Raw genomic sequence first — 54,680 nt, 5'->3', positions numbered from 1 at the left:
ATACACTTATTCTTAACGTGGTGTGGACTTGAGAGCATGTTAGCAATTAAAATTATAAAATTAATTGAGATAGGTGTAAGCTAATCTAAATATTAATATTAATTAAAAATAAAATAAAATCAAGTAGCATTGTATCAAATTAAAAATAAAATTTTTATAAATATTTTTTTTATTTTTTAAGTATATTTAACAAGTAGGGTGTTGAGTAATTTTTACTTTGTACTTTGAGCGTTTTGTTAAGTTTGGATAATTTTTATTTTATAAAATATAATTTATAATATTTTTTTCTGAGTTTTAAAAGTATTTTTTTAAAAAAAAAATTTATTTTTTTATTAACTTCAAATTAATATGTTTTTAAGTGTTTTTAAATCATTTTAATGTGTTGATATTAAAAAAAAAAATAAAAATAAAAAAATAACATTAACATATATTTTAACACTAAAAATTATTTAAAAAGCAATCAAAAAAAAAAAAAAATCCTTAAGTCAGCACCAAGTAAAATTTAACAGCTAATGAGCTGGTAGTTCAATGAAACCCAGCTCCACTTAAATAACAAGTGATGTCGTACGGCAACACTACTTTTTTTTTTGTAAGCTATCTCCAATAATCTCAAATCTAGCTCTAATATTTATCTATTTGATTTACAGTTTATTTATCCTTTCACTCATATTTTTAGGTATTTTTGTGCCGCTCATGTCGGTTTGTTGTGCTAAAAATAAATTTCTTCAAAAAAGTTCATGGTTTGGTGTTGGGATTTTAACCCCACTTCATTGTAAATTAAATTTCACAAATAAAAAATCAAACCACACACACAACCATGATAAGGCAAGTTTTAGTAAAATTAGATTTTTTTTTATGTATTTTAATCATTTTAACGTGTTGGTGTCAAAAATATATTTTAAAAAATAAAAATATATATTATTTTGATATATTTTTCAAGTAAAAATTACTAACTTATTATTCAATAATCATAATAAGAAAGTAATACAATCATTAAACTTTAAAAGCAAAAATATTGGCAACTTCTTATTCAAGTGCAATATTTCTAGTTTTTCAAGTTGCATGTTTGAAAAACAAAATTTAAAAGTTATTTATAAATTTTTCACCATTTTCCTAATAAAAAAGATATCAACAATAAATTATTTCTTATATATAAAACAATTTTTAGCAATTAAAGAAACTAAAATTATTTTTTATTTAGTGTCACCATTTTAATTTTTGTTATAAATCTAATATAAATATTATTTTTTGTAGTTAATATATAGCTTTTTCATGATAATTTTTAATTTGAATGAAATAAAACTAATATTTTATAACTAAATCATCATGAATGAAAAATATTAAAATGACGGTTATAAATTATGTATTTGATTTTTAGAAAAAGTATTTTTAATCTTGATGCATTCTTTTATGAAAAAAAAAAATTGTCTTCATTCTCAATAAATAAACATGTTTTCTAATTTTATGTTGGAAAAAAAATCTAGAAAAAGAAAAAAAATGGAAATGGAAAAGAAAAACAATTTTGTGGTGGTGAACAAACCCTTTCTTTTTTTCTTTTTCTTTCTTTTGCACAGCCACACGTGCCACACTCATAGTTTGATCCTTATTTTTTCTTCTTATCTTCATTCTAATCCCTTTTCTTATTTAATCAATCATATGAGTTATCATAGACTGGGCCCATTGCTCAATATCTGGCCTTCAAACATAAATTAATAAAATTTGTTTGGGAGCTTTCATGAAATAAAAAGGATACGTTGCGACCAGATTGCGAAGAAGCTATAACATTTCTCAAAAAAAAAAAAAAAAAAAGACGGCCATATTTCTCAAAAAACATCACGCCCGGTGGGACTCGAACCCACAGTCGCCTGATTAGAAGTCAGACGCCTTATCCATTAGGCCACGGGCGCCTTTGTTGGAAACGGTAGAATATATAATATATATATTTATAATTTTAACAGTTATCTTTTTCAGTTGGAGATGTATAAACAGTTCTCCGTTGGTATTTTATGCCAGCACGCAGCACCCATTGATATAGACACTGTCGGGAATATTCTTGAGATGGTAAAATAGAACATCTGGTAAGAAAATAATAAATATAACTTTTCTATTTTTTTTTCTAATATACTCTCCATGAATTAATTTTATTAAATTTAATGGCCATGTGCATGCACATGATAGTTTCAATATTAACCGGAAAAAAAAAATCCCCTTTTAAGTAAATGAAAAATGAAAAGATATAAGAAAATTAAGAATAGATTTGTGCCAAGAGAAATAAAGAAAAGCAATAAAAAAATCACAGAGATGAATTTATTGAAAAGCTTAGTAAAAGACGAATGTGGTGTTGGCCACTAGATACCACAAAAGGATTCTCTATATAGAAAAACAAAATAACGAGGAACAATTCCATGTATTAGAGACGTGCTATTGACTTTCCTCGCGCGCGCGCGCGTGTATAGACACACAGGGCCCATCGGTGCATCTAGTGGTTATTGACTTTCCTGCTAAAAAAACATTTTAATGATTATTCGATAGAGTTTTTCATTTAGATTAACAAAATAATTAAACCAACTAGATCAATTTCACGCTTCATATAAATAATGAATCTTGCAGTTTTTTTTTATTATTTATTTAATTTATTTTGGTTGTTTTTTTATCAAGTTATTATAGTTTCAAATAAACATCTAAATATTTAATTTATAATCAATTTTGTAAGCATTTATTTTTGTAATATTATTGTGTTTTCTCTCAAATAATTACCAACTTAATTATCAAGAGAGTCCTGAAATTTATCGAAAAAATCTTTTACAAGTATCAAGCACGTACTTCTAGTCACCATAAATTCCCCAAATATTTATTTTTCATTAAATAACTAATAATAAAGTGAATAAAGTTTTAGAGCAAAAAAGAGGTGAAAATAGCAGGTCTTTTACCATTTTGATATAATTTGATAAAAGTTATGAAAAAATGATACATGTTAGAAAAATATTAGGAAAATGTCACAATTTGAACACAATCGCCAAAATTCATGTTTCATTCAAGTTAATTAACATGTATAAAAGTTAATTTAAGATTTTATAAAAAATCAATAGTCAAGAAATAAGATTCAAGATATACGACTAAAAAAAAAGAGATAAATTAATATATCACGAGAGAGAAAGAGGGAAGGGAAACAAGAATAAAAAAGTTCAATGAGGACATACTATAGCTATGTTTTTCATATATTTAATGTCGTTAGAAATATCTCAACAAGATGATTGTAACAGGACTTTGAAAGACTACCAAACAAAATCCTAATTGATTAGGATTTTCATTCAAGATTAATTTAGAGTTAATTATGAATTTATTTTGTGTTTTTTCAATGTGTAGTTAGAATTGCATCGCCGAGATCTTTTTAACAATACGGAGTGTGTAAAAAATAAAGCTCCAATGTGTCCCAGTGATTTTTCCTTTGCCTTTTATCTTTTTAATTTTTTTAACGTCACATCATCTTATCTCTCTTTTTTTTTAATCATTAAATCTTGAATTTTATTTTTTTGTTATTAGATCTTTATAAAATTTTAAATTGATTTTTATTTAGATTAATTAATTTATAAAAGATATATATTTAAAAACATGACTACATAACCCCTATCAAGAATAAAGATCGGGTATGAAAATGATATATTTTTTTTATTTACGTGGGTGTCCGGGTTAGCTTGTGTGCACCACAACTAATTCCACAACTCAATGAACATCCTGCAAACTTAGTGAGCATGTAAGGCATCGTGGGAGTGACAGACATGCACGATGAGGTTTGAACCTAAGATATAGAGAAAGAAAATAAATCCCTTCAACCGCTAGGTCAAGACCTCAAGTGCTCGAAAATGATTTTCGATAAGCACGGCTTTGTCTGTTTTTAAAGTACCTTTTCAACAAATATTATTTTTCCAGAATTTTTACTATATCAAAAAGAATAAAAAATGGTAAATTACGGGCCCAGAAGACAGGTCAGTCATGGCGTGGAGGAAGGTATAAAATAGTTGAGGGATTGGTGGGGGCATTAAAGCTCTATTGTCTATACCGACAGCTATTTAATGTGCCATCGTCTTCTCCATAAAAATCCCTCTACTCATCACCTAAAAAACCACAAGCCTCTTAATCTCATGCATTTTATTCCCATTCTTTGAAAAAAAGGCAAAAACCTGCTCCCTTTCTCTCCCCTGTACAACTCTTCTCCTTCTTCATCCAAATATAGAAGTCTTATTCTGGGTTTTGTCAACTTCAGATTGATTTGCAAACAAAAAAATGAGTTTCTTCTCGTTAGTGACGGGAAGGCCTGGTCCTAGTGGGTTTGGATCGGCTTCTACTGCTGAGCAGGTTACACAGGGGATCGATGCTTCCAATCTTACTGTCCTTATCACTGGTATTTGTATGCTTTTTGCATTTCAGTATTTCATTTGTATGGTTCAATTCCCAATTACGTGTTTTTTACTGCGATAGAGAGTGTTTTTTTTTTTTCAAGAAAGAATATTTTTTGTTGTTGTCTCTGTTGCTTGTTTGGTTGGCTTATCTGATTTCTGATCCACTGCCAGCTTTAATTTTTTTTTCTTACAGGTATGAACTCTCATGTGCAAATTATCTTGAAAGGATTTTGAAGTATTCTCTAAGAATTTGTCAGGAACTGTGACCTCGATCATCGTGTTTTTGTCGGCTGTGAATGATCGCTTATGAATTTGGATGCAGGTGGAGCAAGTGGAATTGGTTTGGAGACGACAAGAGTGCTGGCTTTACGTAAAGCCCATGTCATTATTGCTGCCAGGAACATGGAAGCTGCAAACGAAGCTAAACAACTTGTTCTTAAAGAGGATGAAAATGCCCGTGTTGATGTCCTAAAACTTGATCTGTCCTCTATCAAATCCATTAGGGAATTCGCTGACAACTTCAATGCTCTCGATCTGCCTCTCAACATCTTAATGTGATCTCTCGCTCTCTTGTTATAAAATCCAGATATATCCAGGTACTCCTGCCAGCCTGATACATGCAAGATTTCTTTTTTATGTTTCAGAAACAATGCTGGCATCATGTTTTGCCCCTACCAGCTCTCAGAAGATGGAATAGAGATGCAATTTGCCACAAATCACCTGGGTATGTATCTGTACGATTATGTATAGATTAAGACTTGATTAGCGCTGGCTGGTATTGTTGTTTTTTTCCCTACCACAAAATATCCAACGCTGTTAATTACAACCAATCAATTTGCACCATTAATCATCAGGTCATTTTCTCTTGACAAATCTGCTCCTTGACAAAATGAAAGACACCTCAAGAACCACGGGTGTCGAGGGGAGGATTGTGAATTTGTCATCAGTCGCCCACATTCACACTTACAAAGATGGGATCCAGTTCAATAATATTAATGACAAGAAGAGGTAGGTTGCTTTTTCTACAAGTGATGTTGATTTTTTTTCCCATGAATATTTATTTACGATTAGCACATTTTTATCCCAACCATGCTTTCAATGGTGTCTGAGCTCTTGTTTCTGCTACAGATACTCTGACAAAAGGGCTTATGGCCAATCCAAGCTGGCAAACATACTGCATGCCAAAGAGTTTTCTCGTCGCTTTCAGGTAAACACTGAAGTTGCGGTCTGCTTCCACCTTGCTCATAAACGAGAAGAATATTAAATTCCAAATTAAGAATATCCAAGAACTTTGCTCTCAGATTGCTCCGTATGGAGCATGTCTGTGAGATGTTCTGGGGTCATGAATCCGGAGAAGGTAATCTGTCGTTGGGCCGTAGCTATGCGTCATCCTGGCGTAGGTGTTAAACAAGAAACAACTGAAGGTTCAGAGCAGTTTGTTTTAGCAGCGTGGGCTAAAAAAGAAACAAAATTTAAAAAATATTTAATATATTTTCAAATAAAAAAACATTTTCAAAACCAACTAAGAAACCACCTTGGACTCTCCGCCCAGAAAAGACAGAGAACAACTATAGGCTTAGAGATCCGACATGATAGAAGCAAAAATTCATAAAATGGACGGCTATGAAAGGCGATTTCCTCGACAAGTTGAGTGTCATCTGATTCATTCTGTTGGGCTAGATTTTTAGATAAATCATGAGTCGATTTCACAGGATTACAGTTTAGTTGTTAGATTTTAATTTTATTTTTATAAAATTAATTTAAAAAGCTGGATGAAACCCAATCTCGTCCCAGTCCACCCACCTCCCAACCACAAAAAAAGTATAAATAAATTAATGAACAAGTAAAAATAGTTTATATATATATAGCACAAAGTCTTAACCTAATGCAAAATAGAATAAAGTAACTAACCTGAAAATCATATCTCTAGTTTTGATTTTATTATGAAGACAGATTTTTCATCTCAAATTATAAAAATAGATTTTATTATGAAAAAACATATAGGTTCTTATAGAATTCTATGTACTAATATTGACAGGGACGGAACTAGAGCGGGATCCGGGTCCCGCAAAACATTTAAAATTTTATTATTATTTAGTATTTGAATATGAAATAGTATAATATTTTTTATTTTAAATAAATAATTATTTTAATTATTTTATTATATTAATTTTGACCATCCCTATCAAATATTACTGGCTCCGCACCTGTAGACATGAGCTTTACTCATAATTAATACTCACTGGCATGTTTGTTTAACATCTTAGGGATTTTTATTTTGATGAAAATTGTATTTTCCTTAAAATATATAAATATTATTGTAAAGAAAGAAAACTCGAAAGGAGGCAGATTTGGTCACTCCATATATACATATATAGTTCTAGCTATATGTATATATAGAGTGGGAATTATCAATTAGTAAACTATGAATTTGAATTCTATTGCAAATTCTTAGAGAATTCTGACGCCTTTTTCTTCGATGCTGTAACACGCAGGAAGAGGGTGTGAACATTACCGCAAATGCAGTCCATCCAGGGTTGATTATGACAAATCTCTTCAAACACTCTGCAATTTTAATGAGTATGTCTTAATTATACCCTCTATGTTCCTCTCCAAAAGCTTTTTTCTTGTGTTATAGTGACCTGATGCTTCTTCTTTCTTCTTCTTCTTCTTCTTCATCATCATCATTATTATTATTATGATTATGGGCAGGAACTTTGAAGTTCCTTTCGTTTTTCTTATGGAAGAACGTGCCTCAGGTAGCGTCGATCTTTGTTTTTCATTTTTTAGTAAACAGTGTCATCCCTTTTTCTTTTATTTATATTTAATTTCCTGTTGCTGATGATCTCAGGGGGCAGCCACAACATGCTACGTCGCGTTGCACCCGAGCTTGAAAGGTGTTGCTGGTAAATACCATGTGGACTGCAATGGCTTGGAGCCCAGTGCATTTGCTAGAGATGAAGCTTTGGCAAGGAAACTGTGGGACTTCAGCAACAATCTGATTACTTCTGTTTCAAAAGCTTGAAGATAAATAAATGCTTAGGTTTACCGAGCCTTAAGGCTTCTCCGTTTTACTGGCCTCTCTCTCCCTTCCTCTACAATGTACTTTTGTGTGGTGTGATAATTAAAGCAGTAAAACTCGCTCATTGGTTTCAGAGGTCAAGTTGACATCTGATTAATACTTGAATTTCCTCCTTTTAATTTTAATCAAAATGGTTTTATTCTTTCCTCTAAAATTGATGCAGTACTGTTTTGCAAAACAGCTTATCACTATATATATGTATATATATGGAATTGTTTTGCTAATTATTTAGTGATAAAATGAATTATCAATTGCCATACGTATTCAATCTAATTATTAATTTAAAAACGTGTGTTTTTGTTCACATTATTTAGTGATAAAAAATTTATTATAGTACAATAATGCTGCAAGACAATTACGGAAATAAAGATTGTGTTGTGTTGGTTGCAAATGCTGGTGCTGACAGCACCAGTATTATATAATAGGTCAGATGATGCTGGTGGAGGTGACGATGGTGAAGCTACGGTTTTAATCATAGTTATGATAGAAATAAGATACACACACAAAGTATAATTTTCACATACTTCTTTCTGAAGTTAAAAAAATAATCAAATTATAGGATTTGCGGGTTTTTTCAAGGTGTTTTTTGAACAAAAAAATAAAAAAAAATTGTCTCTTTCTTTTTTCCCTTTTTATTTACAGAACTCCTTTTATTGTTTGAATGAAAACAATCCAAGTTTTTGCTAAATAACCAGTGATATTTACTGATAGAGCATGCCTGTCTTCCATGTATTATAATGGAGGAATTTAAGTAGGAGAAATTTCATATTCGTACGTTAATAATTTAATTAAGAGTTAATTTATTTTGGATCAATACATTTGTATTTCGCCCTCCTCCAAAACTAAATTACAAAAGTGTTCTTGTGTTCTGTAATTTAACCTTGAAAAAATCACAGTGAAAACGCATGCATGTCACGGTGCAGTAGTACTGGAATTATTTGATCGAAGAACTCGCATCCTTGTCCGGATCAACAGCTTTCCAGACATCTCAAATCTCATGTGAATTCTTAAATAGAAATTGTCCAAGCAATATTGATCATCATCATCATCATCATCATCATCAACAACAACAATAACAACAACAACAACAACAACAACAACAATAATAACAACAGCTTTAAAACCTAATGAATGCTCGAGCCATCATCCTATTTTCAGCTATCTGATTTATATATGATGAATGGGGGAATGCTTTTAGTCTGCTCATCCAAAGAGGAAAACAATGCTTAGAGGGTGGCCTCATCGTCCTCCCACAGGCCTATGGCTCGAACCACCCAGGCTGAGACAGCAACCACTAGCGCTGCAAAGAGGAGAGAAACAATGGAATCGGTCACAGTAGACCTTTTGAAGAGGTGAGCGGGCAAGCACATGACCTCTCCCGGCACGTCTAGTGGAACCCTAACAGTCCCCTCTTGTTCACACCCTTGCGAAAACGAAGATATCGTTGATACAAATGCAAGCTCGGGGGAGAACGAGGCCACTGCCACAGTCAGCGTCAGGAGAGACGTCCATGTAGCAGAATAGAGTACCAGAGGCCATGAAAGCCGATGGCGGAGAGACGTTAAGGGGAGAGACATCATCAATAAAGGGTTTGAAAATACTGCAGCTGAGAGATACTGTTAATATATAATTGGGGGAGAGAATTATAGTGACCTAACCTCAACCACTTGTATCATCTGGAGGGGATATTGTCGTTTAAGCAAGTGACCTAATGCAGCTGACATTAATAAATTAAGAAGATGAGACGTGAGTCAGTTCTTTTGACTTGCGAGATGGAGCTGATGAGCTCGGATTTAACAGAACCACTCTATCTATGGCAGGGAGTGTCACCTGTCCATACGTGAAGAGCTGGTTTCATGTTCGTCTGTAAAGACGTCATCAAGTGGATACATAAACCGTGTTCTAATTGCCCTGGAAAGCGCAATAAACACTTCCCTTCTCATTATCTGGGATCGTAGGATCAAATTTTTGTTTTCCACAGAAATGTGCAACATAGAGTCTGATGGAGTTGTTCTCAGATACGATTAATGCCATTGCAATAACCAGCCTATTGATTCAGGATAGGAGCTGAATCAGCTATTGAAATGTGATTGTTTTTCATGACCCTTGTCGTTATACTGCAGTTTGAAGCAAACTATCATTTTACAAAGTGGTAAAATATATGTTTTACAGAAAAATGCCACGGCTAGAGAAATCACCAAAGCATGACATGAAAAATTCAAAAGAAAAGAGAAGCATAATAGCCACCATCAACTCGGGGAGGAGAAAGCTTTCTGTATCCGTAGACTCAATACCAAGAATCCACCTGCTGCTACAAACAGTGCTGCAAGCATAATGGCCACCATCACCTGCAGCGAGATGTATGGGTTGATAAAGAACACAACTGCAATGGAAGCACTTTGCCAGACCTTGAGTTGTGCAAATGCTCCTTCCTGTCACAGAAAAAATCAATACCAAAAGTTGGATTGCAAAACTGCTTAGAACATTGAATGAATTACAGTATTTACAGGGGATTGCACTTCATAGAAGCTCTATTTATTTCATGGAAGATAAAGTTAGGTTTAATTACAGGTGTGTGCCTGACATTGTATAACCATCAAAGTAACAAGGGTAGAATTGTATGAGCATATGAAAGAATAATAAAAGTGTAAAGAAACCAAGTTCTGGGCAGAATACACAACAGAAACAAAAGTTATTCAACAAATTGATATCTTCTCCCCTGGAATTTGTGTAGAACACCAAATCTTTTACTAATCCAGAGACATTAAGAAGAGGCTATGACTCTTGCAGAGCAAAACTCACAACAAAAGGAAGAGATGATCTATTAAATAAATAGAGTTAATGGATACCGTATCATGCTTGAAAAGTATTCCAAGCAAAGCACTAAGTTGTGTATTGAGTACTCCATCACCAATGCCCAACATGGCTGCCATGAGAAGTGGGTATACAATGCCAAGTACCCCACTAGTTAAACTGCAATATGGCAAGGTTGAATTGTAAATTGGAAAGATGAACTTCAAATTAAATAGTAGAGAACTTCATTTTTCCCCAGACCTTTAGTACAGCAATACTGCAAAAGCAGATATCAAAATACCTGTATTTAAGCAGAATCCAGAGAAATACAACAGCCTGAAGAAAAAGTCCAGCAGAGACAATCCACGTGATTGAAAAAATACCAGAGGTGAGTCTTCCAGCAGTGAGGGAACACTGAGACAAGTTCCAATAACAAGTTTAGACTAAATATCTACATCACTCAGTCAAATAATTAAAAGCAACATCAGTTTGCACGGGATTCTGCCTTTTTTTAGCAAGCATAGAATATTATAATTTGATCCCTATGACAGACCCAAATCAATTATCGGCACATCATAGTAGTAATTAAGAGAAGTTCCAATTCAATCTCAAAAGAATATGATTATTGATTATTCAATTAGTACAGAGAAGCAAAGGAAGAAATTCTTTTCGCATCTATGATGCGCATTATGGTCCAAGGGAGAGCACATATTTGGTTATTCTACAATTTTTGCAGGAACAAGGACAGGTGGAAAGACTTGCGGATCTGATGCATAGGAATCAACCAAGGCACTACAGCAAGCTGTTGCAACTGAAATAAGAGAAACAATAAAACAAAACAATCCTATGGAACTTACTATTGCATCAAAAGCACCGTATACTGCCATCGAACCCCCAACACCAGACACACCAAGTGCTGGAGTTACAATTTCCTTGGTGAATTCAGCCCTAAAATGAAAACATGCTCCATGATTAACAAAAGAATACAAAGTTAAAGGGAAAAGGAAGGAAGAATACTAGTTCGGCCATCCCAATCTAGTAGTTGCTTCTCTTTCAGATTGATAGCCATAAGATAATCTCTAGTTCAATGTATATTTACCATACAAATGCTTGTTGTAATCCTGAATATGCAATCAAGGGGATGATCAATAGCATGCGTACATCAAGCAAAGGAGTGATAACTGACTTCGACAGTGATGTTAGAGAAGAATATAAACTGACAGAAGACTCTTTAGGGCCCTCCACTCCTCCATCAACCCTTTTACTTAAGAAGCACATTAATATGGTACCTAAGGTCATACTACAAAGAAACACAGTGAACAATAAAGTTGTACCGCTGGTACTTCCCTCCTGCAATATGTGCAAGAAAATGAGATCAGAAGAAATGTATTAAGCCCCCATCTGCATGACATGACATGACAACAGAATAATGTAACTTATTACCACTACTTACCAGAGCCTGCTTAAGCTAAGAGTCACTTGGACAATGACCCAAGATCTCCGCTTAACAAAAGATCTCAATAATAAATAAAGTATATTTATCATTTATATTTTATGAAATGAAGATTACCATTACTTAACAAAAGACCCCAAGTACAAAATGAAGATTGTCCAGGATTCTACTTGTCATATATACATAAAAAAATAAATATATATATATATATATATATTTTTTTTTTTTTAAATATTTTGAAAAATCTAATTTATAGTTTTGTCCAAAACCACTTTTCATCTTCAACCTGCTTGGTACTTACCAGCAAGGAGCAATTTTCCATGAGCACCTTATTGACTTATTTTATTCTATAAAAAGTAAAGATTCTCTTAGATATGCAAAATTAACTTTTTTGTAAACCAAATGAAAGAAAACAATCAATCGTCAAAGCTTCGTAATGGTAAAAAGTCCAGTCTTTTGTTCTTTAAACTGCCATTAATGAGGAAAAAACAAAAAATAAACAAATAAGGTTCTGACTTATACTATATCCCTTTAAAAGTGTTGTTTTGGGATTTATTTATTTTATTTTACCAAACATACCTCTAACTTAATTTATTTTTGTCGAAAGTTGTTAATGAAAAACAAGTTTTGAATCATGACTCAAAGGAAAAGTTACTTTTCATAAGCCATGCCAAAGGCACTCTAAATAAATAGTGAACCCAGAAGAACAGCACTTGCAGTTCCATTTCCCAGAGAAGAGCAAAACCAAACAAGTAAATAAACAGTGAACCAGAAGAACAGCACATACGGTTCCATTTCTCAGAATAGCAAGAGAGATTAGATTTCCAACAAACTGCAAAATCAAAAGAAAAAGGGCGAATATCAGATCTTTACAAGCTTAGCAAATTAGAATTCACCATTAAACTCAATCATTCTGGCTAAAAAACAAGCAAGCAACCAAATTTGTCAAAAAAGTTGTAGGAAGAGGGAAAAGGCACCTGGTGGCTGGCAAACATTCCCCAAAATTCTCCATTGAAGTTGCCAATTACAGTTCCTTCATGTAAGTGGTAATCTCTCGCTTGACTGCGTGCCGTGGAAGTGAGATATGTACCCTGGTGGACCATAATATTACGGTGAGGAAGCATACACAAGCATAATGGTAAGAGAAAAATGATCCTGAAAAATCAACTAGCACCTGTCCAACCCATATTATTGAAGCAGCAAAGCCAAGGTACAAAGAAGCCGGTACCATCGTATACCTTTAACGGAAACAATTAGACAATATGTAAGCAGATTCAATCAAAATTCAAAATTCAGTCATTAGGCCACGCCCACACACACACATATGTATGTATAAAGTTGATCAAAATTAAAAGAAAAGCGGTAATTACCAAGTGGGCTTCAAATTAGCAGCAATGAACAACCAATAACCAGAAGTGCCGAGAAGCACAGCATTCTTTGACCCCATAAATCGAACCACCGAAGAAGCAATTAAAGAGAAGAATGTGAAAGACACATACAGTATCCCTAGGGAAATCGTGCCCATATCATCCTTCTGAAAAAAGAAAGAAAAAAAAATTAAAAATGATGAAATTCAAGCCAAAGGAAATCTATATATAATATATAAGGTCCTCACAGTATTGAGAGTGGTCTCTAAGTTCTGAGCAGCACCATAGGCAAGGAAGATCAACAAAAACGCAGAGCTCAAGATATGAACATCTTTCGTGTGGTTCCTAAGAGTCTCCGAATTATCAACAGAAGCAGCAGCAGCAACAAAGGGTTCCTCTTCGTCTCTATTATTATCCATAGAGGCCATTTTTCTTCCTTTCTTTTGACTTGTTATTAAATGAGTCTCTTCTTCTCCTTCTTCTCCTCCTACAAATATATATAAATATAAAGAGAGAGAGAAGAAAGGAGTGATAAGAGTACAAGAGAGTGAAGTCAAATACTGGAAGGAGGAGCGCCGGCTGGAATTTTGTGAGCTAGAAGAAGACGACAAGTGAAAGAGTTGGGAGATTTGGATTTAATTTTATTTATGGCTATGTATATATTTATATTTACATATGATTTGATTTGATCGCCGATGAGATGGAGGAGGAGGAGAAAAAAAAGAGAGAATCAGACAGAATCTGTTTTTTTTTTTTTTCTAACGATTTCTTGAGAATCAAAATGATTTGAGTTTTTAAAAACTATAAAGTGTGTGTGCAATTGTTTTTGTAAAAAATATTTTTTATTATTTTTAATATTAATTTTTAAATAAAAATAATGAATTAAAAATACTTTTAAAAAATAAAAAATGACATCATTCATCCAACTTTTTTCACAGAGACAATCTCAGTTTTATATTCGATCTTTTTTTTTTTATCAATTTTACCATTAAATTTTAATAAATCTTAATTAAGAGTTACTGTTTATTTATTTTTAAAACTTTCCATCTAAATTGTTTTTTTCTATAAAAAAAAAACTTATTTTATAGAAAACTTACGGGTTGCTCAAGAAACAAAATGATGCTCCCATTTTCACAAAAGCAAATTACCAAACACGGTCTTATTTGATAAGCACACCTTAAAAAAAAAAAAAAAATTTTAATAAAAATAAGACATGTCAAATATAATCTTATGAAGAAAATGTGCAGCACAGTCATATGGGCTGGGTTTCCTAGCCCTACCATACATTGAAATCTAACAATTAGAAACCATTAATTTGCCACATTTTCAGGTTTCAAAAACATAACTCAGCCAGAATAACAAAAATATAAACTTAAAACTAAACTTTCTAAATGATTCAACAATCAAAGCATGTAACCAAATTAGTTAAAAATTTGATAAAACATCTCTTAAGCTGAAAAAATATCATTGAATTAACATTCATAACACATCAAACATTGATTTGCATAAATTGTCATAAACTTGTATATACATATTAATTGATGAAATAATAATATCTTAAACATGAAACCTTCATTACATCTAATGTTGACAACATCAACAACAATAACAGTCCTCGCACGAGTGTTTTTATGTGTGTATAATGATCTAAACATTGATTTATAAGTTAAATCAGCACGTAAAAAAAAAAATGCTTATTGAGCAGCGCTCCCTGCCAAGGCTTAAGGGTATATCTTGTAAATAAAATATACCATTTGGATCCTTGGTTTATTTCACTTTGATCTTCACCTCTAACTAGTCTAAATTTTGTTTCTCTCTCGATTTGGTAAACATTCTCTCTAGTTTATCTCTTAAATTAGTTATAGGATTTCTTTTTTCAATTCTTTTGGTATTTCATTTGTTTTTTCCCTACATTTTCTTTTCAAAAACCTCGTCTTTTTTTTTCTAAGGGAGCAGCTGCTCTCTTATAACAAAAATCCAAAAGAGTCATTGTTAATACTATGATGGTTTTGAAGGGGAAAAAAATAGCTCGTGGAAGATTCTTGTCCATCCTTTCTTAACCTTCATATAAAAAAATATTATGGTTCATTTTTATCATCTCGCGGGTTCAATTTGATAAAAAAAAGACTAGTCAGTCAAAAAAGTTTTTCTTCTTCAAACATGGCTGATTGAGTTTGCTACTTTGACGAAGTCATCATGATAGTTGTGAGATAATTATATCATTGGTCTACCTAAACCATGTAGAATGGATGCATCTCTACCTATGAAAACAAAGTATACTTGATTTGGAGATTCATAACTCTACATTCATTGCTTAGAATATTGGCCCTTGATAAACTTCAATTTGTTAGTGCAAAGTAACTGATTATGAACAAGATGTTGTTTGATTCGTTGAAACAAATAGGTTATAAATATTTGATGGAAGTGCCTCGTCATTGTAAATAAGATGTTTTTTAGTTTATTGGTGGCGATTAAAACCCTGATATGGTCAGAGATGCCACATTTATTCGCTTGAGGTGGCATCCTGGTCAGTCTTCTTAGCCGGAGAATACAATAAAACAAGGATACACGACGTGCCACTCAACCTATAAACCCTAAAAAATAGGTTTTTCTAATTAGGATATGAAAAATTCTAATTTGGTCTTTATTGTTTCAATTTAAGTTTAAACATTCTTGATTAAGACAAAACTGATTAGTTTTGTGCAATAAGAACCGTGTTGAAAATTAATTAAGATCCTTATAGTCTAGTGCCTTTTACAAAGCAGTCATTGGTTTCTAGTTTGTTCAATTTAGTCATCGATTAAGCCTTAAACTTTAATTTTCTTCAATATAATCCTTAGAAAAGGTTTGATATAGCCTCAAATGTCACACACTCTTTGCAAAAAGGTCCCTGACCTTGATTTTTTAAAATTTGACTCTCAATTATCCTTTAAACTTCAAATTTATTGCAATTGAACCCATGGTTACACCAATTTGGTTTTCTAAAATTTCAACTGTGTTCATAATCTTCAAATCTTTGCAAATTGATCCAAACCAGGCCTTTAAACTTAATTTTTCTTTAATTGAGTCCTTGATTGGTCCTTAAAATCCATTAGGGAATTAATTAAGTCATTGAAATTAATTAATTATTCTAATTTTAGGCCCAACTGACTTTTAGACTTAATTTTGCTTTAATTAAGTTCTTAATTAAACAATTAAACCTATTAGGATTTTAATTAAGTCTTTAAACTTAATTAATTCTTCTATTTTTTGTTAAATTAGTTTTTAACCTTAAACTTTATTTTAAATTAAGTCCTTCTTCTTATCTTATAAAAAATACCACAATCTGACTATTTTTTCTAGTATCACTGGTCTATTGAGGTTCAAAGGTTTATTAACTATTGTCTCAAAAATATTTTTGGATTTTAGATTTTTAGTGTTTTATTTTCTTGAAATAAAATAAATAAAAAAATGTATTGTTATTTTTTTTATAAAATAATTTCGGGGATCCATTATTAGGTTTTGACAAGTGGAATGACAAGTCTCATTAAAAATAATAAATAAAACTAACTCCTATTTAAAAATTAAACACTTATTTATAAAAAACAAAATCATTAAATGTTGTTTAAAAACAACCTGTGTTTCGGTTGAAAAAAATATTTTCTTACAAAGAAGTTATAAAATATTTTGTCAAATAAATTAAAAATATTAATGGAATGATATGTCTTATTAAAAATATATAAATGAAAATAATTACTATTCATTAAAAACTAAACACATATTTATTGAGAAAAATACTAAAATAATTTTTATATTTTAATTAAATATATGCTTTTCAAAACAAGATCTAAAATTTTATGCGACTCATAAAAACTTACTTATTTATTGTTTTTGTTTTTTGAAAAATCAAGAGTTAAACCACAATAAATATATGTATAACATATAGTTTTGATTGATGTGACGCTTAACATTCAATATTTTAGATTATGATCATAAAAAATTCAACATTCAGTTTACTAGCTGTAAAATTACACCATAGGAGTAAATTTATTTATCTCTTCAAAACAATCATAATATAGAAATTGCGGCTACAACAATAAAAAAATATGTTTGGCTAAGATAGTTGTCAAAATAAAGTTTGTAATTTGAAAGAAAAAAAAAATAATATATGTCATATAGATACACTAAAATTTTATTATATAAAAAATTATAAATGTAAGTATAATATCAAATATAAAAACATTTACTATGATTTCCATCCAAATCATTAATAGTATTTTTGTATTTATAAAATTCTAAAATAATTTTTTTACATGAAGAAATGAGTTAGATGTTGAGATTTATGGTATGGAAATTCTATTTAAAATTTTACAGGTATAAAAATATCTTGATGAATTTTTTTAATAGAAAAATAGTTTATAAAAGAAATTATCCCAAATCATAATACATCGACCTTTCAGTCCAGGTCATAGACACGTGTCAGTGCCACAGTCTACGATCCACCAACCAACTCCAAGTTTGTGCCCTACCACTCGATGTCCATAAGATCAAGCCACGTGGTAAAATGCGCGCGGAATAGTTGTTAACGAAATTGGTTTTAGTTAAATAAAAGGTCCCACTTGTTTATCTAGTGGGCTTCCGTCTCGTGTCTTCCAAGTATAAATATTGGAATGATAATTTAATTCCAACCTGAAGTAATTAAACTAACATAAAGGGGTGAGTTTTTTTCTTATAAAATAATTAACTTATTTATAGGTAATTGTCAAACTTGATCGAGATGTATATTTATATTATAAAAAAACTAAGAGCGTTTGGTATGAATTTCATTATATATACCCTAATATATTTTATTATGAAGTCCTATAATGATTTTTTTTATTTATAATAAAAAAATAATTTAATTGAGAATTGAATTTTATGATTTTTTTAGATATGGTGTATTAAATCTAATGACATGGGTTATAAATTTTAAAAATTAAAATAAGATTTTTTATATAAAAAATAAGTTGTGATTTTTTTTTATTTTTTTATTATAATTTCACGATTTGAACCTCACTCATGTTTAGTGAGATGATCCAAGTTATCCTGATTTTAATTAATACAGTTATATATTTATCAAGCTAACTTAAATTGATAAGATCTAATTTTTTATATTTAATAGATTGAGAATTAAGCAACATTATTGATCTATTTTTTTAAATTATCATGATTATTTATTTTTTTAAAATTATTTATTTATTGTCATTGTTTTTTTATATTTTAATTTAAATAAAATTAATTTATTTAATTAAACAACTTTACAATTGAATAACAAATATTTTTTTTATTTTTTCAAAACATATTTCCAGTAATTAAACATTATTTTTTTACACAATAAAAAAATAATCTTGTCTTAGTAGGCCAGGGTACAAACCTAGTTATTTTCTAAATAATAATATATAATGTTACTTCTATATTAGTTTGGATTAAAAAAGAAAGAAAGAAAGAAAGGAAAGACATATTCAAAAAAAAAAAAAATTAGAAATCAAAATATAAGGATAAATTAAAGGATTCCCTTTTACGTTGTCACCCAGTACATCATCTCATCGACAACAGCTTTTCCTTTAAATTTATTGCAGTGTTTTATTTTATTCCTTAATGAAATAGAGAAGTAAAAGGTCTCTCTCTCTCTCTCTCTCTCTCTCTCTCTCTATATATATATATATTATATATATATATATATATATATATAATATATATATATATATTATCCTTGTGTGTTAGAAAACTTAAAAACAAAGGGAAACCAGATAAATCTAGACCGCGAACCGAAAAAGGAAGGTGTCCCTCTGCTCTCCTCTCCTCTGTGTGTTTTTTCCTTCTTCTTTTTCTTTTGCCGCTCTCCACATTCCCGCTGTATTTTCGATCAAATTAAAAGTAAACTAAACCCTACGTAAAGTACACCAATCATCTTCAATTAAAATTCCTGTCTGTTTGATTGATTGATGCATACCCCTAGCTTTCTTCCATTTTAGATCTGAAATCCAGCAGCAAGCAACGCGTGTGTATTTTCTTGAATCTTGAATCCAATTTCAAGATTCGAATTGGAGGGCTTATTCTTACAATAGAAGCGAGGTGGGCTGTCTAGCTACTGGAGCTGACGGGGTTTTTTATTTGGATTTAATGTTATTAATATGAATATCACTCCTATTATGGCAGTGGCAATGTCTTTCTTTTTCGTTTTGGTTGTTTGGGCAATCATTGTATTATTTTTATTTTTTTGAAATTTAATTATGGTAATTGTTTTGTTTTGTTTAGGTGGTGGCTAATTCGATTCAAATAAATTGAATTAGTTTTTTTCATGCTATGGTTTATGTGGATATATCAGCAGCAGCAGCAGATGTGAGTATGGTAGCTGCAAAAGGTGATTTGAAGAGAGAGCGTAATCCATTTCCGGTGAATGAGAATGAGACCGGGGAATTATTTCCTAACAAGAAACAAGCAAAACAAGAAGAAGCTTCAAACGACGACACCAAATCTGAAGTTTCGAATCCTGTAAGAACACTAGTTTCTCCTAAAGGCAACGGATCATCATCCCATGATATCTCTGAAGAATCGCCTACGAATGCGTGCCCCTCTTCAGAGGAGACTCTGACTGTGAGCCAGGAAGGAGGTGGTAGCAGCAGTGAAGATAACACCTCCCATCAAAGTCCTCGAAATGATACTTGTGATTCTGTCTCTATGTCTCCTGTTGTGTTGGAGATTCCTGAGCATGCTAGTACCACGGGAGTTAGGAAGATTACTTTTAAGTTCAGCAAAAGAAAAGAGGATTATGATACCGAAACTTCGTCGCCTCACCCTCTACATGGTGGAATTGATCAAGGACTGCTGTATCATCGTAATGGGGATTATTATCCAAGGAACCACTCTGTTTGGGTTAATTCCTGCACAGAAATGCCTCAGACCAGAGAAAGATACGTGGAGTTGAACATGTCTAAGAAGGTCGTTCCCAACAACTACCCTACGAATGTCAAAAAGTTGTTAGCAACTGGTATTCTCGATAGGGCTCGAGTCAAGTATATTTGTTTTTCTTCAGAGGTAATCTCGGCTGATATTTATTGTTCCCAGTTTGCTTCTAATTCCCGTCCAAGTTACTGTCTTGAGTAGCTTTAGGAGTCTCATGTTTTTTGAATTAAATGTTTTGCCAGCGAGAGCTTGATGGAATTATAGATGGTGGTGGATATTTGTGTGGCTGTTCGTCATGTAGTTTCTCCAAAGTAAGTTATTCTCTGGTAGTTAACATTCCTGATGTGTGGGGCTCCCCCTTCATATGTGATTTTGCTAACAGGGTGACTGAATGAATGCAAGCAGGTCCTTAGTGCATATGAATTTGAGCAGCATGCTGGTGCTAAAACTAGACATCCAAACAATCACATATACTTGGAGAATGGGAAACCAATTTATAGCATTATTCAAGAACTAAAAACGGCTCCACTCAGCATGATAGATGGAGTCATAAAAGACGTGGCTGGTTCATCTATAAATGAGGAGTTCTTCCGGGTTTGGAAAGGTGATATATGCTTTATTTGTTATTCATTTTATTGCCCTTTCGAAACATTTTGGTTTTGCTTGGTACCAAAATGAATACATGCGACGAAAAAGATATGTGATTTTTGATGCGATGCATCTTTATATTGCAACCAAGCTAACGTGGTAAAAAAAAAAAAGAACAGGAAAAAAACCACTGTAGTTGCATTATATTTACCTCACTACACATGTATGGATTTTAACTGAAGATAGCCATGTATACATTATGCCAATTTGACTTATGTTTAATGTGGGATGCAGCTAGTCTTAATCAAAGCAATGCACTTGTTGGAGCAGATAAAAAAAGTTACAGCGAACTGCCTTGTTTGCCTCATTCTCATGTAAGGTAATAATAATAATAATAATAATAATAATAAAAGGAACAACCTCTGTAACTTCCATGTTTGTTTTCACCTTGTTAGAACAATTATCTCTCTTCCTTGTTATTTTTTTTCCACTCCTTTTGCCAATCCATTTGAGCACGTGTCCATGTTTCTTAGTGCCTGCACTGGTTCCTTAAGTGCATGTATGAATTTTTGGGCATGGTTGGTGTGTTTGACCTGGATAAGAGTTGGTAAAGCTGTTCTTCAATATAGAAGATTGTTCCGTTTGTTTCCAAAAACTTGGAAACGTGATGCCTCTGGGTAATTCTCAAGGACATAGATGTAAAAGACAAGCCATATCTTTCACTCGTTGTGTGTTATTGTTGGTAACTTTGGTGTAAAAAGCAATACATATCCTGTGCTCTTCTCTCTAAACCTCTCTATATAAGTATTCTACTCTTTTGAGTATCTCTAGACAGATCTAAACATTGCTTACTGTGGCAAAGTCACAGAGGTAAAACATTATACAACATCATTCTTAACTCTTCTCCCTCTGATTCTCACAATTCTAGCATACTATTTACTCCCCATTTTTTCTTATTTATTACGTACTTTGTGAGTTCAGATTCAGGTTTTCAACTTTTTCGGTGCATTTTCCTCACTGTCCTTGTGTACAAATTGTTGATTGTTTGTTCCTTTTTCGATCCATCTTTTGGGTAAACTATTCCTGCTTATTATGGCCTAGAGAATCATCTTCATCTGTGTATTTTTCCTTTTTTTGCTCTCTTTCATGCTTTCTGTGAATCTTCAGTTATTTGCATATTCTTAATTTGTTGGATTTGTGTTTTCTTTATTGTTTTTTCATATACTTGTTATTGAGTTATGGATCTTCAATAGAAACATGAATATGTGCCCATACCCTTATCACACACCCCTCCCCCTGCTCTTTTCCTTCGTGACAGAATTTTGACTCAGTTTTGAACTTAAATGGCTAAACTGGAGAGTTTCATTGAAAATGCAGATAGGCAGCTAAACTGCTCACCCTCAATTGTCATTGTTCAATGCCTAACTAACTATTAGAGGACATTTCAAGACAAATTTTCGTGATCTTTGATCTTATAACTGTTTCAGTTCTGTATAAATTAAGCATGTCTGCTGATGTTGAAGAAACTTAATCATGTACACTGAGCATTTAGCCTAAAGCTTCCATTCTTTTTCCTGAAAGTGTGCTGACTACTCAAACTCTTATGGTTAATCACAATTACAATTCAATTTATCAGTTTCTGGCCGAAGATAATGCTGTGTTAAAACTTGCAGCTACGCTAGTCAAGCTTTGAAAGAAAGCTTTTGCCCAATTTCAAGCTCCTTTTTGTATAATAACAACTTTGTCAGTCAGCAAACGAATATGGAGACTTCAGGCGTGAATAAGCAAACATCGAAGAGGTTTCCTCTCTCTCAGTCTCACTAATCATTTGCTTTGCTTGTTGCTTTATTCTGTTGAGGATCTAGTAAAAATTGATGGATCCACCTTAATTTCTCTTCACTATATCCATAAACAAAAATGGTGTTGGGTTCTTCTGTCTTGGTCACTGGCATTACATTTTTTGTTTTGCAGGCCTAGCTTTTACGTCCCTGGCTCTGCTACGAAGCAAAAGAAAACAGCTGAGAATGGTGTCAGGAAGAGGTGTGCTTTTGGTCTATTCTCATGTCTGTTTATTGAAACCTACTCGTGTTGTTGGGATTTTATCTTTTCTTGAATTTTTTAACATGGTATTCTTTCTATATTTTGGTAGGGATAATGATCTTCACAGGTTACTCTTTATGCCGAATGGTCTTCCAGATGGGACCGAATTGGCTTACTATGTCAAAGGGCAGGTGAGCAGTTTATTAAAAAGGCACACACACGCAAACACAGCACCAGTGATATGTTGATATTGACACATGGTTTTAGTAATAAGTGGTTTTTTTTTTCCAGAAAATACTAGGGGGTTACAAGCAGGGTAATGGTATTGTCTGTAGTTGTTGTGAAATAGAGGTAAGATTACTATGCTGTATAGTAACATCATATCTGGAGCTGCATGTGATGGTCGCAGCCCTCTCACTATCCCACTCATTTTTGCTCCCTTAATTTATTGGTGACAGATTAGCCCTTCACAGTTTGAGTCTCATGCTGGAATGTCTGCCAGGCGTCAACCGTGAGTAGCCTTTAAAAGTAGTCGGAGCTTTCCCTGGTTAATTGATTTCTTTCTTATTCTTAATCAAGTGTTATCTTTTGCAGCTACCGTCACATTTATACTTCTAATGGACTGACCCTCCATGATATAGCTATTTCGTTGGCAAATGGACAAAACATTACCACAGGTATTGGCGATGATATGTGTGCAGAATGTGGAGATGGAGGGGATCTAATGTTTTGTCAGAGTTGCCCTCGTGCTTTTCATGCAGGTGAATGTTCTCTTCACTACTCACAGCTATGTTTTCTACTTGTTTTCAGTTGTATAGTTTATAAACATTTCATTCGCTTCTACTCACGAGACTTGTTTCTTGTTATTTCTTGCCCCTGCATTTTCCATCTTCTGAAATACTGCCTTCAAATTCATTCTGCATGCTTAAATTGTCATAATATAAGAATCTCTTCTCCATGCTAGGTGGGTTGGGCTGCTTTTACTTGTAATACTGTCTAAACCCGTATCTCTTTCTGCTGGTGCATTTTTTTCTCAAGTTCCATGTCAGACACTGTTTTTTCTGCTCTCAAATATTCGTCGGTGGAAAAAAAAAGATTACTCTCTTGGACCTGTATCAGTGGTTTCCCAATTTAAATAGAGTGCATTGTGATTTATAATTATTGAAGTTTACCTTTTTTTATGAATACTTGTCCATTTCATCTTGTATTTGTTTGTGCTGCAGCATGTTTAGATTTACATGATACTCCTGAAGGTGCTTGGCATTGTCCAAATTGCAATAAACTTGGTCACGGAGGCAATTTTGCAAGACCTATTGTCATCCGGCTGACTCGAGTTGTTAAGACTCCAGAATATGATGTTGGTGGTTGTGCTGTTTGCAGGTTAAATCTCTTGAAATTTCTAATAGATTTTACCCTAGCAAATAGAAGGAAGTCATTTTTTTAGGAAAAGAACTTGATGTTAGTATAAATTGGCCAATGACCTTTTTGTCACTCCTATGATTATATCACCAAGGGTGTAATTTTTTAACTTTTAAAATGCATCATGTTCTTTGTAAGGTCTGTATTTTACGAGCTCAGAATGTCCTTGCTTAATTTTTCATACACTAAGTCAAGATTACTGAGTGTTAAGTTATATGGTTGATTAGACCTTTCGTTGGATCATTGCGGCAACTTTACGAGGAGAGGGCAATGAGTTACTGATGAAATAAGAAATTCACAATAGCAGCTGATTAGCGGAGATGGAATTAATTAGTTATTAAGGATTACAGAACTTTTGTAGAGTAATAGATTAGTTAATACTTCCATTAATATAGAATTCCTAGCAACCAAGAGCTCCAAGCCTCAAGTGCTTTTTGTAAAAGGGTTTCCTACCGGTCAATGAACACAGATTTGTTTTTGAGTTTTCCTTAGTCTTTGCTTGTTTAGTTCAATTTAGTCATTCATCAAATTTTGCTTTTGGTTCCTATAATCTTTATATGTGCTTTTCTTATGTTTATCAGGGCCCATGATTTTAGTGGTGATACATTTGATGACCGAACAGTTATCCTTTGTGACCAAGTATGCTTAATTTTTTTTCTTATCCTAGCACTTGGGCAAGGATTCACTTCGTATATTTAATTTTCCTATTTCTTACTATAGATGTCTTACTGTTATGCTCTATTTCAGTGCGAAAAGGAATTTCATGTTGGTTGCTTGCGGGAAAGTGGACTATGTGATCTAAAAGTAAGTCCATTATCTCAAAACAGTTTGTGTTTATGATCTTCCAGGAGTATTTACTTTTTCTTGAATATTTCACCACAGGAAATCCCCAAAGATAATTGGTTCTGCTGTCAAGACTGCAATAATATCTATGTAGCTCTCCGGAATTCTGTTTCTACTGGAGTGCAGACAATTCCCGTTTCGCTGTTAAATACCATAAATAGAAAGCATGTCGAGAAAGGGCTACTTGTTGATGAAGCTGCATATGATGTGCAGTGGCAAATTCTGATGGGAAAGAGTCGCAACCGAGAAGATCTTTCATTGCTTTCGGGGGCTGCTGCAATTTTTCGAGTAAGTTCTTGAGTGCCTTCTTGGATTTCTGCTTCCTTTTCCCACTAACACAAGCAGCTATTATGCAGAGAACTGGGTGAATTTGCCTTTAATTTATTCTTTTTTCATTTTCAATATCATTTTTTTGTTGTCTTTTTTCCTGGGTACATTTATTGAAATGATAAAAACTGGAGGTTGAGGTAGATATTAATGCGAGAAATTTTGGTTTGGGAAGTGAAAAAATAAGTTGTGTTTTAATATTTATTTCCTTTTCTCATCTCTGCAAAAGAGAAAAAGAAATCTGCATATTTTTCACTTTTACAGAGGAAGAAAAATGCGTCTGCATTTAATTCATGGGGAGAGTCCAATTCATTTTATTAAGTGTTAAGCTTATAACAGAACAAAATGGAGGAAAGGGGGAGGGGATCCTTGAAGTCTGCCCCAGCTAGTTTGGAACTGAGTCTTGGTCTAGATGAGTTGAATTGAGCAAGACTTCATTTAATTCATGGGGAGAGTCCAAATCACTTTTACAGAGGAAGAAAATTGCATTGTCTACATTTAATTCATGGGGAGAGTCCAATTCATTTTATTAAGTGCTTAGCTCATAACATAACAAAATGGAGGAAAGGGGGAGTGGATCCTTGAAGTCTGCCCCAGCTAGTTTGGGATCGAGTCTTGGTCTAGATGAGTTGAATTGAGCACTGAGTCAATTACAAAATGGACAAGGAACCTTCTAAATATAAATATCAAACAAAAGAGCATTTAGAAAATGCTGAATGTTACCTAATGAAAATCCTTTCAAAGCTCATTTGAATCATTAGCTCTCCACTATCAATAGAAAAAGGGAAAAGAAGAGGAACTAATGCTGTCCACCTTGAGAAAAACTAATAATTAAATCTTGCAATGTGAAGAATGATAAAGATGATAGGACAATTAGATAGGTCCTTACCTGTAAAAGGATAGGAATTGTGTTTGTTAGGAATTAGTTGAGGTCAATGAGGTCAAAGGGGGGGTAAGGGCCTGGCATGGTTTTGATGTTCATATTGTTACTTCAAATGCTCGAGGATAAACAAATATTTGTAAGTCATTGAGTTGGGTTTGTCACCTGATGCCTTACGCAAGTTAAAGCTTTTCTTCTTTGGGTGCTTTTTGTAAGAATGAACATCCATGAGTAGTCTTCGTAGATGTGTATAGTGTTACTGATTATGCTCACTTTTCCTTTCAACAGGAGTGTTTTGATCCTATTGTTGCAAAAACTGGCCGTGATCTGATTCCTGTTATGGTCTATGGGTATGTTGTACCTTTTTTCTGCCTGTACATTTTAGTCTTAACAATTCTGTTTTTGCTCCTGCTTTCAGATTGTATGCGGTAAAAGTAGCCATGCTTTTGTTTCACACCTCAATCTGACTTGCATGTTTCATATGAAACCAAAACATGTGGCTGTATGGATTTGAATCCGCATTCCCTTTAGTCCTTTTGCTTTAGCATATTGGATGTGGATTAACTTATTTGCACTCTCTGACCTTGAGCCTTGTCATATGGAAAAAAGCCTAATAGGTGATTTCTACCAATTGGATGGAAATTAATAAACTTATTTTTGCGTATTAACATTAACACTGACTGTGTTTTTCACTATCCTTATGTTGTGTGGTATGAATTATCATCTTAAATGTGAAATTAATCAGTCATGCTTTTCAAATCATGATAATTCTATCTCATCATAATTTAAGGCTAATTATTAATATTCTTCTTTGCTAAGAATTTAATTTATCTTCTATATCACTTTTGGAAATGTTTATGGTTTTGAATTATGAAGGTGCAATTGTTTTATCCTTCTGCTGGTCTGTCTCCTTTAAAGCACACGTATGCCGATCGCCAAAAAGTAGGCACTCTAGAGAGTGAAAGTTATTCTCACTTGACATGTGCTATCGCATTCTGGGTTACAAAGGATAATTTGGTTGGATGAAAGTTTGGCGAACAAGAGAAATGATAAAATCTCTCCCTTCTTTTTGGCCCCCAAAATTTTAATTCATGATAATGAAGGGATTGGAACAAAGGATTCTTATTTTCAATTGTTCCCATGTTACACCGGTAGAAGACTGATGTTCTATCCTTCTGTCTTTACTTCTCAATCTCTTTTCTTTCAACCAACTAGAGTCTTAAGAGATGAGAACATTCTGAAGAGAATTTACATGCTTATTTTAGCAGCATCAATTGCTAGTTCTGATTCTGTCTCTAATTTCTGTAATTTCTCAGGACTTTCAGAACTTTAAAATTCTCTCTTATACTTCATGCAGGAGAAATATATCTGGCCAGGAATTCGGGGGCATGTATTGTGTGCTTTTGACTGTAAGGTACAATGCGTTTCATGAAATGTTGGTTTTTTTCAGCTTTTAACTTCCTTTTCAATCCATTGGTGATTTTTTTTTTAATGTAATTGTTGCGGTTTGATGCATCCACAGGCATGTTGTTGTGTCTGCTGGTCTTCTTAGGATTTTTGGCAGGGAGGTTGCCGAGCTTCCTTTAGTGGCTACAAACAGAGAGCATCAAGGGAAAGTGAGTGTCTGATGTTGGAATTTGGATGGGATGCTGGAGTTCAGCTTTTAATTTTTACTTCCCCGTGCATTTTTTTTTATAAGGTTCAGCCTTCTGATGAATAACCTTCGAACTTAATTTTGTAAATCTCTTTTAGGGTTATTTCCAAGCATTATTCTCGTGCATTGAGAGGTTATTGTGCTCCCTGAATGTGGAACAACTGGTGCTCCCAGCAGCTGAGGAAGCGGAATCAATCTGGACAAGAAGATTTGGCTTCAGAAAGATGAGTGAGGGACAGGTAAGTTTTGTCTTTTATTCTTTAATGAATGGTCAAATTTATAGTTCTTTTTATGAATCAATAAAGCGATGAAATGCTCATAAAAATTGAGAAAATAGCGAGCTTCCTTGTTTTGGTCATAACAAATAAATTGTTTGTGCATGAAATGCATAATAAAGAAGAGGAAGAAGGAAGAGGATGGGGTGGGGAGGTGATATCTGCACTCATTTCATGTTATAAAGGCCCTCCCACTATCCATTATTTTACAAATTGATGATTTTTCCTTGTTAAAATTCTAGCTGATCTTTCTGTTTACTGTCTTAATTTCCCCTGTTTGAAAACAAATTATTCTTCCAAAAACTGCATGACCCCAAAAACATTATTCTTCCAAAGAACATGCTGTGAAACATTCTTTTCCCTTTACACTTGAACTCCACTCTTGCAAAACCATCTAGAAAACCCAAAACCAAGGAGTCAAACTCTAGCCCTCTCCTCATTCACAAGGCATAGTCTGACAGCTAGACTCCAAAAAGCCCAACCATTGTGAAGCCGGTCACAACTACTGTGGCAAAATAAACAATTTTCCCCACCATGAATCTGACTGTTAGTGCGATAGATAAAAGTTCTTTTTTTAGGTTGCAGTTCTTTGAGCTATGATCTCCAGCAAGCTCAAGCAGCAACGACTTTGGATGGGAAAAAAATGTGAGGGAGAAGAGAGAGTTTGAGAGAAAGTGGGTCTATGGGGATTTTGAGATGAGCTGTGATTAATTGGGAAATTTTAATCAAATTCACTTGTATACCCACTATTATAGATTCTTTTCATTCTAAAATTTTCTTCTACATTATCCAGTTCTTCCATTAATATAGTTATTTTAGAATATTTGGAAGTTGAAACTCAGTCGCAAAATGCTCAGAAATGAAAAGATGAAAGTGATACGGAGATGGTTCTTGACGTTTTCTCTCAAAAAGAGCAATATATATATTTAAAAGAAATAACAACCAGTATTTTTTTTGATAGGATAGTGTTGTAAATCTGGAGAAAAATGGATAGCGAGTGTGCTGTTATAACTTAGGGCAAGTGCAGGCATCATCTCCCGAGAGGGTGGTGTGTGTCTGCCTTAAAAAACATTGTTCAGACTATTTTTGTTTTTGCCCCCTCTGCACGAAGTCCTTGGGTATTTTATTTTAGAAAGATCGACAATCTTAACAATACCGTAGATCAACAGAAGTTCAGCCACAAACTCTAATTTGCAGTGTAGATTTTGTCAAATAAATAGAAGCAATGGAACTTTGGCTGGACTTTTTGGCATTGGATGTTCATTGTTTAGATGAGAACTATTGTTGCAGGAATAGTAACAACTATAAAACGTCTTTCTGTTCAGTTGTTGAAGTATACAAGGGAGTTTCAGCTGACGATTTTCAAGGGAACATCTATGCTCGAGAAGGAAGTCCCACGGATAATTGATTAGCAGCTTGGTGCCCTAAGAAACTTCATCAAATTTATAGAACTCTAGGCTTATTCTTCCACAAGCATTTCTCTTTACATGTAATATTGCTGCTATTTTTGTTTTTTTTTTTTTGCCAGCAGCCTGCAATTGTTTTCTCGTAGAAACTAGAATTGAAGGTGAAGGGGGTGAAGAGGTGAGTGCGTGCTGACCTTTTATCATGCATGCATGCTGCAAGAAATCCATAAAAATTGTAGGGTTTTTTTTTTATCATCATTATTATTCTCTGTAATATTCATTATACTCGTTGTTTAAGATGTTGGATGTATTGGTCGTGGCTGCGTTCAGAAATCGCTTTTGAACCTCAACGGTACATACAGAAGCAGGATGCCGTGGTGTGTCCCCAGCCTAAGCAACACGGAGGCTTTCGGTTTCCTAGGGAGGGCAGCATTGCATGTTCGGAGGAACACAGGCGTTGCCCCAATGCTAACTTGCTAGTATCGAGTGGAACACCTTCACTACGCTTCAGCACTTGAGGCATAATAAATCAGAGAACTTAACAAGCACAAAAAAGAAATGGAATAACAAAGAATAATGAGCCCGCAGACAAGATTAAGTGCTCATTAATTGTGGGCTGGCCTCCATATTCTTTTCCGACGGGAGCCGGGCGCTTTCCATGCAGAGGAACCTTCGACGAGCACGAGACAGATCGTTTTAATGGTGCTATTGAGACTGTCGCAAATAAGATGAACGAAAAGACCAGAGTTTAAAGAATGAATTAGAAATAACCTTGTACAAGATTTTCCCAAGACTGGCAAAATCATGGAGGTTTTCTCAAAATCGTTAATGATTATTGGCGACCCAGGCCATCAAGACAATCACAACTGGTCCAAATAATGGATCGAAAATGTAGAAATAACATCAAAACACAAGTGCATCCAAATCAATTCCAGGGCAGCCTTTTGTTAATTTTAAAGCAATGAACCAATATGTTGGTCATCGCCAAAAACAGATTTGTTTGAGAGAATTTTCATTCTTTAGTGTAATTTCAAAATTCAAGTAGTAGGCTGAGAAGCTAAACATAATTTATATCGTATTGAAATTTATTTTAATTGAGGCAGCACACATCTATCCAACCACTAAAGGAAAATGGAGCATGAATTTGGAGGGAAGCAGAACCCTGGACATCTAAAACATACTTCCATACATGCAAGTTTAGGTTTCAATCATTTTACTAAATCCAATCATATATCTTCTACAGAATTCAGCTCAAAGCTTTTTATACAAGTCCACTGACACAATTAATTGTCGGAGCAATAGCATTTACGGTTCCCAAACTTGGAATCATGAAACCACTTCAATTGTCTTCCTACAATTCCCACGGAAAAAAAAAAAGAAGAGCTTTTGATTCTTTGTTAACTAATGTAATGGAAAGAAACCTGGTTAGCATTGGCTGCGCAAGCACCTCCATACCACAAAAACTCTAAACTGAGTGTTATCGGATGCAATACAACTTCCACTTCCACAATAACTTGGAATCAGTTGTCTGGGTCGTTAATCTGGGTAATTTTATATTTTGTTGGGCTAGTGGTGTCGCTATTCATGTCCGTCGGTGAAAGGATTCCACATGCATTGTTTGAATAAAGGCAGGGATGATTTTGGTGATTTGTCATCCATCTTCCTCACAACTAGACCTGCAAAAAGAAAATCAATGAACTCTGCAAAACACAAATAGCAATAATATGATACTGCTGCAAAACAAACAATGAACTCTGCATGTCACGTGTAAAAAGAAGGGCAGATCCATATCTTTGTATGGTGGCTCTCATATATCATATGATCCGATTCTGCCTTCATCACAAAAAATACATGAGTTTTCATTTATGATTTTACTTGCATGCCCTTAGCCACCTTAACCCTGTTTTGTTTCATATGTACATTAAAAGTCCAAAAATATTAATTCATTTCAACCATAAAACCGACAATCTCTCCCCTCCATCCTCTCCTACTTCCTTCTCAACTGTTGATAATCAGAAAACCCCCTCTGAACCCATGAACTCCATGAGAAAATCATTCCTCTCTAAATCCACTGAATTTGCTACCAAAAGCCATGTCTATTAATAACTACAAATCTCTCTTAATCTCCATCAAAAATTCAGAATAACAGGAGGAAAAAAAATTCAACTCAATTTGTCACTAACAAATAATTATTGGGACTTTGGTTAGTGGTTAGCCCTCCAATCAACATCTTCCAAGGTGTTCTTGTTGCGATCATGGCGATTTAAAAACACAAATCACCTATTATACGTGGAACAAAGAGAAGAAAGGGGAAGAGAGCAGGGACAGTAAAAAGAGAGGTACTGTTCATGGGAGATACACATCACAGGTCATGGGATTTGTGGATTAGGTTTTAGAGAGGGATTGAATTTTACCAATCACTACTTTTGTGTGCGCTTGAATTTCTTTCTTTTTTCACAAGTGGTTGTTCTCAGCAAAAGATAATATATGCAGTTAGGTTCTTATTTGTACGTACTTTTTTATTTGTATCTAACTACTACTAGTAACTTTATTTAACACTTACCATTTAAAATTACTACTTTCAGCTTATGTTTTGATTTTCTTGTATTTTCTAATTTCTATTATTTGAGAATAAGAAAGTTAATGACAATTTAAAATTGAAAAAAAATTATGATACATAGAGAGTAACTAGTAGCATTCTATTAATCACTACATTTTATCCACTTTGAAGAAAGTGATACATGTAGGAGAAAGAATAAAATCCAAAATTCACTAAAAGTGATAAAAAATATCTCAGACTAGGATTTATATCTCCTTGTATGTATCTCTTTATTCAAAGTAGATCCTAGAAAGTAAATAATAGAATGTTACTGATTACTCCCAAACACCATAAAATATATCATTTAAAATCTAATAAATTCATTTAATTAAAATGTTAATTATATTTATTGACCAAAAACCCTCAAAAATCTTTGGTGACCAATCAAAGTTGACCCACAATTCTTCCAATCAATGCTCGCTACACAAGGGTTAGAGAGCTAGCACATGATGCATCTCACATCAATTGGATGGAAACCTATACCACATGTTTAGAGTCGATATCAATTGGATGGAAACCTATCCCACATGTTTAGAGTCGATGGAAACCTAGGTTTAGTTAATAACAGACCTGATTCCCAATTTTGTTCAAGGACTATTGGCATGGAGTAATTGGCAATATACATGTATATAGATGAAACTAGTTTATAGTTCCCTGCTTCATTGTGGGCAAGATCAATTTTTTTATTTTTATGTAATAAAAAATATTAACTTTTTGACATTTTTATTAAACCCAACCTAGCGAATCAACCTTGAAACCTCCTAATCCAACTCCTTGTCTAGTATAGGTTTAAAATTAAACCAATAGGGAGTTCCCCAATTTGACTATGGTCGATTCAAAAACATCCCGGCCAACTGGTAAAAAAAGCTCAATGATGAAATTGACATGAAAAAACTATTGACCCAACTTTTTGCCAAGCCCAGGTTTAAAATTAAACTGTGTGTAAGTTGTTTTGATGTAACCCAGTTGACTAGGTTGATCCAAAAACAACCTAGACAACCGGTATAAAATGTGTGAAGATGAAATTGAGAAAAATTAATGAAATTGATAGGAAAAAAAAACCTTTTGGCCCAGCTCTTAACTTAGCCCAGGTTTAAAACTAAATTGCTTGGGAGTTGCCTTAAAGTGATCTAGTCAACTTGGACGATTTAAAAACCACCCAGACAACTATTAAAAAAAGTCTGAAAATGAATTTGATAAAAAAAAAGGACAAAATTGAAATAAAAAGGGGGCAATTGAAAAAAGGGAAGATGGAGTTTTAACAAACAAAACTCCATATTAATTCCTTGGAAGTAGTGATTCTTAAAATTAAATGGTCAAGCTAGCCTAAGGCCCGCCCAACATCACCCAAGCTGAAAGACCTTGCCCATGCCTACCAAATATCACCCGGGCTCAGGCCAGCCCATGGGGTAGCTTGGCATTGAACATTCCTCACCCAACAAGGCACTTCTATACAATTGACAACCTGCCATATCATGTGTTGTGCTACCAAAACTTCACCTAGATATATTGACATCAAACCAAATGACAAGTTTGGCTTGAAGCAATAAACCATGCCAAAACAATCTATAACAATGGTATAATAAGATAAAGAGTATAAACTTAAAACAGAGACGCAAAGCAACATGAGAAAAGAAAGTTAAGCATTGATCTATCTCAAAGCAATGTAAGATAGAAAGCATTCAACTTATTTCTACATGGATCCAACAGAAAGTTATGACTAAACTTCATGACTTTTCAAGTCACCTAGGTTAGCACAAATATTCATTATAATGTCTTATCCACCACCGGGACTACAAGCAATGCAACCATTGATATGTGACATGATTTATAAAACAAGCAAGTCTTACTACAAGCAATCCCAAACGTTCATCAAGCATGTTCATCTGAATGCATGATCCAAGCGGAGAAGATATATGTGTTGTTAAGTTTAAAACTATTGGCCTTACCTTTAGCAAAAAAGCTGCCAAAGCTAGTACAATAAACACCTCATGTAACTTTCAGGTTAGGGGAGACAATGGGATTTGACAAGGTCTTTGTCGTGCTACTCTTTGCATTTCCAGCAGCTTGTCCCACAGAGTTCTTAGCATTTGCCATCTCAGATGCCAATACTGACTTCTTTATCTGGCATAACCAAGAACAGAAAATATGTCTGTTTGTGTGTGTATATGTATATATAAGGAAGACAGAAGGGGAAAAGTTATCATGAAATGATTTCTGTTTCAGAACTGCTAAATTATAGGATCCTCATTATCTAACTCGCAATCAAAGATAACATTATTAATTTATACCGGAAGAAACAAAATACATAATTGAAAACCTACACACATGTAGACATGTATGCTGTCATAAGTATATTTCAAGACATGCATGCCTATTGGATGGGAAGATTTTGGGGCAAAACTCACCACCGCAAGGCGCTCCTTGTGGATATCGTTTGTTACCTGTAAATTCACAATGCAAAATCAACAAAGAGAAAAGGATGGAAAGAAAAGGTTGCACCAAATAGTGACTCGTGCCAGACCACAACTCCACAAGTCAGTGAACTCAAGTGAAAATGCGTACTTGTTTTCTGTAGCTCTTAATCTCATCGCCACAGAACCCTGGTAGTGTCATATTCCAGTTTCTGTCTGCACAAAAAACATAGAAAAAACTTAGGATTTAGCATCGGATACGAAACAAATGACAATGCAAGCCTTGGATGGCTAATCCAACAGAACTAACCAAGATGTAGAAGTATGTCTTTTGCTTCCAATGTATCTGATTTTCGATGCTTGGCCAATGAGCAACCAAATGTTGTGACCTGCACCAAGAAAAAAAAATACAAATAAATTTGGAATGGCTTTGCAAAAAGAACAAGAAAACAACTTGACAAATTGAAGATCAATAAAAGAGTGTAGAGTATAATATTCTCAGACAAAAAAGTTCAGACCATTGAAACCCAAGCTCCGAGTAACAAAACTAATCTGGATATATTACCATCAAAATTGTAGTTGAAATTTTTTTATGAATTTTGTTCTACAATTCAAGGAGAAGAGATCCTTGAGCACTTGTGCAATGTACATGGGTTTAATAAATTCAGGCAACACCCTGAAGTACACTAATCAATTGCAATTCTTTCAATCTCCAAATGGACTATTTTAGTATTTTCTTTCAAACACAATTATTTTCCTAATATTCAGATGATGAATTTGTTTACTGCCCTTCAAAATAAATGAATTTCGAGATTTGTATGGTGAATCTGAATCCCATTCATTTGATCAATCAACCTACTGTTTTGGTGAATGAGCACAGCTTAGCTCCTATAAAGTAATATTTAGTGAAGAAAAATTCCGCTTATGCATTCCCAAATCATCCATTTGTATGGTGAATTTCGAGATTTGTATGGTGAATCTGAATCCCATTCATTTGATCAATCAACCTACTGTTTTGGTGAATGAGCACAGCTTAGCTCCTATAAAGTAATATTTAGTGAAGAAAAATTCCACTTATGCATTCCTAAATCATCCATTTATAAAGCAGAATAGTCCTTTGGGGGGGGGGGGTAAGTTCAACTACTTACAGACACAAGAAATTCATCTGCTATATCTGCTAGAATCTCTACAACTTCAGGATTGAACTTCTCTGATGGATCAATCTGTACAGGAAGCAGGAAAACTCACAATAAGGAAAGAAATTACAAAAAAAAAAAAAAAACTGCAGATAAACTCTACGTGATAACAAAACAACAGCAAAAACAAGGCATCAGTCTCAAACTAGCTGGGGTCTGCTCTACATAATGACACGACATTGGAGTCAAATTGTGAGGAGAGAACAAAGTCATTTTGATGCCTCTTTTAGACAAGATATGAACTAAGCAATCTCTAGGTGAAAGATATCATGCTTTAAAACAACCAACCCATAAATTCATCCGCTGACACAAAACTCAAGTCACAGACTGTCTTACACCATTTAAAGAATTCAAGCATAATGTCCAAAATAGTTGTATCGAACTACATTAAATTGCATGCTAAAAATTAAATTTCAACAAGGCACTGCGGTTATAATTTTTAAACACTGGCACAATCCACTACATAATAAGAAACACCAGGCTATATCCATCATTAGCTAACACCAAGACAGCCAGTGACAACATGGCTGTAGTGGAGTCCACGATACCACAACCATGATTCAAAACATCATTTCGCAAGCTAATTTCAACATAAAATAAATAATTGGATGCTTTTGCTTCATCAAACACTTGTCCAGGACTTGCATATCTGTAACTCTGTGATTCTGTTCACAACCACTACAATAAACAATTAAAAAAAATATATTTCCCTCACCTCACTTGGTGAATTATTCTGGAGTAGCATGAATGTAATAAATGACTGAAGGTCTTTTATTAAGAATGACTAAAATGAAAAGGGTCATGCTAAAAACAAAATATGAATACTTGAGTCAAAGCATTTAAAATGGAACCACATTCTTCCTTTTGTCTTGGTATATATATTCATAAATTAAAATAATGACAGTTAAATACAGATTTTTAAATAGAGGCCTAATACTAAAAGGAGAAAGGTATGGCACCTGACTAACTAGCTCATGAATGCTTCTTTTGCTAAGAATCCGGTTACCAGATTCATCACTTTCTGCATTAGCTATACTATTCTGCGGCAATGGTTGTACTGTGTTAGGATGTGACATTGCTAGGGAAGATGGCTTATGATTTACTGAACCTTGAACCCTTGAAACTTGTTGCAAAGGGGATAAGGACTGTTGGACTCTTGATGGTGGAAATTGCTGGCCATAATGCTCTGGTTGTTGATGGGATTGTAGAGGTTGTTGTGGCTGTGCAGGTGACATGTGCTGTTGCTGTGAAGTTGTCGGTGGGGAATGATGCTGTGGTGGAATGTGTGACCTTTGTTGCAGTGATGGAGAGTTCATCTGAGGTCTATATGAAGGGGAAGGCAATGGAGGCTTCCCTTGAGATGCAGATGACAACCACAGCTGATTGGGGGACTGCAAACTTTGCGATGTGTTTGGCACAGGAGAACCTGCTGTACCTACTGGTGTGGATCTTATAAATACATGCCCTGGGAAATTCTGCAAAAAAATAAACAAATTAGCAAAAATAACTAAGATGAGAGGAAAACCTAACTTCACCAAAACCATCCAGCAAAGCACAATTACGAACTAGTTAAATTGTCACAGGAACATGGAATCAACAAATAGAAACCATGTATCACCATCATGAGTCAATTAAACCAATAGAGAAAATGCTGACGGTTTTAAAATGATCCAAAAAAATCTCAAAAACTTTACATAGCACATAACTTCTAAATGGTAAATACAATTTCCAAGCAACTTTGCAATCTCTGTTTCGAATTAGAGCCAACATGAGTGTGTATGAGAAATAGCTACATAAGATAAAAATAATTCACAGTAGTAATTCCAAAACTTAGGGCTACCCATAGCTATCCAGACATGTTGCTGCTTGATCTTAGGTGCATTTCCCTCTGGAATCTTATTGTTTGGGTACGACCGGACAACTACTGATATTTATTAATATCTTTTCTTATAATGTTGTTGTTAGCATCATATACAAAATTCCTTCACAAAATGCCTGGGTTAAATTATTTAAATATGGTTCAAAACAGGCTAAGATGGGACTTGTTGTATGTAAGCAACACAGAGGAATTAACTAATGCATGAATTCATATGGCAAACTTATATGAAAAAGTCGCAGCAATTCATTAACATAATAACACAATATCTCCCTCAATTTTCGGAGACTTTTTTCAAGATCAAAGGCAACCATACTTAATCAACACTATTCTTTCACTTGCTAATATTTGCTATCAAAATCCCATCCACCAAACAACAACAAAAGGGAGAAAGCAAGTTTAAAGAGACAGGATGAAATATTTGGACAGCCAGTACTGACTTGGGGATTTGGGGAAGAAGTGGGTGGTCGAAGAGATGATTGAACAGGTCTCTGTTGATGTGGTCGCATTTGAGAATTCGACGCCATTGAAGCCATCGCCCCTTGCCTCGCCTGCACATCTCTCAAACAACAACAAGAGTATGAATAGAATAACCACATCAATTCTTTTCCTTTTCTAAAAGCAAAAATTGCAATAAAAAAAATTCTCACCTGCGAGTTGCTGGTGTTGGCTACGGACTCAGGCACGTTGACAGGAGCACGGTTCAATCCAACAAATTGGTGACCAAATGAAGAAGAAAAGGACGCGGGAGAAGGCGCGGGAACACCTAGGGCAACACCGCGTGGCGAAGAAATAGAAGGGGTCGTGGAGGAGGAGGATGGTATAGGAGGGCCCGAAGAAACAGACGGGAATTGGGAGTGGGGGTGGGGGTGCTGCCATGGCCTATGCACTGTCTGGGGCCTTGTGCTGCTGGGGGTGGTGGTGATTGTTGTTGCTGCTGATATTGAAGGTTTTGGGGGTGGGTTGGGGTTAAGATTAGGGTTTGGAGAGGCCGTGGAGGAGGATGGTTGTGGTTGCGGTAATGGTTGAGATGGTGGTGGTTCCGTAGCTTGCTTAGTGATGGGGGGAGTGGAGGTGGAGGTGGAGGTGGTGGGGGCTGGTCGGTCCATGAAGAAAAATTATGTTATCGGTGGAAACACCGGACAGGATGGTGACGTATTTATGAGACTGCTGGATTAGGCTTCGGAGGCATTCTCATTAGTTTTCAAATCCAGGCAGGAGGCCCTCAAGACCGCACCTTGAATCTAAACAAACATCCCCCGCAGCATTTCTTTAGGGTAACTGTTCAGGCTTTGAAAGTTTGAGTTTTTTAAAGGTTAGTTTATATGGTTATTAATTTTAGTACATGTATGATTCATCAATGTATGTATAAATTAGGCCAAACATTTATGTTAATAAAAAAAATCTTCCGCAACATTTCTTGTTTCGTATAGAGTACTATCAAGGAATATGATATGCTCGATAAATTAGACCACGGAGAGCATTTAGAATTGTGATAAAATAATTTTTTAAAAAAAATATTTAAAAAATATATTAAAGGAATATATTTTTATTTTTATATTAATATTAACATGTTAAAAAATTCAAAATATTATTTTAAAATTTGAAAAGCATGGCCTAACTGCACAACAAACACTATCTTAACTTTTATTTGGGAGTGTGGTTCTAAATAAAAATTTATTAAAATTCAATTATTTTTTGCTTCAAATGTTTTGGGATTTTTTTGATATATTGATATTAAAAATAAATTTCGATCAATAAGCTATGTTATACACACCATTATATAAATATCAGTGGAAGATATATTTTGGTCTCTAAGTAATGTCATACACACCAGATAAAGATCGCAGAAGCATTCACGCGCTTTCGATGAACATCATGTGTAACACATTTCTTAAAATTAATTGATTTTTTTTTTGTAACCCGGGGTGTCTGAGCTAATTTACACGCACCATGACTAATCCCCAGACCCATTGAACATCCTGCAAGCCTAATAGGCAGGGAAGACACCTCGAGGATGACAGGCATACACGCTAAGGCTTGAACCCAGGATGCAGAGGCAAGAAAACCCTTGCCACTGTTGGGCTACAAGCCTCGGTGTAGAATTAATTGATATATATTTTTTTTTTATTTACGTTGGTGTCTGAGCCAGCTTGTGCGCACCACGACTAATCTCACAGCTCACTGAACATCCTGTAAACCCAGTGAACATGTAAGGCACCGCGGGGGTGACAGGCGTACACGGTGAGGTTTGAACTCAGGATGTAGAGGAAGGGAACAAGTCCCTTCAACCGCTGGGCCAAGACCTTAATTGATATTTTATATATGCTTAAGCTTGCTATGTTCAAATGTTATAATAATAATAATAATAAAAACAAATGAAAAAGACATTAAAACTCATTGAAATGGAAAAAATTATTGTGCATTTGAAATGGAAAAACCAATAATACCCCTTTCTGCCAACTTTTTTTTTTGTTACCTCTAAGAATATACAAGACATTTAACTATGCACAAAACAATAAAAAAAAATCTATTATCTTGTTGCTAAAGCCAATTATGTTATATTTACAAGGAAAAAATTGTAATTTTATTATTCTAATCTATAGTGACAGTAAATATAGGTATACAATAATAAATGCACAGTAAAATCAAGAGATATTTTAGTTTCTAGTAATGTTTAATGCCATGAAGTTTGGATGTATGCTATTTTCTTTAAGTAAAAAAAGTGTAGATTCATTTTCATATAAAAAACTCAAGTTTATTGTTTAAAAAAAAATACAAATGAAATAATTAATTAATTTATTATTACTATTATTACACGCTTTGTTTTTTATAAGAAAATATGCATGTAATTAAATTCATTGTAACATAATTTGGTATCTAAACTAGCGTTTTGGTTCATGCTCAGCTATAGGGAGGTTTATTTTTTTTTTTAACACGAGAGAAGTACTAGGACATTAGAAAGTTAAAAAAACTATGTGAAACACTTTTAAAATATTTAAATTGTGATATATTAAATTATATATTAAAAAAAATTAAACAATAATATATTAGATTGACATGTATTAGCAATGGTTAAGCTATAAAATATGTAATATGGGGTGTATAATCGTGATAAAGCCATGAAACTCACATTGAAACAAATTAAAAAGCTCAATTATAACTAACAAAATATTATAGGTCAAAATTAAGAAGACAAAAATAAAAATGACTAAAAAATGTGACTTGAGTAAATTATATTAGTGAACGGCGCAAAGCCATGACCATCCAATTTTTTTTCGGATGTAAGAAGAACAATGTTTAGGTGATGCTAGGATTTTAAAAGAAGTAAAAGAAATTCAAGACTCAAGTATTGAGTTGATTTTATTTAATCAGTTTGGTTAATTTAATAGCATAAAAAAGACAACCCTGATTTAATAATATTAAAAATTAAGTAAACTCAAGCGAATCTCATAAACTCGGGTTAATCTTTCAAAATTATAACATGTGAAATCTTATAATCGAATTGGAATCAGAAAGCTCAATTCCTAACTAATTTAATATTGAAGGACAAAATTAGAAAATAAAATCAATCTAAAAAAGTTGTCAAAGCATAAAAAAACAATAAAAATAATGAGGATCAAGCCTGATAAGAAAAAAAATGAAGGAAGATGAAATCATAAAAAAAATAAATTTTATAAATCATCTTAGATGAGTTAAAAATAACAATAAAGAAATGATAACCAAATATGAAAAATGAGAAAATTGAAGAAAGATGATATTGAAAATAATTTCCAATTTGAACCGGATTAATTTTAACTTTTTTTTTAATATGCTAAGATGATGAAGTTTTGGATCCACTGACAAACTTGTAATCCAAGTTATGAAAACATATTGGTTTAATAGCTTAATTTTTTGGAATATATTTTTTTATCTAATCGTATAATAATAAAAATCAACATGCACAAGGAATCCACCAAGCAAACTCAAAAAAAGAAATTCATCATGAGAGGATACAAAGAAAAAAACATTTGCTAGTTTAAGAAAAAATTCTATAATCTTTTTCAAAAACAAATGAAAAAAATGAGCACTATCTAATCAAACAATAGAAAAACATAACATTAGTATATATATAAAAAAAACATCATAAAAGGTTGTGCAAAAAGCACTTGTCAATATAATAATAATAAAAAGGTCATGATCTTAGTAAACATAAATTGAAAATTCAATGATATTTTTTTAAAAAATAAAAATAATTTTTAACTAATCTATTTTAACGGATTAAAATTTTTAATTTATAAAAAAAAAAAAACAAATAAAAAAAAAACTAAAGAACAAAAATGGCCAAAGTGCATGAGCCTAAACACCTAGCTTATTAAGAAGGAGGCCTGGCCTACACGCCAAACCTCTTTGTTTCTATTTTTCTTTTATGTTAAAGAGTGAATAACATGTTATCTATCTTTTCTCTATAAAAACAACATGGACAACATCAATGCTTGTTATGCAGATTTCAACAATCAAAAGAGTTCGCTAATAAATTAAGGTAAGATTATTTTATTGTCTAATAATGTATTTTTACTTGAAAACACCTAAAAACACCTTTAGAGCCCCAACAAACCAATCTCATAACCCAAAACACCTTTAAATAAGTCTAAGATTACAAAATAAAATAATTTTTTTTTCTTTTTCAATTTTAATATGTTTTTTTCTAGCAAAATGAAGGGTAAAAAACTCTTCAATGGAACTCCCCTTGTCAAATAGAACTTATTGATACTAAAAGCATGATTTTTATGATGTCAGAATTTGAAAAACAAAAGACTTTCTCTTTCCTACCCAATTCTCGGCCTCCTCCCACAAACTAAAGGACTAAAACATCAAAAAATAAGTTTTGAACCAAAACGTACAATTATGAAACTAAAAGGGACAAGTGTTGGGTTAAAAAGGCTTTGTTTTTCACCTATATTCAATTTTAGTCCCTTTGGTTTTGCATATAATCAAACTAGTTTTTTCTATAAAATGAAGCATTAAACCAATGTTATGTTTTTTTAACACTTCAACAACCTATTAGAAAGCAAATCGAAATAAACTATCAATCATAATCTCTAATTAAAGCAACATCTAAGAATGGAATCAAAAGAAAAAAAAATTAATAACCAAAAAAGATTAAAAAAAAAAAACATTGTTGTAATCCATAATGATTAAAAACACAACACATTTCATAGTGTGGGAACAATAATTCCACAACACGCTTTGGTTTTTCTTTTAGTTGATTTAGCATGGCTCCATTTAGTTTATGTGAAAGCAACCATGATAGTTTATTGTATAATGATATTACAAGTTAAATTAAAGAGAAACTATATTCATTCTTTTCCAAATCCTTATGAGTGCAAATTGAGGTGCGAGATTACTCCATCCATATCTTTTTACTCTATCTTGGTAAGTTATTATTCTATTCCAAAATTGTTAGGATAGTTAGATCAAAAGTTAAATTTAAAGAGGGATGAATAAACCTTTATGGAACCAAAATAAAATCTTATGAAAAAAAGTAAAACTTAAGATAACAAACAATATATAAGAAGTATACAAAAACAATGAACTTGTGAGATATAAGTATAACACAATAAAGCAAAGAATGCAAAGATGGATACATCATATACGATGATATATCCTAATTTGATCATGCCTACATCCAACCTCAAAATATAATTTTGGATTTCTCAATTTGATGTATGTTCATACTTGCACGGGAAAAAAAAAACATTTCACAACTTTTTATCTATCTTTGATTCAAGTTTTGTTCTGATGCCACTCTCACCTTAATAATATGTATTTTACTAAGAAACAATAAAATTCAAACGATCATTACCTAGAGAACAAATCAACCAAAGTTAAGCATAATAACACAAAATAAAAAATTTTAGTTAATTAAGCTTTTAAGAAAGATGTAGTGAATATAAACATGTTTCTCTTTTCTTTCTTATGTCTAAAAAGTATAAAAATAAATGACATTTATAGAGAATTTAATAAACTAGTCATTACTTCATGTATGGAAGCAGTTATTGTATAAAATATTTACAAAATAAATAAGATTGAGTTAAAACATAAATAGGTTGGATATGAATTCATAAAAAAAATATGAAATTGATTTAGGCTTTTCATGATGATGTCTTAGGCTGAAGTGTCTAACTTAAATGTGGGCTTTTTATACGGGCTTCGTATTCCCTACAGAACAAGTTTTTTTTTTTTTTTTTTATCAAAATAGGATATTATCCAATGCTTAAGTTTGTAAATTATACAAGGGATATAGTGTACAAAAAAAATTAAGAACATATGGTTATTTTATGGAGTTATATTTTATCTTGTGTGTTTACCTAATAAACTAAGGTATTTATACATCTCAGTTTATAAACTCATCTCGTGGAGGATGAAGTAGCAATAAAAAATAATTTATTTTCCCTTGCAAGTAACCTAAAAAGATGAGTTATTAGTTGTTGTGCTTTATTATATCATTGATGTGAAAAGTTGGTGTTTGAGGATGATTGGTATGAAAGGTTGGTGCCCTCTAAAAAGACAAGTTGATGGGAGATAGCTAGTAAAGAAGTAGGTGTTATTTGAAGAGACAAATTGAGAGACATAACTATCGACAATAAATGTAGTGTTGTATTAACTATTCATTCATGTATGAAAATATAGCATCATAATGACTTTGTTGAAGATAGTAACTTTGTCTTATGATAAGAAACATTATGGAAAAAATGTATAAGGATTACTTGGAGAGGCAGTATTGATTTGTTTACTGAAAAGTTTAAAAGGTTTTATTATGCAAATGAAGATATAATTCCTAAAACATATCTGATCTTAGACAATGCATCATAGAACATATCAATCTCTTTCCTTTTTTGTTTGAGTTGCATTTATGTCTTTATAAATTATTAGAGGTAACTCCTGACAATTAATCTTTGTATATCTTTTTTTAGGGTATGACAATTCTCGGGATCATGTTTGTTGTCATGGTGAACCAATATTTATTAGGTTTTTTTTTTGTGTTCACACCACTCTTCATATGATGTGGATATCGCATGAATTCTTTTTCTTGGATGACAACTAATACCTCAATATGCATGGTGGTCAAATGTGTGGTCATAAGCTTAGAAAATATTGGTCGATCATGAATCATCCTTTAGTATTCATTTTGGATGTCTTGGTGTTGTCAGGAGATCAATGACACATGAAAGATTATTGGAAAAAAATAGATGTTTTTGCTTAATTATGCTCATTTCTTCTACTCAAATATGATTTTGCCTCGCCTATTTTTCTTTAATGATAGTTTGGTTAGGGAGAGTATATAATTGTTCCCGTAAATAATAGTTATAAACTCCACTAACTAAGGCTTTATTAGTGATGGGTTCGAGTAGGCTTTTCACGTTGAACATTTCCTCGTTAAACTTTTTGAGGTATGTTTTGGTACTTTTATCTTTTTTGTATGTGATGAAAAAGAGATTGATTATATTTTTTTTGGCTAATAATCTTATAGTGAAGTAATAGATGAGTTTGGCATAGAGATCGAGAAAGCCAATGATACCTAAATAAATCCAAAATATTATTGTTGAAAGAACTTTACACATAACATCATTGTTTGGGTTACAAGCTCTAGGATGCTTCATACATTTTTTTATGTGTTATTTGGGGTTTAAAAACTCATAATAGTTATTTTAGTCATCCTTAATAGATACATTATAACACTCGATGGTAGAGTTGATGATATCCTATTTTATTATGATGAAGTTCATTCTTTAAAGCTTGTATAGTTATTGATCATGTCTCGTGTTAGGGTTTTTTTATTGAGAAGTATGAGAGCGAGATTCAAAGAGAGATTGATAACGATAGCCACTCTTATGGGTAGGACTTGTTGATGAGCGTTATTCATAATGAAAGAATCTCATTCGGATGGTTGTAATATAAGTGCTTTTTTCAAGAAACTTGAGTGGTTTTTTATATATTTAGTGGTGTATGTAATAGAATTAGGTCTTGTGTTTCTTGTTGAGGGAATGAAAGAGTGTAAAGTTGTTATTGTATGCTAGAAAAATGTTATCAAACACTTCTACTTAATGGGTAATTTGTTGGTGATTTAGAGGAGCTAAAATACCTACGATGGAAAGATTGATTACTTTTATATGACCTAGCATTTCTAAGTCATCATCCATGGAAAAAAAATGTTTGTTAAGGAGTGAAACGAGAATGAACTAGCTTTTATTAGTTTTCCATAAAAAGCATTGTTGTTGAAGTTGTAAAAACTTCTTATTGGATTTAGGCTTTTCACGATCGTGTTTTGGGTTGAAATGCATGCACTTAAATATGGGCTTTATCTATGAGCTTGGTATTCAATGCAAAACAAGTCCCCTATCATAATAGGGGATTCTCTATTAAGTCGGTAAAATATAGGATAAAAATAATATGTAGGAAAGTAAAAAATATATAGTTATTATATGGACTTATGTTTTTATCTTATGTGTTTATTTGGGGATCGAATATATTTATACTTTTAGGTCACATGAAATTACCTTGTTTAAAGTGAAGTAATAACATAGAATAATTGTTTTTTCCTTGCAGGTAACCTAAAAAAATAAATTGGTGGTTGTTATAACTTATTATGCCATTAGTATGAAAGGTTTATGCTTGGGGGTGATTGGTGTGAAAGGCTAGCACCCTATGAGAAGACAAGTGGGTAGGAGATAACCATCGAGAAAGTAGGTGCCCTTTAAGGAGAAAGGTTAAAAGAAAGAATTATTGGTGAGAAAAGTAATATTACACTAACAATTCATAAGTAAGTACAAGAGAGTATGGGCATCACATTGATTTCTTAAAAAGAGTAACTCTATCTTATGATGTATACCAATCAATGTACTTCTTAAAAACTTACATGTGATTAGATCTAATCGTATAGTGGTTGGGACGGGCCTGTTGTTAAAGGTCTAAAAAGACAAGTTGGATAGGTTGTCCTGAACAAATATTGACCTTATCATATAGTCTATCCCAAATAGCAAGAAAGTCATGCCATTTAGGCTAATTTAAACAACAAGGCTATCATTTTTTTTTTTTGTACTATTAGCTGGTCCTGGAGCTCAGTGGTCGACCTATTCTTGATTTTTTTTTTTCAATCAAAACTTAATTTTTCTCAAGGTTTCCCTACCTAACTAGAGTCTTATGACTCTCATGAATGTGTCTAATATACATGATTCTCGTAATGTCTTTGAACATATGAATTGAGAGTGTCATGATTGTCATTCAATACGCCTGGATATTTTTACAAGGCAATGCAAAGATTAAAACAAGAAAGCTTGATCACTTAAAGCTTTAAATCTTTGGACTTTTAAAAAATCCCTCCAATATAGTAATATGTAATAACCATATAATCTCTGCCTATTATTGTAAAATACTATTTATTTATACATGAAATGTCCATGAATAAATATTGTTTAATATCGGTTCTTCCTAGCTTAATCACATGTTAGTTAGAACTTTAAATACTTTTAAGTATGATAGTTTTAATTAAAATTAGTTTGTTAGTTCACTTAAATTAGTTTTGATAATTCTGAGATGAATAATAATGGCATGTGTTAAAAAACTTACTGAAAACAAAAAAAGATAGAAAGAAAGAAAGAAAAAGAATTGTACTAAATACATGTATTTTTCCTTTTCGATAACAATTAAAAACAAATTTTCAATGAAAAATATATTTTTGTCAAAACACATGGACAATAAAAAGGATTTTTCATTAAAAACATATATTTTCCTCTTTAATTCATATTATTATAATTTCTACTCGTAGTTTTAAATTATCATTGATTCTTATTTTTAAAAGACATGTTATTACAAAAAATGCATAAATAAAAAAAATAATTTTTACTTAAAAAATATATACATGTATTTTAAATCCTAATCATTGTTTTTTATACATAATTATTTATATTATAATACAATTAAATAAAAATAGATTTCAACTATACAAAAACTCAAAAGCCATTCGTTTGGTATTTAAGAAAAAACTCATTTGTTTTTATATTTTAAAAATATTTTTTAAAAAAAATTAAAATTTTTTATTTTTTTTATTTCAAATTTTTTTTGTGTGTTTTCAAATTGTTTTAATGTGTTAATATTAAAAATACTTTTTTTAAAAATTAAAAAATATTATTTTAATATATTTTTAAAATAAAAAATACTTTAAAAAAAAACATTATTTTATTCCCAAAACACTTCATGATTTAGTACAAGGAAGCTACCAAACTATCATTAGTAGCTTTGTTTATTTTTTAGGTAATTTTTGTGGTTGTGGTTTGAAAAAAATAAATTTTAAAAAAGTGCGATTAGTTGTAGTTAGTTGAATTTAGATACGTATTTGGTAAAAATTATGGTTGAAGTTTATATATAACAAAAAACATGTATAAAATGTTTGGTAATTGTATCTGAAAGTGTGGTTGTGGTTGCCTTTCAAAGTGTTTTTTACTTGAAAATACATCAAAATAAAAAATTATTTTTGATATTAGTGCATAAAAATAATATAAAAATACCAAAAAAATATTAATTTGAAGTAAATAAAAAAATAAATTAAATTAAATTTTTTAAAACGCGTTGTTTGAACAAACAAAATTTAATTAAAAAATATATAAAAAGTGTATTTCAAAATTTATTTTTTTAACGGCCGGTATAAAATACAATTTTCTTTATTACTAAACATATTACTGTGAATATTTCACCACTAACGCAAAAGCTAACGAAACAAACGCAGCCATATCCAACTATCCAAGAACTTCCTCTCTTTTTTTTCCCCCCTGGATGAAGGCTTCTCTTCCTTTGTTATATTTACGTCATAGGCGGACGACTACCTCATCTGCCACCTACCAAACCCAAAAAGAAGAGTTTCAAATCAATCCAAAAACAGAGTTTGGTGAGCAGCTCAGCTCAGCATCATCGACTTTATCATCTTCCGTTTCTTTTATTGCTTATTAAATAAATACTCCTATAATTCAAAGACATACTCTCCCTCTCCCTCTCCCTCATAAAATAGTTTTGAGTTTTGGGGTCGGTGTTCTGGGTCTCATCCGGTTTTATTTCTTGTTTCATTGCTTGTCTGAGATTCTCAGAGAGAGTGTGATGGACGGCGTTTTGGGTTCGGAGACGGAAAGCCACGTTATTATGGACGGGACGGTGAACATTTTCCACGGAGAAAGGGACGGCGTGTTGGTTGGCTCCGCTGCTAAGCCTGAAAAACTAATTATCGATACTGATCCTGGGATCGGTGAGTTTTTTTCTTTTTCCCCTTCCATTAAATAAATAAATAAAAAGAAGTTGAATCTTTTTTATTTTAAGCTCTCAAACAAAAATCTTTATAGATATGTATGTATGTATGTCCGTCAATTAATAGATGATACCATGGCGATCTTGATGGCTTTTCAATCTCCTGAGTTGGAGGTCTTAGGGTTGACCACAATATTTGGTAATGTCTTCACAGAAGATGCCACTCGAAATGCTTTACTTTTGGTACGTTAACTAATCAATTAGCAGTTCCACCTTTCATTTTTCTTTCTGTGAATGTATTCATGATCGATTCTCCACCATGTTTTTCTTTTTCCTTTCTTTTTTAATGTGTAAAAGGATAGTGTGAGATCGCAGGGCGTCCAGATGTTCCTGTCGCTGAGGGCAGTCCAGAGCCTCTCAAGGTAACTTTCTACCTCTCAAGGGCAATTCAATCCTTTCTTCTGTACTTTTTTTCCCCCCTGAAAAACTGTCCTTTACTTGATACACGGTCTATTTCCTAATGGATTGCTATTTTCTCTATTCCCATGTCAAGTTGGATTTTTGTTTTTCTTATGTGGGAATCTGAGTTGTTGTGCGAGTATATTTAGAATTATTGGATTGTGATTCTTCACTTTTCTGTCTATTTGTTATCTTGCCCAAGGTATTCAGTTTTGGATCTTATAGTTTTGGTTACTCTTTTTTAAAAAAAACTTAAATTTGTTTTCGTTTTTCCTAATGATTCATTAGGGTGGAATCCCTCGTGTAGCTGACTTTATTCATGGTTCTGATGGATTGGGGAACACATTTCTTTCTCCTCCAAAAGCAAAGAAAATTGACAAGAGTGCTTCCGAATTTTTAGTTGATAAGGTCTCTGAGTATCCTGGTGAAGTATCTATACTAGCACTAGGACCACTAACTAACCTAGCTTTGGTGAGCATTCTTTCATCATCCTTTCCACCCCTTCCCTTGCAGATGGTAATTCCCTAGTTTGCAATTTCATAACTATCATATTATGATGCCAGGCGATCAAAAGGGACTCCTCCTTTGCTAGCAAGGTAAAGAGAATTGTTGTACTTGGAGGTGCATTCTTTGCACTGGGAAATGTAAACCCTGCTGCCGAGGCAAATGTAAGTTCTGGTGCTGGATTGTGATCTCTTTGATTTTTGCTTCTTTTTTTTTAGAAACATATTTCCTTGTCTATCTGCCTCTTCAGGCATAATATAACAGTCCGGCTTGTTTGCCAGTAAATAGTCTATATGGAATAGCTAGTGTTATTATGTTGATGGAATAGTATTCTCATTGCAGAAGAAAGAAGATTCGAAAGCATTTGCGGTCTTTATTTCACTAAAATATTTTTGCTTTAGCTGCAACTAGCGAGTTGCAGAGCAAGGAAACTAGTTTTCAATTAGTTGAAAAACCCTTTTACCTATTAAATGTCATCCTGGCAAATATTTTGATTTGCAGATCGATGGGGACCCAGAAGCAGCAGACTTGGTGTTTACCTCCGGGGCCAACATCGCTGTGGTTGGAATAAATATTACAACCCAAGTTAAATTCACAGGTGGAATGGACTTACTTCCTAGTCAATCTTTCCCTGTATTTTTCACGTTGATATGGAACCATTTTTTCTCTAACAATCGTTTTAAATTGCAGATGGGGACCTTCTTGAATTGAGGCAATCCAAAGGGAAGTATGCTAAAATACTAAGTGACATGTGCAAATTCTATAGAGATTGGCATGTGAAGTCCGATGGTGTCTATGGTGATTTTCCAGTCTATTTATGATCCTTTTTCTTTTTTGCATCAGGTGTCCTCGGGTTCATTCTCGATTTGGTCGACTGTTGTGCGGTTTGATCAATGTCTTGACTTTTTGATGTCTGTTTCCAGGCATTTTTCTCCACGACCCCGTGAGTTTTGTAGCTCTAGTTCGGCCCGATCTCTTCACATACAAGAACGGGGTCGTGAGGGTTGAGACGCAGGGCATCTGTGCTGGGCATACGCTGATGGACCAAGGACTCAAGAGGTATGCTCAGACAAGCGTGCTATCATTTTCGTATTGTATTTTGATTCTTCTAACCATGGTGGTAAAATTTGTTATAGATGGAACTCGAGCAACCCCTGGTCAGGGTATTCTCCTGTTGCAGTTGCTTGGACTGTTAATGTGGATGAAGTCCTCAATTACATCAGACAATTGTTGATGAAATAATGGCAGATTCATGGGTCTTGCGCTTTGAAAGATGCCAGAAACTGAAGATGGAGGTCAGATTCCCTTTGCTGACGGTCCCAGCGATCCCTTTTCCTTGATCATGAAACTGACACCGCAAGTTTTCTTCGGAAGGGAAGGGTCGGGACGCTATTGTTTTCTCATGTGTACTTGTCAAATTCTGTATGGATCCCCCGAAACGTTCTCTGTCTCATTCAATGAAAATAATTTCGGGTTTTAACCGCAATTCATTCACGTGCACTTTGAATTGTCTTGATCCTCTTTTCTGTTTTAGTTTTGACTGGTCTCACGTTCTAGTCGTGAGTTGGAATGATATTTTAAAAATGTAAAAGAAATAATAAAAGTGCAGATAATTTTTTAATAATATTATTAAACATCATCGGGTGAGTTGATTTTTAAAATGTACAAATAAACATTACTTGAATATAAAACTATTATTCAATAAAAGGATAATCTCATAAAAATAAATTAAAAATAATTATGCAATGTCTGCAGTATGGTCCTCCAACCAAGTTGATCGTTGGTCAGTAAAATTACTCAAATAAATTATTAACATGTGCCAATTTATGATAAAAAAAATTATTTAAAATTAAAGATGTAAAGAAAAAAAACAAGGCTCCAGTTCTTGTTTTCAAAACAAATTAAATTAAAAAAAAAAAAAAAAAATTACGTAGGTCAACATCGGTCAAAAAACTATTTGATGATTTTTAACAGCACAGGGATTATTTAACTTGTTACAGTAAAATACAGGGACTAAGACTTAATTAAATAATTTAATAATTTCATAGATTTTTCTCTTGACAACTTTTGCACTGTTTTGTTGAATATAAAAATTATATAATCGCAATCGCATAAAAATTAAATAAGGATGAAGGCGTGGAGCCCCGCCTATCACTTTCCACGTTGCTCCAGAATCTGGTGGTTAGTCAATGGAGCCGTCCAAAACTTGTAAAGATACCTTTACGTTGATATTTGTATTTCTGACATTTCAGTTATTTTTTTTAATAGTATTTAAATTTATTAAATTATCAAATCATCCCTTAGGCCGCGTAATAATAATAACAAGAAAAAACTCATAATAAAAAGATAATAAAGTACCAACAATAAATTTAGGATTTTTTTTTGCTATCATGGTCAATTTAGTTATTTTATTATTTTTTAAGCAGCCCTACATGTAAAGCTTTTTTTTTTTTTTTTTTTTTAATGGTAACTTAATATTTTTATTGTATAAAAAAAATAAGACATGTTTAAAAGTGCAGTTATGATTATTTTTAAAATATTTTTTTATGTTGAAATGTATCAAAATAATATTTTTTTATTTTTTAAAAAATTATTTTTAATATCAGTATATTAAAATAATTTAAAATATATATAAAAAAATATTTTTTAAAAAAATACAAATATAACCATCTTTTCAAACGATCTCTTAGCCAGTCATTTTGATGATTCCAAATGAAATTTGTGAAGAAATAATTCTGCCACCCGTGTTGTGCTTCACTGGCTTGTACTGTAAATGGTGTATACTGCAGCGACACATGACGCAGTGAATCTGACACCATACGGAATCTTGATGACTTTTTTTTTTAATAATAAATAGACAGTGCCGTGTTTTTTGGTATAGCCTCGCAACGGTGAATGTGACTAAAAATTGAAAGTATATGGTGTTTTTTTTATACACGGAAACTATAGATTTCTTTTTATTAAAATATGAGCTGTAAACTCGTATTGTACACTTCAAAAGTCACGTGCGTGGGGAGGGGCAGAGGAAGTTTGCACTGTAGCCAGCCTTCTTTGCCTTTCTCTGCGGTGGCAGAAGTCAGCGTGTCAAATGTTTTTTTCTTAATAGATGTTGCATAATGAGCTGTTACAGCTGGTTTTACTTTGAAGATAACTCTGCTGGCACTCTATTATTTAGTTTCTGTTCTGACTTTTAAAATTGAGACGGATGTACAGAGAATAGAAAATAAAATTTATCATCCATGAAAAATAATAAAAATATTATCACTTATAATTTTGCTTTCATACTTATAACTATTCTTTAAAAAAAAGTAAATTTATAAAACAACTAATAAAATACCATTAATTATTCTACAAGTAATCAAGAATCATAAGATTTCTCAATAAAAACCCTCTCCTTTATTTTTTTTTTTTATTTGTCCTAGATTTGTTTTAATTAGAAAGAGCTCCTAGTTTTCTAGTCTATGTTATGTTATGAGTTAGATAAGAAAAAAATGAACCTTAAAAAAAACTAGGTTTATGGTATTTTTGATATCATTGTTATATTTGATTCAGCGGGACAATTTTAAAAATTTTCGATTTGATTTCTTATCTAACTCGGGTTTTAAATTAAATTATATAAAAGTTGCCTTCAAGTGATGTAGTTCACTTGACATGTCAAAAAATAACATGAACGACATGCATAAAATGTGTTCTGACTTAAAATAAAACTTTAATATGACATTTTTTTTAATATTAAAATAATAACATATTATATTGATATAGGCCTGATAACTAAACCTACCAGCCCCACAATTCAGGTTATGAATACCTCTAGATTTAACAATTTTATTTTTTAGAGATAAAATTCACCAAGATATAAAATATAGGAATATTTGGATTTCTCAAGAGAATTATCTTAGAAAAATCTAACAGTAAGTTTAACGTGGAAGATTATAAGTCAATTTTCACAACATTCCGTATCAATTATAAATTGTCATTGAGAATCTGTTCTAGAAATGAAAAAATAAAGAATAAAAATGTCTTGAATACATAAGTAGTGAGAAGCCTTGTGGATGCCATAATTTGTACATGATCAAATATTACTCAAACATTTAGTATGATTAGTGGATTTATAGAAAATATTGATAGAGAGCACAAACACTTTTAAAAATGATCCTTAGATACATTAAATAAACCTCATATGTTACATTTTTTTCATGAAGGGTTATAATTTATTATCATATGCCATGTTGATTTAGATTTTACAAATTATTTTTGATACATACATACATACTATTGAAGCCAGTATTATTGTTGCTTTAATCTATAATAAAATCGCAAGAAATCGTGCCTTTCATTCAAATATAAGGTATTTACGAAGAGTATATTGTTATTGCTTTTTAAAGTATTTTTTATTTTAAAATATATTATTTTTTTTAAATGTTTTTTTTTTATGTCATCACATTAAAATAAATTAAAAATTATTAATTTAAAATAATTTTTTTAAAGTATAATAACAAACAAAATTAGTGGGCATGCAAAAGATTCACATGAATGACAATCTAGCAGATGTCATGACAAAGTCGGTCGATGTTGAAAAGTTTTATTTGGTATAGATCCTCCTATGGCGCAGTAGCACTATAAGCAACATGAAGTTGGAAGGTGTTGAAATGATAAAATAAAATATATAAAAAGTGAAAATTGAGTTTAAGTGGGAGAAAGTGAGCTATAAATTTATATTTCACGCCTGGAAAGTCAATTGCGTGATGAAAAGAAAGTTTGCAATAGCCAACCTTCGCTGCTTTTTTTCTTTCATAGTGGTGGAAGTCGACGTGTTAAAGCCTTTTTTTTTTTTTTGTATAGTTGTTGCATTATGAGACGTTACTCCTAGGTTTCCTTGAAAGATAACGAGGTCCTCTACTAGTTTT

At 32.7% G+C, this 54,680-nt stretch overlaps 6 protein-coding genes and 1 non-coding gene across 14 annotated transcripts; 3 read left to right on the top strand and 4 right to left on the bottom strand.

The window, feature by feature from the left end:
* Positions 1-1,834: 1,834 nt before the first annotated feature.
* Positions 1,835-1,907, bottom strand: TRNAR-UCU (transfer RNA arginine (anticodon UCU)). Its single transcript has one exon. It is a non-coding gene; the product is annotated as a tRNA-Arg (tRNA).
* A 2,187-nt stretch (positions 1,908-4,094) lies between these two features.
* On the top strand, positions 4,095-7,555 carry LOC118053365 (short-chain dehydrogenase TIC 32 B, chloroplastic). The gene is made up of 8 exons (XM_035064594.2): positions 4,095-4,402; positions 4,723-4,954; positions 5,045-5,124; positions 5,255-5,408; positions 5,529-5,607; positions 6,896-6,980; positions 7,113-7,159; positions 7,252-7,555. Exons 1-8 carry the CDS (start codon positions 4,285-4,287, stop codon positions 7,423-7,425), a joined length of 969 nt encoding a protein of 322 aa, XP_034920485.1. The 5' UTR covers positions 4,095-4,284; the 3' UTR covers positions 7,426-7,555.
* Positions 7,556-8,539: 984 nt separating this feature from the next.
* LOC118053364 (uncharacterized) lies at positions 8,540-9,353 on the bottom strand. The gene has a single exon (XM_035064593.2). The coding sequence runs from the start codon at positions 9,060-9,062 to the stop codon at positions 8,709-8,711; it is 354 nt and encodes a 117-aa protein (XP_034920484.1). The 5' UTR covers positions 9,063-9,353; the 3' UTR covers positions 8,540-8,708.
* A 219-nt stretch (positions 9,354-9,572) lies between these two features.
* LOC118053363 (UNC93-like protein 3) lies at positions 9,573-13,835 on the bottom strand. Its single transcript, XM_073410236.1, has 11 exons — positions 13,657-13,835; positions 13,344-13,582; positions 13,099-13,262; positions 12,903-12,966; positions 12,706-12,819; positions 12,516-12,560; positions 11,375-11,625; positions 11,133-11,223; positions 10,577-10,689; positions 10,332-10,455; positions 9,573-9,914 (listed from the first exon to the last, which is right to left on the bottom strand). Exons 2-11 carry the CDS (start codon positions 13,521-13,523, stop codon positions 9,732-9,734), a joined length of 1,329 nt encoding a protein of 442 aa, XP_073266337.1. The 5' UTR covers positions 13,524-13,582; positions 13,657-13,835; the 3' UTR covers positions 9,573-9,731.
* A 4,987-nt stretch (positions 13,836-18,822) lies between these two features.
* On the top strand, positions 18,823-30,803 carry LOC118053361 (uncharacterized). Of its 5 annotated transcripts, none has more exons than XR_012170177.1 (22): positions 18,823-19,188; positions 19,372-20,151; positions 20,262-20,330; positions 20,425-20,623; positions 20,902-20,986; positions 22,281-22,406; positions 22,579-22,647; positions 22,757-22,838; positions 22,939-22,998; positions 23,106-23,158; positions 23,242-23,408; positions 23,871-24,027; positions 24,648-24,705; positions 24,814-24,870; positions 24,949-25,197; positions 26,405-26,466; positions 27,474-27,530; positions 27,639-27,732; positions 27,869-28,009; positions 29,371-29,454; positions 29,497-29,629; positions 29,782-30,803. XR_012170177.1 is itself a non-coding variant. In XM_073410040.1 (21 exons), the coding sequence occupies exons 2-21, from the start codon at positions 19,420-19,422 to the stop codon at positions 29,500-29,502; spliced, it is 2,607 nt and encodes an 868-aa protein (XP_073266141.1). In that variant the 5' UTR covers positions 18,823-19,188; positions 19,372-19,419; the 3' UTR covers positions 29,503-29,732. The 5 variants fall into 5 exon arrangements, 3 of the variants coding, with proteins under 3 accessions (XP_073266141.1, XP_034920480.1, XP_073266142.1); XR_012170178.1 differs by having other exon boundaries at positions 29,750-30,803; XM_073410040.1 differs by lacking the exon at positions 29,782-30,803 and having other exon boundaries at positions 29,497-29,732.
* On the bottom strand, positions 30,638-38,825 carry LOC118053362 (transcription initiation factor TFIID subunit 12). Of its 3 annotated transcripts, XR_004688354.2 has the most exons (10): positions 38,187-38,822; positions 37,977-38,087; positions 36,620-37,135; positions 35,613-35,687; positions 34,775-34,853; positions 34,616-34,680; positions 34,459-34,494; positions 34,000-34,174; positions 30,907-31,127; positions 30,638-30,802 (listed from the first exon to the last, which is right to left on the bottom strand). XR_004688354.2 is itself a non-coding variant. In XM_035064590.2 (9 exons), the coding sequence occupies exons 1-8, from the start codon at positions 38,643-38,645 to the stop codon at positions 34,040-34,042; spliced, it is 1,476 nt and encodes a 491-aa protein (XP_034920481.1). In that variant the 5' UTR covers positions 38,646-38,822; the 3' UTR covers positions 30,638-31,127; positions 34,000-34,039. The 3 variants fall into 3 exon arrangements, 2 of the variants coding, with proteins under 2 accessions (XP_034920481.1, XP_073266143.1); XM_035064590.2 differs by having other exon boundaries at positions 30,638-31,127; XM_073410042.1 differs by lacking the exon at positions 34,000-34,174 and having other exon boundaries at positions 30,638-31,127; positions 38,187-38,825.
* Positions 38,826-48,294: 9,469 nt separating this feature from the next.
* On the top strand, positions 48,295-51,267 carry LOC118053360 (uridine nucleosidase 1). Of its 2 annotated transcripts, XM_035064586.2 has the most exons (10): positions 48,295-48,460; positions 48,657-48,811; positions 48,938-49,053; positions 49,173-49,232; positions 49,558-49,740; positions 49,833-49,937; positions 50,275-50,371; positions 50,464-50,571; positions 50,697-50,832; positions 50,910-51,267. In XM_035064586.2, the coding sequence occupies exons 2-10, from the start codon at positions 48,667-48,669 to the stop codon at positions 51,013-51,015; spliced, it is 1,056 nt and encodes a 351-aa protein (XP_034920477.1). In that variant the 5' UTR covers positions 48,295-48,460; positions 48,657-48,666; the 3' UTR covers positions 51,016-51,267. The 2 variants fall into 2 exon arrangements, with proteins under 2 accessions (XP_034920477.1, XP_034920476.1); XM_035064585.2 differs by lacking the exon at positions 48,295-48,460 and having other exon boundaries at positions 48,467-48,811.
* The last annotated feature ends 3,413 nt before the right edge of the window (positions 51,268-54,680 follow it).

The sequence above is a fragment of the Populus alba genome, chromosome 6, assembly GCF_005239225.2.
Source record: "Populus alba chromosome 6, ASM523922v2, whole genome shotgun sequence".
Lineage (NCBI taxonomy): Eukaryota > Viridiplantae > Streptophyta > Magnoliopsida > Malpighiales > Salicaceae > Populus > Populus alba.
The sequence above is the reverse complement of the archived record's forward strand: the minus strand, read 5'-3'. Positions and strand labels throughout refer to the sequence as shown.

Bases quoted from the DNA above. Each gene is read 5' to 3' on its own strand.
- LOC118053364 (XM_035064593.2), bottom strand. From the start codon at position 9,062: ATGATGTCTCTCCCCTTAACGTCTCTCCGCCATCGGCTTTCATGGCCT.
- LOC118053363 (XM_073410236.1), bottom strand. From the start codon at position 13,523: ATGGCCTCTATGGATAATAATAGAGACGAAGAGGAACCCTTTGTTGCT. The intron at 10,456-10,576 runs GTATTTTGATAT...GCCATATTGCAG, and splicing joins TGGATTCTGCTTAAATACAG to TTTAACTAGTGGGGTACTTG. The intron at 9,915-10,331 runs GTATCCATTAAC...TTTCTGTGACAG, and splicing joins TACTTTTCAAGCATGATACG to GAAGGAGCATTTGCACAACT.
- LOC118053362 (XM_035064590.2), bottom strand. From the start codon at position 38,645: ATGGACCGACCAGCCCCCACCACCTCCACCTCCACCTCCACTCCCCCC. The intron at 38,088-38,186 runs GTGAGAATTTTT...AGAGATGTGCAG, and splicing joins CCAACACCAGCAACTCGCAG to GCGAGGCAAGGGGCGATGGC. The intron at 34,175-34,458 runs GTGAGTTTTGCC...TGGTTATGCCAG, and splicing joins ACAAGGAGCGCCTTGCGGTG to ATAAAGAAGTCAGTATTGGC.
- LOC118053360 (XM_035064586.2), top strand. From the start codon at position 48,667: ATGGACGGCGTTTTGGGTTCGGAGACGGAAAGCCACGTTATTATGGAC. The intron at 48,812-48,937 runs GTGAGTTTTTTT...GTCAATTAATAG, and splicing joins CGATACTGATCCTGGGATCG to ATGATACCATGGCGATCTTG. The intron at 49,741-49,832 runs GTGAGCATTCTT...TTATGATGCCAG, and splicing joins CACTAACTAACCTAGCTTTG to GCGATCAAAAGGGACTCCTC.
- LOC118053365 (XM_035064594.2), top strand. From the start codon at position 4,285: ATGAGTTTCTTCTCGTTAGTGACGGGAAGGCCTGGTCCTAGTGGGTTT. The intron at 5,125-5,254 runs GTATGTATCTGT...ATTAATCATCAG, and splicing joins ATTTGCCACAAATCACCTGG to GTCATTTTCTCTTGACAAAT. The intron at 6,981-7,112 runs GTATGTCTTAAT...GATTATGGGCAG, and splicing joins ACACTCTGCAATTTTAATGA to GAACTTTGAAGTTCCTTTCG.
- LOC118053361 (XM_073410040.1), top strand. From the start codon at position 19,420: ATGGTTTATGTGGATATATCAGCAGCAGCAGCAGATGTGAGTATGGTA. The intron at 26,467-27,473 runs GTATGTTGTACC...TACTTCATGCAG, and splicing joins ATTCCTGTTATGGTCTATGG to GAGAAATATATCTGGCCAGG. The intron at 27,531-27,638 runs GTACAATGCGTT...ATGCATCCACAG, and splicing joins TGTGTGCTTTTGACTGTAAG to GCATGTTGTTGTGTCTGCTG.